General features: G+C 39.4%; 1 protein-coding gene across 1 annotated transcript; it reads left to right on the top strand.

Annotated features, from left to right (window-relative positions):
• The first annotated feature begins 29,474 nt into the window (after window positions 1-29,474).
• Window positions 29,475-59,190, top strand: LOC101281710 (hyaluronan synthase 2). Its single transcript, XM_004265351.4, has 4 exons — window positions 29,475-30,106; window positions 42,828-43,454; window positions 54,247-54,348; window positions 56,283-59,190. The coding sequence occupies exons 2-4, from the start codon at window positions 42,828-42,830 to the stop codon at window positions 57,210-57,212; spliced, it is 1,659 nt and encodes a 552-aa protein (XP_004265399.1). The 5' UTR covers window positions 29,475-30,106; the 3' UTR covers window positions 57,213-59,190.
• The last annotated feature ends 12,899 nt before the right edge of the window (window positions 59,191-72,089 follow it).

Below are 72,089 nucleotides of genomic sequence, written 5' to 3'. Positions count from 1 at the left end.
TTTATTTATACAGAAGGTTCTTATTAGTCATCTAGTTTATACATATTAGTGTATATATGTCAATCCCAATCTCCCAAACCCTACAGTGTTGTATGTAGATGTTCTTCTAATGGCATCTGAGAAATAACTTAGAGTAGCAAGAATATGTTCTTGAACATGAAAAGAAAAGAAATGAAATGAAATGAAAAGCAAAACAAACAAACGAAAGCAGCAACCTAATCATTTGAATTAGAATTTATGCTCTGAAGAGTTGATAAGTTTTGGAAAATCATAAGGAATGTGTTTCAGAACAAGGATATCAAAATAGATTTTGCTGAATTTTTTCTATATCATAGAAGTTAGGTTCACATGCTAACTCCACAGCTTTACAGCTAGATGACCTAGAACGTGTCCTAGGCATCAGTTCAACATATGGTCTAGCATGCATCTGTGGACTTAGGGCATTGCACTTAGAAGGTTGTAAATTAGTACGTTTAGTAAATGTGTATATATTTTCAGGAGTGAAAGTATAAATGGATTCTTAGGATGATTACTGTCTCCTGAAAAATCATTTCCCTTCTCATTTTTTTCCACGTGTCATAAGGTCTACTGTTTCCCAAGTAGATTTTCCTAATCACAACTATTTAAGCTGCCAGGACAATCCCTGACCCACTTTTCTGGTTTAATCTATTCTTATGACATAGACATCTATCCAGAGGTATTCTGACAAAAAGCATAACTTAATCATAAAGTTGATGATATATATCTTCTACCTTTTAGCTCTATTTTAGTTTAAAAAAACATTATGTGTACACGTATCATAATTGACAAAGCATGGCATATAACATGACTCTGATTTCATTGTAGTTAATCTCGATCAACTTCTTTCCTTTCTGGATTTATCAAGAAATATGTGGCACTCTGACATCACATGTAAAGGCGAAATTCCTGGCCCCTTTCATCACTAGCGAGGAGAAATGTGCATAAAAAGATATTTGCAAAATTTTGACAAAGAAGAGCTTTAACAGGACATGATACCAGATAGGATAGATGTACCATTTTCTATGTGACCCAAATAACCTACTTCTTTTTCACTTAGAAAATGATCAGTTTTAAAATTCATGTCTTTTCTTATGCTTGTATATACTTTTCTTCTGTCATCCAGCCCCAATTTTCTAAAATGCTAGAATATACCTTCCATTTTTACGCAAAGTATGCTTACTGTAAAAGTGACAGGAAAGAGTCAAGATGCTTTGAGTACCTGTTTAATTCAATGGTTATATTTTTAAAGTATTGGAAAGGATTCTTTTTTAAAAGTCTGTTAAAGATGCTCATAATGGTTTGGGTCCCGATATTGCCACCTAATCCATTGTATAAAATCTAAATCTATTGTATAATCGAATGTGTAACACTAAACAAGTCAATTTGTTTCTTTGGCCCTCTGTTTCCCGACGTAGTAAATGAAGTACTTCTGAAATTTTCCTCTAGCGCTCTCTCTCTCTCTGAGCCAGAAATTTAGAAAAAAAAATTGTACTCTATTTTTTTTTTTTTTTTTTTTGCACTACGCGGGCCTCTCACTGCTGCGGCCTCTCCCGTTGCAGAGCACAGGCTCTGGACGCGCAGGCTCAGCGGCCATGGCTCACGGGCCCAGCCGCTCCGCCGCATGTGGGATCTTCCTGGACCGGGGCACGAACCCGCGTCCCCTGCATCAGCAGGCGGACTCTCAACCACTGCGCCACCAGGGAAGCCCTGTACTCTATTTTTAATTGGTCGTTTAAAAAAATACAGGCCATTTTCTTTGACCCTAATTAATCTTACTAATTAAAAAAAAATCAATCTAACCTAAAGTAATAATCCAAATGAAACCATATTTCTTTAAAAAACACCCTCAAAATAAGCAAGGAGTATATGTCTGGGGAAAGGGGGATAGTTAATTAAATTAGTTGCATCCTCAATGGGATATTGTTGCCTGTGCTGAGTCTAGTCCAAAAAATCATTTCCAAAATCAATGTCAGGGATCTTTTCCCTATTTCATCTAGGAGTTTTAAGGAAGGAAATTTTTTTTTGGCCACGTCCCACAGCTTGCAGATTCTTAGTTCCCTGACCAGGGATTGAACCTGTGCCCTCGGCAGTGAAAGCGTGGAGTCCTAACCACTGGACCACCAGGGAATTCCAGTCCAAGATGGCTCTTTTCTTTTTAATATTTATTTATTTGGTTGTGTTGGGTCTTCGTTGCCACAGGCGGGCTCCTTAGTTGCAGCATGCATGTGGGATCTATTTCCCTGACCAGGGATCGAACCCAGGCCCCGTGCTTTGGGGCCGTGGAGTCTTAACCACTGCACCACCAGGGAAGTCCCCAAGATAGTTCCTGAGCACATAGCCAGCACACCTGCATTCTAGGCTGTCTCATGGAGGAATGTGAAAGGGTACAAAGAAAACTTCTCCCAGCTGAGTCAGCTTCCTTTAAGCAGCTTTCTGGAGGTGCCAAAGAGTGCTTACACTCACATTTCATTGGCCTGGAATTAGTCATATGTCCACACCTAGCTGCAAAGGATGATGGGAAGTATATTATTCCAGTGTGTACAGTTATTGCAAATAAAATCAGGGTTCTGTTACTAAGAAGAAGGGGAGCATGGATATTGTTTAGTGATGGACATTCTTTGCCACAAATACAGTGTGTTGTAGGTTTTCAGATGAGGGGTCATAGACCCACATTTAGGAGGCTAGAGAAAGATGATAAGAGAAAATGATTTCTGCCCCCTTTCCAGTGTGCCCTGATTTAGAATTACATGTGTATTTCCATGTGTATTACATGTGTATTTTCCTGTATTTCCACTGGACTGTGAGCCCTGAGACAGCTGGCACTCTGTCTTCTTTGCATTTATAACTTCTGATAGGAGAGCTTTTTACAAAGCAGATCTTCAATATATTTTTGGTGAATTGAGATAAAGGTGATGAAGTTTTTGAGGAGGAAGTGGGGGGAAATTGTGTCAGCTTTGCTAGAACTTTCACTATCTTTCATCTTAACAAAAATTACCTCAGGCTTTATATCACAAAGGCAGATTACATTAATAATTTGTTAGCACAGTTGTAATTTTGTAACCCTTCAAAGGTCCTCTTACTAATGGCTGATCCACTTTTTAGTCATCTCAATGAGCAGAACTTCCTTCTTTCCCTCATGTCCACCCTCATTCCCTCCCCAGAGGTCCAAACTTGGCCAGGAGCCTAAAAGATAGGCCAACTTCAGAATCAGCAGAGATCATAGGTTTTTTGTAGTTAAGGAGCAGTGATTCAAGGTTGCAGAGAGCATGACTTGTATCCTTTCACAGGACATAGCTCTTGGAATAGGTATGACTATAAAACCAACATTTGGACACAGATCGTTGCCATAACTGATTCCCAGATGAATCATATTAGCTATTTCCGGATTTATGGGGTTATCTAAAGTTGAACATGGCAACTATTAACTTACAAAGTCTAAAACCCAAACTAAGACAAATCCTGACAACCAGGGGAAATTTAAGAGCAGCGGCTAACACACCTTCTCTTATTTCATTCCATTTGTTTTAACTGGTTTGAGATTACACAAAGAAAGAATGACTCTGTGAGATGACTACTGATTTACCCAGAAATGAAACCTAAGCTCTAACAGCTAGTTACCTTCCTGTTTGGTTTCATGTTCTCTTACTAAGAAATGCCTGTCTGTGCACATGTTCATTACAGTAAAGTTGATGGAAACTTGGCTGCCACGTCTAGACAATGGCTGAGCCTGAATCTGGTTGAAGACCTGGTACCGATTGAACCTAGATTATATCTTGACCCTCTGAATGGCCTCTTCCCACTTCCTAATTCTGAGACAGCCTGATATAGGCATGCCGCCAGTTGCTTCAACTTGGGCATTTCTGCATTATCGGTTGGGTGTGGAGGAGAGGAAGCAGACTGCACCCCCTTCAGATTCAGCCTGGTAGATCTGAAGAGCCACGTTGGAATGCGGATTTCCGAGCAGCCTTAAGATGTGCTCTTAAGGGCTTTTCGACAGATGAGCTTCTTAGAACTTTCTCTTATCTCTTAGGAAAAAGAGATAATTTTCTCTGTTCTGTTTCCAGTTTTCACATGTGATGATTTGTGAGGTGGCTATAAAGCCACAAGCTCCTACTTACTGTTTAGGACAGTAGAGCTATCAAACAGGGCAAAGTGATAAGCTCACGAAGTTAGGTAACTTAGAGATAACCAGGAGCTTTTCCTTCACCTCTTCAGCCTGAGAGAAACACTTTAAGCACAGTGCCTCAAGGGAAGAAGGAGAAAAACTACCTTTGCAAACAGGAAAATGCTCCTTTATTTACTTAAGTCTTCTTAAAAAATCACAGGTCCAGAACCTGAAATCCAAAACTCCCAGTCAGTTGAGAGGTTCCATCCCGTGGGAACTGGAACATGACACCTAAGAGTCAGAGCATCACAGAGTTGTGACAAACCTTAGATTTCAAATCCAACATGCTTGTGTTATGATGAAACTGAGACATAGGTAAAGTTCGAGGTTTAAAACCTAATCCAAGTACAATGATGTATTCACAAACAGAGTACAAGGATAGAGATCGGACACCTGTCTCAGTATCTCAGTAAACTCAGTTTATTGCCACCTGTAGCACCTATATATGCATGGTAACCAAAACATAATTTATTTGCTTTTGACTAGAATTACCTCAGCTCAGTGTGGGCCACTGAGCCACTGGGCCACTCAGTGTGAGCTGAGGTAATTTTTTTTTCTTTTTATTCAATTAGTTGCCACTTGTTGGGGCTTTAGGAACCTGAGATAAACACTTTTTAAAATTTATTTATTTATTTATTTTTGGCTGCATTGGGTCCTTGTTGCTGCGCAGGCTCCCTTTTTAGTTGCAGCGAGCAGGGGCCACTCTTTGCCGTGACGCACAGGCCTCTCATCAAAGTGGCCTCTCCTGTTACAGAGCACGGACCCCAGGCACGTGGGCCTCCGCAGTTGTGGTACGCGGGCTCTAGCGCACAGGCCCAGCAGTTGTGGCGCACGGGCCCAGCTGCCCCTTGGCGTGTGGGATCCTCCTGGACCAGGGTCCAAACCTGTGTCCCCTGCATTGGCAGGCAGATTCCCAACCACTGTGTCACCAGGGAGCATGGTTAAATGAAATAATAGTGTCTAATGCATGCAAGATGGCCTAGTGGAAAGAGTATGAGTTTAATTCTTTTTTATTTTTTTAAAAATTTTATCTATTTTTGGCTGTGTTGGGTCCTCACTGCTGCATGCGGGCTTTCTCCAGTTGCGGCGAGCGGGGGCAACTCTTCGCTGCGGTGTGCGGGCTTCTCATTGTGGTGGCTTCTCTCGTTGTGGAGCATGGGCTCTAGGCATGGGGGCTTCAGTAGTTGTGGCACGTGGGTTCAGTAGTTGTGGCTCACAGGCTCTAGAGTGCAGGCTCAGTAGTTGTGGGGCACAGGCTTAGTTGCTCCGTGGCATGTGGGATCTTCCCGGACCAGGGATCAAACCTGTGTCCCCTGCATTGGCTGGCAGATTCTTACCACTGAGCCACCAGGAAGTCCCTATGAATTTAATTCTGGCTCTGTTCATCTTCCGGTAAACTGGACAAGTTACTTAAATTCTCTGGGCCACAGCTTTTTCATCTATAAAACAGATAATTCTCACCTTGTAGGCTTGACAAAAGGATTCCAGATAATGTATGGAAAAGATCCAACATGGGGTTTGGCACTGTCTGTGTTAAATAAATAGTCATTATTATTATCAGTGTCAGTAGTAAATATCTGGAAGACAAACTGCTAACTTGAAGTTGAGCGTGCAGCTCATTGAATCATATCTCTACAGATAGTCAAGCTACTCATTGCCAGCTTTTGCAGGGAAGCTTCTTTTCTGTGTATAAGAAATCCTAACTTCTCCATCTGGGAACTCATGTTGAAGCTTCCACTCAAGTTCTTGGTTCCTCCAAGGAAGTGCCCCTCAAACCTTCTTGTCCTGAATTGTGCTGTGTTCTTGGACACACGTCTATCCCACATATATCTGTTATGTTCTGAATGTTTCTGGAGTTGCCATGGTTTCTAATACTCATTTCTAATATGCAGCAGAAGGTTTAAACTGAGAGGTTACCAGTTAAGGGGAGGGAAGGGGTATGGTCATGTCAGACTTCAAGGCTTCATATAACGTGGTCTCAAATTACCAGTCAAACCTTGTAATTTCCATATTTATAAAATGGGATCATTATACCTACTTCACAAGTTTGTTGTGAGATTTACATGGGCTAATGCCTGTTAAAAAATGTACCTTGCAATATATTAGGTGTTTAATACATATGCTTATTCTCTATCCTTCAGGAGGTCCCATCATAAATACTACAATCCTACCAGTCTGGTTAGCTCACCCTACCCTTGAGAGACAGACATCTCTACCTCTTTGCTCTCTTTTTCTTCCTTCCTCCTCCTTTTAATCACTTAATTACATGTAGTTGTACCAAAGAGTAGGGAGCATTTATAACTGGCTTTTTATTAGTGGCTTTATTACTCCATCTAAACTAAGCTGCTGAAACTTTTAAGGAACAAGAAGAGGTCCCAGATAAGATGGACTGTGTCACTTTTGGTCATGTGTTTAACTCCAGCTCTGAGCAAACATCTTGGCATGTCGTGGGCACTCAGTGTGTATCAAGAGTCAAGGTTGTGGCTCTAGAAACTGAATGTGAAATCCAAACTTTTCTTGCTACCTTTGGACTTCAGACAAGTTATTTGATCTTTTTCAGCTCTATATCCTCCTCTGGGAAATGGAGATAACGATAGCGCTTTCCTCAGTGTTCTGTTGGGGATAAAATGAACAATGCATATATTAAGGGTTCAATACATTCTACATATTTATTGATAGTTATAAGTAAGTAATTATTAAATATCACATGGAGATAAAATAACTGGCAGAAAAATGTATGAGTAATTTGATATTATTTAACCTTTAGACTAAGAGCTGGATGAGCAAGGGTCCTGGGACTCTCTGACTTTCATTTAAGGGCACCCTAGTCAAACCACTTTCACCTATGCCACCCCATGTGTCCTTCACACTGTAATTACAATACCTTTTTCAAGTACTTCATTCCATTTTGAATGCTTCTTCCTTTTCAGCCTTTAGAAATTGTACCTTCCTTTCAAGATATAAACTAAATTCAGAGACCCCTGAGACATCTTCTTTGATCTCCCCCATCTGCCTTCCACAGTCCGCCTTTGAAACAGGAGGGAAGGGTGCAGGGCACAACCTTTGAAAGAATGACATAGCCTGAGGACATGACATAAACTGATTAGAACCAAATGTGTCCAAGATGACAGAGAAATCGTCTTCCACTAGACCTTGAGCTTCAGTATACACTCGTTGTAACACATCAGCACTCTAAATGACACACCCCCAGGCGCCATGACAGTTCCAAGACCGAATATAAGGATCAAAAACTGGGCGGTGGCCCAATTCCTGGAAATCCCCGCCCTTCCTGAAATAGCTGGAATACTCTTCCCACTCATTAGCCTATGAAATTACCCGCTCCTGTAAAAACTGACAAACCCATACCCTGGTGCCGCTATCATCTTCTGAGATGGCCCACACTCTGTCTGTGGAATGTGTTTCTCTCTAAATAGATCCACTTCTAACCTATCATTTTGTCTCTCAAAGAATTCTTTCTGCGATGAGGCATCAAGAACCTGAGCTTCATTAAGTCCTAAAACCAGGTGTGTGATCTCGGTTGGAAGACCGTGGCTTTTTGCCGGGTTCGAGTCCCGGCACGTGGGTTCAAGTCCCAGTCTGAGGTTCACCTTCTCTACTCCTTCAGCTGTGATAGAGTGCATGTCTCTGCATCCTCTGTTACGTCATGGAACCCCGTCTACACCCTCCTCACAGCACTGCATATAATGGCCTGACTGGTTGTTAACGGTTTATCTCTGTTAGATGATAAACCTCTTGCCAGCAGAGCCCTCTTTATCTTTTATTTCCCAGCATAGGGAACATGGCAAGTCTCTGTCCCCTTTGATGAGATCCCACTGATGATCTAATTGGAACTGATGGCAGTTTGTGGAGTCATTTGCCTCTGCTGCTTCTCAAATCCTGGTTAATTTGACAATTTACTCAGGGACTTCCCAGACGCCGTGCTTCAAATGCAGGGGGTGTGGGTTTGAACCCTGGTTTTGGAACTAAGATCCCACACGCCGTGAGACAAGTGACTCTAATTACCTCTTACTGGAATTGTATTGTCAGTTTCTTTTCTTGAGATTCCCAGAACAGCAAACAGGATTGAATGGGGTGGGGCTGCATTAAGAGTGATTATAAGAGATTTAGAGGCAGTACTGCAGAGACATGCAAATCAGTACGGAGAATCTACACCCACCTAATCCTCTGAGTTTGTAAAGTTTCTATCCTTTTCTTTTAGAAGGAGTCAACCTGATGAATTGAACACAAGGGCTGGCTTAATCAACAAGCTGACTGGAATATGGATGAACTCCCTAATCTCTAGATGTTTCTAATTCTGAAAGTGTCTTGTGGGAGAGCCTAGCCTTATCCATAGGTTCAGTTTTGAAAGCAAGCAGAATAAAAGAAGACTGCAATTGTTCACATGTGTTTGAATTTACGTGCACTTAACAGTGTTTTAAAGGCTTTTTAAAAAGAGCTTTTAATATGATAATCGTTTTCTGTAAAGGCAATACTTAAAAAGAAAATGCTTAATGATTTCTTTTTAAAAAAGTAGAAAAATGCTCTTCTGTTACATTTCTAAAAAGTATTTGTACATTAAAAATAACTCAGTGCACATGGGTGTCATATTTTAATTTTTTCTTGAAAAGCATAGCGACTGCTTCTAGATTTTTGTCTTTAAAACACTTTCATTCATTCCATGCAAAGTCATATTTTTAAAATTACATATCAATACTCATAAGATACATTTTGCATTGGGAAAATTATGAGCCACATTAATATCATGCAAGTAACTGTAAATGAATTCATCACACTTTGAAAATGCCGCAGGTTTTGAAGGCAGGGGGACTGTATCAAGTCTGTTTCCCTCCATCATCAGGGGGTCCCTGGACATACTCTCAGTCTAAGTTTCCAATTTTCTGGGCCAATCTTGATTACTCTCTCATAGGGCAGATGTGCAGATTAATAGAAAATGCACATATAATCCTGAGCATAGTGCCTGACATCTGTAAATGCACAATAAACATTTCTTTTTATTGTTAAATAAATTTTACTCTGTTTCAGGCACTGTATCAGGCCATGATGACATAAAGATAAGAAAAAGGATCTTGTCCTTACTCCCACTTGGTTTAGAAGAAACCAAGGGAAGAATTAAAATTATCTTCTAAAGACTGACAGCCAGGAAACCTGGGCACTGGAATCTTTATGTTTCTGAACATAAATCTTTATGTTTCTGAAACTCCAGCTGACCCAAACGTTCTCTTGATTTTGATAGTTAAAAGACTAGAGTTTCTAATTGCCAAAGACGTGTGTGGTCTTACACTAACCACATAACTTCCAATGGGAGCTCAGGTGGCTTGAAGTTTACCAACAAGGAGAGTGGACCCCTTTCTTTGAGCGTGCTGTCCTGAACTGGTGGCCTGAACAAGCATTTTTCTCAGATTCAATGGGCTTTTTCTTCGTTGTCTTCAAAGCAACTCCTCCCTATCCTTCAAAAATCAGTTCAAAAGTTACCTCCGGGCTTCCCTGGTGGCGCAGTGGTTGAGAGTCCGCCTAGCGATGCAGGGGACACGGGTTCATGCCCCGGTCCGGGAAGATCCCACATACCGCGGAGTGGCTGGGCCCGTGAGCCATGGCCGCCGAGCCTGCGCGTCGGGAGCCTGTGCTCCGCAACGGGAGAGGCCACGGCAGTGAGAGGCCCGTATAACCCCCCTCCCCCCAAAAAAGTTACCTCCTTTCTGTTTTTTACTATTTGCCCGCACACTCCCAGCAGTGTTAAATATACTGTCCTCAGTTTTGTATGGCCCTCTATCATACACCTCCATTATAGTACCCAATATCAAACAGTGATCAATTAATGTTTATTATTTATTTTCAAAATATGAAATTTGGGCTATGCCCAACCATATTAATATGTGTAACCTCATTAGATGTGTTTGTTTGCCATTCAGTAAGGATTGTCTCAAAGGACCAGGTTTTAGGTCTGTCACTAATTGTGTGACTCTAAGTTGCTTAATTCCTAGAACTTAGTTTCTTTAGCTACAACATGTTAATCTGGACTATGTAACTGCTAAAGTCCTATTTGCCCAATTCTATGAGTGTAACATCAAGTAAATTACAATGTGCAGTTTTATTCTCCTTTTATTTCAAAAATGAGAAAACCAGAGCTCAGAGAGCTGACGTGATATTAATAGTGTTGAGGAGATAGAGCTTGGTGTTTCAGAGAATGGGCTCTAGGGGGTATTAATAGTGTTGAGGAGGTAGAGCTTGGTGTTTCAGAGAATGGGCTCCAGGGGCAGAAGACCTGGGTTTGAATCTTGCCGCCACTGCTTGCTTGCTTGCTCTGTGACTTTAGGGAAGTTGTTTAAACTTTCTGTGCTTTTTTAATTATCTGTAAAATGAGGATGATAATAATATCTATGTGTAAGGTTGATATAAAGATTCAATTACTTAACATATGTAAAATGCTAAGAACAGTGCCTGATCAATAGGCAGTATTAACTGTCAGCTCCCATCCTTATCTGTTATCTTATACTAGTTAACAACACAGAAGGTCCTGGAACCAAGTCTTCTGGCCACACAAATGGTGCATTACTTGAGCTAAACTCAATAGCCAGAATTAGATAAGGTAGTAAAGAACAAAAATATTTATCACCAATTGGGTTTTCTTTTTTTCTATCAAGCTCTTTAACAACTTATTTCCCAAAGCCCATCTTCTCCTGGTAGAATTGGGTCCCCTACCATGATGTGAGGCCACAGGATGAGCTGTCAGATTTGAAAAGCAATAAATACAGTGCAGTTCAGTTTCCTGGGAAAGATCAAATGTTTTGAATTTGACTTCCTTTCTATCCCTAAAAAACATTTTAGGAGGAAAAGACTGATGAATTCCTCATTGATCTTTTTCCTTTGTATGTTTTGTTAGAGTTTTTTAAAAACTAGGCTGTGAAAAGTTGTTGTTCATTAATGAAACTCAGAAAGTAGTCAAATCCCTTTGAAGTTCAAGACAGCATCTGTTCCACTGTCCAAAGAGAGTGGAGAAATTAACATCTCCATCACATGGGTTTCAATGTAATTCAGGTTATTGCCACCCAGAAGTTGCAGGTGCAAGGATATAGCTAGCTTTGTTTTATGAAGCACATTCATGTTTGTATGTGTGTGTGTCCACATGCACAATAAGGACCAGATCTTATAAAATGCATACTTAAAAAGGTAAGTTATAAAAACATTGAAATTAAATTAGAATTGCTCTTCAGGTAGATTTTTCTATTACCAGTCAAAGCTATTTATCCTTCAGTCAATAATAATCTAGGTCTTGTACAAAAAATCTAAACATTCTAAGGGAAAACTTAAATTTTCTAACTCAGCTAATTGAAAGGAATACATTTAAAAGTGGAAAATCAAATTCAATCAAATTCAAGAGGATGCTTACCTCTCATACTTCCCAATCAAGATTTCAAAAGTTAGAGTATTAAAAAATAACAAATAAATATTATAATTTTAACTTTGCATATAAATGCACATTAATTTGTCAGCCTTTTGATTTACAGTTAGGGCATTTTGGGGGAGATGGGAGGCATATATCAAGTAATCTGTGCCATCTATCTTTTATAAGCCATATTAGTAATGCAATTTCTATAACTTCCAGTCTTGGTTTCCTTAGAATGGAGTGAGAACTCTGGAAACACTTGGAACATAATCTCAATGCAGAAACCTCAAATATTTTTTCTCATCCATACCTAATTTGATAACAATAATTTCAAACAATATTTTATAGATCAATTAATCCCCCCACACACATTGTTTTGTTAATTTATGTATAATTTACTAAAGTAAGTAATCATAATAACTGTCAAAAATGGATAAGCTTCCACTTCTAAAAAGATAGAGTAGATATGTTTTTCCCTACTCCTCCTACTAAGTATACCTAAAATCCTTGGAAATTATATGTAAGGCAAACAAAAAGAGACCTTGAAGGTCTGTTTCTGAAAAACAGAAAGAATATAATACACAGGAAAAAAAAGATGAACAGAGCCCAAGAACCTGTGGGATTGCCACAAATCTAACATTTGTGGAGAGGAAATATTTAAAACTATCATAAAAAGTAAAAGTTAAAAGAACACAAAGGGAAGTAAGGTTTTAAAATTTCATTCAAGCTAATAAAATCTCAACACCAATTTTCTGTGATAAACTATACATATACATATATAATGTAGTTCCTGGAGCAACCATTTTAAAAATTATATGAAGAGATAAAGTGAAAAACTATAGATGAAACAAAATGGAATTAGAAAAAAAAGTTTAAGCAACCCATAGAGAAGAGAAGAAAAAAGAAATGAAAAACAGAGAGAACAAGCAGAAAGCAAAGACTTAAATGGCAGACCTAAGCCTTAACTTACCAATAATAACATTAAATGTAAAGTCTAAATACACCAATCATAAGACAGAGATAAGCAAAGAAGATAAAAAACATGATGCGGGCTTCCCTGGTGGCGCAGTGGTTGAGAATCTGCCTGCCAATGCAGGGGACACAGGTTCGGGCCCTGGTCCGGGAAGATCCCACATGCTGCAGAGCAACGAGTAGCCCCCGGCTCGCTGCAACTGTAGAAAGCCAGCGCGCAGCAATGAAGACCCAAAGCAGCCAAAAATAAATGAATAAATAAATTAATTAAAAAAAAAAAAAACATGATGCAAGTATATGCAGTCTATGAGAAACTCACTTCAAATACAATAATATCAGCAGGTTAGAAGTAAATGAATTAAAAAATATATATCATCGTCTTCCCTGGTGGTGCAGTGGTTAAGAATCTGCCTGCCGATGCAAAGGACACGGGTTCGAACCCTGGTCCGGGAAGGTCCCACATGCCATGGAGCAACTAAGCCCGTGTGCCACAACTACTGAGCCTGTGCTCTAGAGTCCATGAGCCACAACTGCTGAAGCCCGCGTGCTCTAGAGCCCGTGCTCTGCAACAAAAAAAGCCACCTCAATGAGAAGCCTGTGCACTGCAACAAAGAGTAGTTCCCGCTTGCTGCAACTAGAGAAAGCCCACGCACAGCAACGAAGACCCAACACAGCCAAAACTAAATAAAATAAAATAAATTAATTTTTAAAAAACCTTTAAAAATATATATATATATATATCATGGAAACATGGAAACAAAGCAAGAATGGCTATATTAATATCAGCTAAGGTAGATTTCAAAGCAACAAAAAATATCACATACAAAAAGATATATAATACAATAAAACATAGTACTCCTAAATGTATATGCATTAAACAATAGAACTTCAAATCTATGAAAGAAAAATTGACAAAATTGAAAGGAGAAATAGAACTATTCACAATTATAGTTGGAAACATCAACATCTTTCAACAATTGAGAGAACCAGATAGAAAATCAGCAAATTAATAGCACTGGATGGCATCAACCAACAGAACCTAATCAACATTTGTGGAACATTCCACACACCAAAAGCAGAATATATTCTTTTCAAGTACCCACAGAACACATTCCTAGATGGACCACATTATGGGCCATAAAACAAATCTCAAAAAGTGTAAAAGAAATGAGATCATACAGAGTGTGTTTTCTGACCACAATGAACTCGAACCTAGAAATTGTTAACAGAAAGGGAGGAAAATCACCAAATGCATGAAAATTAAACAACACACTTTTAAATAATCCATGGGTCAAAGAAGAACTTTCAAGGTAAATCAAAAAGTACAATTAACTGAATGAAAATAGAAATACAGTATATCAAAACATGTGGGATGTCATTAAAACATTGCTAAGAGGGAAATGTATAGTTTTACATTCTTACATTAGAAAAGAAGTATCTAAATAATTATGAGAGAAATTAAAAAATGTATCTATTAATTTACATTAATCCATATATTCTTATAATCCTACCAGTTGTTACTTTATTCTACTACTACTAATTTACAAATTTAGATGACTAAGACAAAAAAGGATATTGCTAATTGCTGAAACGAAAACAAATAAAAAATGTGAGAAATGTAGAAGTACCTGCAATTTAGGAGCAGTAGAATAAAGGAGCAACTTAGATTAAATTGGCTTTCATTTGCTGTGTATCATTCATCTTTTCCAAATTTCTATTAGTTTCTTCTTAATTTCTTTTTTTGGCTTGGCTTTCTTTTTTGATGAAAATTTCTCTGTTTAGGGAAAAAAATAGTAGAATCTTGTGTGTGTGTGTGTGTGTGTGTGTGTGTGTGATAGAATGGAAATGTCTTTTTTTATCCAAGTAAGCTTAATACATGTATTTATATTTGTTATATTGTCATTATAAATGGACTGATTTTTACCTCTGATTTCATATATTCTATCTATCATACAATTACATTGGTGGAAAGAAAAATGACATTTTATATTTGTGCACTTTGCATACCTCACATTGGTGGCCCTACATGGAATTAATTTATGACTGGAAGACCTATTTATGAATACCAAGGACCTGAGAAAAAGGAATGGTAGGTGAGATAGAGAGGGGAGATTACACTTGAGAAATATTTAGAGGGTAAAATTAAAATAATTTGAATGTTAATTGAATGAGGGAAGTGGCAGACAAAAGGATAACTTTTTGATCTCTAACTGGGAAGAATTGGTATAGGGTATCACCAAACAATAGATGTATGTAGTATGGTTGTACCAAATGTTCCATTTCTTTTCCTGTATGTCCTGAACCTTCAGGGCCCCTCCCTGTGGGAGAATTACACTTTCCACCCCACTGATGTCAGCTTTGTCCCTCTTACTTGTTTAGGCCAACGTACTATGAGCAGAAAGGTGATGTGCCATTTCTGAGCAGAAGCTTCCTGAATTCAGCCCAGTTTGCCATCTTCTCTTTCTTCTTTAATCTGAGATAAGCCATGTCCCAAACTGTCCTCTCAGCCTGGATCCTGAAGTAGAGTCATGACCCAGAGCCTCAGTCAATCACATGAAACACAGTGAGAAATAAACCTTTGCTTTCATAAGTCACTAGGATTTGGGGTTGTTTTTCGTGTTGTAGTATAATTTAGCCTCAGCTGACTGATACACACCAATAACTTTCACTATTGTCCTACAGGAACACATTATTTACATTAGCTGTAGGCATTGACACCACTTTTTTCTCCTAAACTCAAGACTTACATGAATGGTATGATATATATTAAGTGAATAAGTGTTTATAATATTTGAAATTGGAACTGCCTAGTAAATCCTCACTATGTGATCAATTGACTTAAAAATATATGTGTGGATGGGAGGATGAACGTATAATTATTTCAACTTATTAATAAAATTTTTTAGCAATAGAAAACATTTTTAAGTTTATCTCTACAAAGGAAAGGAATATTTGTAAAAGTTAGACTAAGCCCAATTTATGTCAATTTGTTTAAACAATTATTTTTAAACCACAATTATTTTCTCTCACTGACCTTAATGTTGCCTTTCAAAACAAACAAATAAACAAACAAACAAAAAACCTCTTAGCCTTTTAGATTGGGTCTCATATTTGAAAATATGAATAGGGCCCTTTGGAGAGAGACAAAAGAACAAAGAACGCTTGAAGGCTGATTTAATCTTAAGTGTGTCAGTCATGCAGAGGTTTTGGGATGATTAAAATTTCATCTATCGAAACAAAAATAAGCCAAATGACAGTCATCGTTGAAGAATAATATTTGTACAAGATATTAGACTCCCTCTCTCCCTTCCTCCTCCTTTCCTTGTATATAAATATACGTATTTTTTGAATCGGTGCTAAGGATTAATCCAAAAATGGGGTAGACTCTGTCCCTACCTACAGTGAACTACATGTGTTTAAATAGGCAGGACACACGTTCCTTCCTCATCTAAACAAGGTACAAGTGTTTCAGCAATCTTGCCATCTTCAACAACTGGAAAAAGGCAAAGCAGCTTTCTTAGTAAAAATGCCTAGTCATGCTCAGGTGTAGCTGGTCAGTTAGAGGTCACTGAAGAAAGACAGGTTGTTAGTCTTCTCCAGTTTATGTTTTCTGGTAAAGGGAGGATCCTCCTGTACAAACAGCTATTCTAAGAAACCAGTTCCTCACGCAGAGTTCTTTATTAAGATGAAATGGTGGAAAACTGTTATTTAGCTTCAAGGCAGAGTGGCATGTTTAAGAAAACACTGGACTTGTGGTAAGACAAAGTGGGGTTCCTCCTATAAGTCACCTGGCCAAAGGCAAGTAATTTGTCCTGATGGTAAGATTCTTATCTGCAGAATGGCTGCAGTGGTAGCAGTTTTATCCTCTCAGCATTGCTAGGAAGGAAGAACAAATAAACACACATCACGTTCACTGCAAATGTCTCTTACTCCGTTTATTTCATGCCTTACTATTTCCTTTTTTTCTGAAATTTTTGTCTGTGTAAAAAAAGTAGTATAGATCTGGATTGGCTCCTCCCAGAACATCCAACCACAGTACTGCATTAGGTCAGTTATGTAAAGAGATACAAAGTAACCAGCCGCGACTTTACTCTTGAATTTATCCATTCAGCCACTATTTATGAAATACCTGTTATTTTCAAGGTTTTGTATCAGGTGCTCCAAGAGATACAGAAGAGAATGACGCAATTCCTTTCATATTACAGAAACCCTAGTTTTAAGACTTTATCCCAAGGGGACAATTGTACATACCTGAAAATATTTTAAATGAAGGTCATGTCTTCAGCACTTTTATAACAGATAAGAAAGAACAGAATAAACTATCAAGCAAGAGAGATTGGTTAGATATACTCTTGAAGTATTACTAGTATAGAATCATATACAGTCATTCAAAGGATTATGTAGATCTCTAGATCATTAACTGAAAATATACAAAATATTCAGTTAAACGAAGAAAAATTTACAAAAAGTAAATGTTCCTCTTTTTGTAACTTCTGTACATCGACCCATGTGTCTCTATGAAAAAACTGGCACCATTTCTGAGTTTTTATTCTTTCTGTGCTCTTTTGTGGTGTTGCTCATTTACAACGAATAAAGATTTCTACAAAAACAATAAAGCTATTTTCAAAGAGCTGAAAATAAATAAATGGCACAGGAGAGTCTTCAAAGATTCTACAACCAAAGCTAGGAGAGATTACGTATATAAACATGACGATAAAATTAGAAAGGGGTAAGTATGATGTGAAAGATAGGCATGGAGCATCAAAAGAGATGAGAAGAGGGAGAGATAAGAAGAATACTGTTACAGGCAGAGATGGGAAAAGAGTATTTTAGGCAGAAAGGACAAATGGACTAAGGGTTTGAGATGGAAACGTGCTCTAAGTTGTTTAACCTAGTGTGCTCCACATGGAAAGGTTTGCTATCAGATTGGAATGTTTAAGGCAAGATCAAACTAAAGAGTTGGGCCTTTGCTGAGTTACCAGTGGAAAGTGGTGATATTCTAGAATAGAATAACGGTATGTTCAGATTACACAGTGTAACGATTTCACCTTATACGGATGCCCTGACACACCGACTGGCAGTACAACCCTTAGACCCAGGCATGAAGGCCCCCAGTTCTGAGCCTATTTTCAGGGCCAGCATAAGCTGCTACCCTGGATTTGGAAGTCGGGGGTCCAAAGAATTGTGCAGTGGGTGCCTGATATGGGGAACGATGGATGTGTTTGGATGTGTCAGCTGGTATATTCAATGCATGTCTTCAAGGCCCATCACATTATGGCATATAGTCAGGAGTGGGAAAAAAACATGGATGGTCTCAGGACCAGAGGCGGGAGACTGGTGCCAGGGGGCTGGTGGCTGGTAGTGTGTTTTTTCACTGCTGTTCTGGCACAGAATGCTAAGGTTTTTGAGAACTCTAACTTTGAAGACTTGCAAGTTTATACAAAGGTATATTTTTCAAGGTAGGAAGAGGAACTAATTTCATTGAATACTTTGCCAGCTTGATCTATAAAGATCAAGCATTTAGACACATGGCATGTGAGCCTCTATTAATACTCCTGTGCTGAGTTCTGCACATGTTAGCAGTAAGGCTGTAGATGGCGCATTGTAGATGCTCAATCAACTTTTGGTGGATGAATGCTTGGCAACAATGAACACAAGGACTCCAAATGAGGAGAGATGACAGAGAGTAGACCAAATTGGCCAGAATTTCTAAGAGGGAAACTTTTCTGCTATACTTCCAATTCCATATCGTCAAGCAGCCTAAATTCAGTTATTTGGAAGAGAGTTGGGAAGTCATGCTCAGGTTGTTATATTTAGAAATATCTTTTATTTTATTTGGGAATTTAAATAAAGACATGAAAAATAGCAAATATATCCTTTCTTTTTGCTCTAAAAGCAGAGGTGTAAAGAGGAAACTTTTCTGCTATACTTCCAATTCCATATCGTCAAACAGCCTAAATTCAGTTATTTGGAAGAGAGTTGTGAAGTCATGCTCAGGTTGTTATATTTAGAAATATCTTTTATTTTATTTGGGAATTTAAATTAAAAAGACATGAAAAATAGCAAATATATCCTTTCTTTTTGCTCTAAAAGCAGAGGTGTAAAGATTTATTTTCAGTGAAACATTTATTTTTGGACACTCCTACCAAAGAAACTTGCCAGAAGCCCTGGCAAAAAAATCCTTGATTCAATCTGGCCTGAATCACTGACTCATTGCGTGTGATGTGGGGCAATTCATTTGACCTCTTTTCACCTCAGAGCTTTTCAGCTGGAAGCATAGGTGTAAAGCAAGAATATGCTGAAAGCCAGATGCTCCATCTAAGTTAGCTTCCTTGGGTAAATACATTATGCAAAAAAAAAAAAAAGAACATTCAACTCTTTCAAAGAAGTATTTTAACTTTGGCTTTTAATTCTTAAACATGCGGCTTTTTATAATTTAGGTAAACTCAGTGAACACTCATATATCAAATAGCTTCTGAACTATATATTTACTGCTGGTGCTCAATAAGTATTTTAACAGGATTTTCTTTAGGAATTGAAAGCCCAATCTGTAGCTTTTACATCTTCAAAAAGATTTGACCAGCTTCTTAAGTTTTTGAATTCTGATCATAGTCTAGAAGTTACAGTAGCAGGAAGCCTAACTGGAACAGGAGAAATTGAACATCTCCATGACACAAGGGAGGAACAAGTTCTTAGGCGCTATCTTTTCAACAACACCAGTAATTATGGTTCACATTTATTGCACACTTATCAGAGCTTTACATAGATAATTTTATTTACTTCCAACATGAACTTCTAAGGGAAAGTTTTACTACTTTCCACATTTTACATAGACAGAAACTGAGACCTAGAGAGATCAGGCAATTTGCCCAAGACCACACAGGTAGTAACTGTATGGGGACCCAAAACAAGTAGTTTGAGTCCAGAGCCCTCAGGTGTACACGTGAAACTGCCTCACTCCTGGTCGAAATCAGTAGATTAATATGCCAGTTGATAACCTATTGATTATACAAACCTCATCATGTTCCAGATAATCATACTGTCATTGAACAGAGAAATTCTTTGGAATTCACAATTCAACTGTATTTTGCAAAAGAAGAGTTTTTGCTCTTTTGTTTTCCAAGTAAAGACCCCAAATCTAGTTTTAAAGAGTTATGTGTAGAAAGCCCAAGAAACCAATGTCTTCATCTACAATATTCTTAAAGCAGAAGTTCCCAAGCTTCAGGGTGCATAAGAATTACCTGAGGAAGCTTTCCAAGTAGGTATATTCTCAGGACTCACCACTATAAATTCTGGTGAACTAGGTCTGTGGTTTGGACACAGAATGTGTATTTTTAAAAGCAACCAGGTGATTGTGAGGCAGGAGATAGATGGGCCCCAGGCTGAACGTTTCTCCCCTGTGGACAGAAGCTCCACAAAAGCAGGATAATGGAGGAGGCTGGGCCCTGCCCAGATAGAAGATAAGAGACCACATATTCCTCATTCTCAAAGTCAGGGAGACCTCCCTGACCACACATGCTCAGAAAGGCTCCCTGGAGGTCAAAAAGGGGGTGGGTGCCACCCCATAGTAAGTGATGCCAACTACCCATAGACCTCTTCACTAGAATCCATCTTGGCTAAGAGATGCGCACGCACACAGGGGAGGACCCTGAGATATACCAGACGTGGACTCAGAACAACACAAAGCAAGATGATTGGTCAAAGGAAACCCAGAAGAAACGGCCCATAAAAGTGATTCAAACTGCCATGGGGTGCGACTCCCTCTCTGAGCGCCCCCCCCCCCATGTGTCTATCCACACATACTGTACCCTTTTTCCTCCTAATGGACACTTTACTTGCTTCACTACTTTCCATCTCTCTGTGGAAATTCATTCCTTCATAGCTGATGGGCCAGGGCCTTGTCACTGGTGGTCTGGTGGCTAGGATTCAATGCTCTCACTGCCACTTCCCGACTTTAATCTCTGGTTGGGAACCGAAATCCTGCTTCAAGCCACTGCAGGCCGAGGCCACCCGAGATCAATTGCGCTAAAGGCTGCCCTCAGTCCACACTCTGAGACGTCTTTAAGTTTCTTTTCACCTCTGATTCTTGGAGTCACCTGGCTTTTCAAAATAAACAACATGGCAACTTCCCCATTTGCTTAATTAGAAGTCTTGAGAAATTCAGTGTGAACAAACAACAGGTGCCGTCTGCAAGAAGAGAATCGGGAACAAAATCAAAATATGTTCCAGTCCTTCGCTTAAGCATAGTAAATAGTTGGCACCACTGCATACTAAGTTCTCAGACCCACACAGATCTGGGTTGAACTTTGAAACTTTAAAATACTGGAAAGCAATGCTATGGCAGAGAACATGAGAATGTCATTCCTTTGACTAGCATGACAATACTTCGCTTTCATCTTCACATTATCCTGAAGTCTAAGGTAGGCAGGATGTGACTAAGGCAATGCATACAGTCACACTTCTTAATGGCATTTTTAGGGCTGACAGCAGCAGTACCAGCCCTCGGGGGCCTTTGGAATGGTAATTCTGCTAATTGGGTTTTGGAGCTAACACCTCGCTTGGACAAAGGTAGGAAGTCCCACTTTACTGAGTTGGTTCAGGATTTTCCTCTCAAGGATTTCAGCCACCTGTATTTGAAGGCAGGCTTCTTACCCCAAAAGCTTGAAGAAGAATTTAGATTTTCTTGTTCTCCTAAAAGTATAAAATCAGGTTTCAATGCCCGAGGAAAGGGAAATGAATGGATTCTTTAAAAATCTTATATTCCCGATTTCCTATTACCCTTGGATGGCTTTCTCCTAAATGCCTGATTCCCTTAATTTGAGATTTTACCTCCCCCAAATTGAGGCATGAAAAAAAATTAGTGTGAATCATTAGAGAAAATAAAAGGTTTACTTAGTTCCCCCTCCACCTTGTGTTTTAAAAAAGTATAATGTGGTCTCTAAAGAACTAAAAGATTTAGAGTTTCAGAGTATTTCCGAAGACTGAACAATACTTCTCTTGGACAAGGAAAATTTTAATTTGTCCATGAACAGATTTGAGGGAAAGCAATCTGTGAAGTCCCTGAAATTATGGACATTTTTGAGCGTATATTCACAGTCATTTTTTTTTCTTAATTATCAATAAAAAAGGTTCCTCTACCTAGAAAACTTTTAACTATCCCCTCCAATAAGAAATACATTAGTTTCCGGAAATTAAGCATATCTTCAAAATTTTTAAAAGCTGGAAATCTTGTCAAGCTTTTCAGGAAAAAGGAGAAATGCCACTTGATCTCCAAAGAAGATGATTTAAATTATGTATTTCTATTTCCACAATTACAGCTATTAGCAATTGCTTGTGGGTACTACCATTTCAAAATCTTCTCCTTAGTCATTATAAGGAAGACTATTAAAATATCAAAGGACAGTTAGTTTCAGACTTCCCCTCAAGTAGTGCTCTCTACTTTTATTGATTTGTCATGTAAAATATAAACTCTTGCTGACAGAAATTCTTGGTATTTAAATCGAGAATAAACAGTTTTGTCCTTTTCTGTAATCTGGATCAGAAAAGGCAAGTGATAAAAATGTCATTTAGGCTGTTTGAAATAACTTTATCCCTCTCTAATCTGAAACACATAGACCCAAGGGATAATTCTTAAAATTTAAATAGTCCAATAACATGAAAGGAAAACTCCCACATATTCAATGCTTTAAGGTAAAGTTTTAAAATATAAGGTTTTCTCTTCTTTCCTTTTTTTAAATAATTCATTCAGATGGTTGTATTTGGGAATTTTGATGTCAATCAAATCACAATCGTAAGTCTCAGGTACTTTTGAGTATTCATCTTTTAGGGTTTAGACTAAGTCATATAATATTTTAAAGCTAGTTTCCTCACCCATGGAAAGAGATGTTGAAAGATGATTATAACACACCATTGTAAAGCAATTATACTCCAATAAAGATGTAAAATAAATAAATAAATAAATAAAAAATAAAAAGAAGCCAAACAAGAAAGAGTAAAAAAAAAAAAAAAAAAAAAGAAAGGTTGAAAGAACATTATCAAAATGTTTAAAAGAGTTTATCTCCAGGTGATTGTATTAAGAAGGATTTTCTCTGCACATTTCTGATCTTTGTAAAATTTCTACATTGAATGTGTATGGCTCTTGAATAAGAAAATAAAAATTTTTTAAAGATATATATAAAAAGAAGAGTGTATATGATGAGGAAAGGGAGTTTTTGTCCCTTTTCTTTCATTTGGGTAATCTTTAAAGCACAGCTCTAATAATACTCAGAATCTATTTTAAAATAATCAACAATTGACAAATTATTCTATCTGATATAGTGAGATCTTCAAAAACTACGATGAGAAGTAAAATCATCCTCTTCTACCTATATAAGTGTATCAATAAGTATTTTGATCTCTTCCAACCTGTTCATTCTAATTTCCCGGGTATCTGATAGATGCTTCAATATCTCCCTCTACCCACAGTGAAAAACACAGCCATAGCTTCTTCAAAATTTGGTCTGAATTAATCCTAGAGCCTCAAGAGTTCAGCTTTGGAATTAACATTAAAAGTAAGCAGTCCAATTTCTATGAACTACTGGAAACTTCTTCACATCATCCAATTTGGAAAACTAAATTCCAGAGCAATCTCTTTCCATCTTTGCACAACTCGGATTCTTACAAAATTCTACCTTTTATGAAGCTGAGATATATTGTGTTTTAATCCCTATTGGCGTATTGTCTTAAGCTCATAGAGAATATCTTAAATCTCACATGTATATGCCAGCACTGTAAAAGTTTTCCAGTGTCTGTTAGGTTCTCTGAATCTTTTCTGTCAATCTAGGCATTTCTATTTCCTATAGTCATGTTTCATATGACAGGATTACTATTAAGATTCATCTTCCCACTGCTAGATCTCTACTCAATGTGAAACAGTTTGCCTATGTTCTTAAAGTAAAACACTCAGATTTATACATTACTGCCTCTGGTATGCTTAATATAAACGAGCATTTTCCAAAGCAGAGTCTGTAGATGCTTGGGAACCCCAAGACCCTTTCAGGGGACCACCAAGCTTAACACTATTTTTATAATAATAAGACTAAGAAATTATTTTCATCTTTCAATATGTTGACACTTACACTGATGGTGCAAAAATAATGGTGAATAAAGCTCCTTATACTGTAGCATGAAACAAGGCAGTGCATCAAACTGTACTACCAGTCTTTGTATATTTTACCCCCATACATTTACAGGAAATAAAAAGCAAATTTCATTTAAGAAAGTTCTTGATAAAGCAGTAAAAAATTATTAATTTCATTAAATGTGAATTCTTGAGTGTATGCTTTTTAACATTCTGTGTGAAGAAACACCAAGCTATCATGTTTTCTGGAGGAAAATCTTTCATGTGATTAAGTTGTGAGCTGAGCTAGCCACTTTTATCCTGGAATACAAGAGCAACTCATAGACAAATGACTATTATTCAGACTTAGGTATTTTGGAAAACATTTTATTTTTTTGAAAACTAAGTGAACTTGCCATTACAATGAAAACTACAGTTACTGACATTATTTGATGCTAGTGAAGATATCTGAGCTTTCAAGAGAAAATTAGAATTTCAGTAAACTTTATTTCCACCATGACTATGACAGTTTCCCAATATTGGAAGACTTTTTTGGATAAGACTGGTGGTGATTCAGTGATTGTGATTTTTTAAAATATGGAATAATGAAATATACCAACAATTGGAAAATCTACATAACTTAGTGAACTGATATCTTATAAATGATTGATACATGATGTCACAAATTCATTAATGGTTGTCAAAGATGCATTAAAGTGTAAGATAAACCAGCAGATTTTAATGTGACAGAGTACATAAAGTTCATTCCTATTGTTTTAGATTCAACATTGCAATTTACCTTTAAAAAATTACTGTTTGTCAAGTTTTGACACAGCATCAAAGAACAATAACTAAAAAGGCTATTAAAATACTTCTCCATTTCCTAATTACATATCTGTTTGAAGCCAGATTTTTTTTTTAATATACGTCAATCAAAACGATTGAATGATGAGGCAGATATGAGACTCCTCCTATCATTAAGCCAGATAGTAGAGATTTGAAAACATGGAAAACAATGCCACATTTCAAAAAAATATTTTATTAAGTTGACAAGTCATTGTGTGTATTATTTTTAATGAATTAATAAATATTTTTAAATTGAGACACAGATGTAGAGAACAAATGTATGGACACCAAGCGGGGAAAGCGGCGGGGTGTGGGGGTGGTGGGATGAATTGGGCGATTGGGATTGACATGCATACACTGATGTGTATAAAATGGATGACTAATAAGAACCTGCTGTATAAAAAAATAAATGAAAAAAAAAGAAGGAAAAAAATATTTTTAAACTTTTCTAGTCAGCTTTTTAAAAAATTTATTTGATTCAAGTATAGTTGATTTACAATGTTGTGTCAGCTTTTATTTCTAACATGCTAAATATTGATGCGTATGACCCATATACACAAGTTTTTTGAAGCCCTCAATAAGTTTTAAGGGTGTACAGAGGTACTTTACACCAAAATGTTTGAGAACCACTTATGCAGAGAATTATGAAGGTACTAAATCCTTGTTCTGGGGAAATTCCCTGGTGGTCCAGTGACTAGGACTCTGAGCTTTCAGTGCCAGGGGTGGGAGGTCAATCCCTGGTTGGAGAACTAAAATCCTGCAAGCCACGCCACGCGGTCAAAATAAAAAGAAGAAGAAAATAAATCCTTAAATCCTTGTTCTGGAAACCTTGTCTCTCAGACACATAAACACTTGCTCTGTGTTGTGGGAGGGACGAGATCAGTAGCAGGTCACATCAACTCCAGCAAATCTCCTACTTCTGCAGTTCCTTGCTACATTGTCTTGTACAGTTGAAAATGTAATAGATACAGGTTGGATATGGTAGGTCTTAGAACGTCAGAACCTGGAACACCTATCGTCTTCTGATCCAAGCAGCTCATGTTCAAAATAGTTAAATTGTAAATTAATTATCGAATGTTATTCAATTGGTTGATGCCATCGCTTGTTTGTGAACTGGATCTCACGTCTCCTAATATGTTGCTTACGAGTCAGTACTAGATGGCTGATAGCCGTAAGTCAGGCCGGGACTCAGAAAGGAATCTCAGTTAAATGTGAAGGTTTGGGGTATATCTGTGGGCAAACAGAAGAATTTAACCTATGAGAGTAGTGAGGGGGCAGAAGAAAGCTGAAGTAGGTCCAATAAGTGAGCATAGGGTAAAACTTTAGTTAATGTTTATCAAGAATAATATAAAGAATAGAAAGCCAGGAGAAAGGTACTATTATTGTTTTGAATACCCACAGTGGTTATATTAGGAACCATTGGGTTACATTAGGAAGCTCTACCTAAAGGAGAGGCACCACATTAATCTCTTCATATAATTTAACACATTCTATCATCGTAACAACTCTGTAAAGCAGGTATTCTCCATTTATCAGCTAGGAAATAGAGGTCTAGACAGGTGAAATATGATTTCAGGATTACACAAACGGATCATGCAATCTTGCATCAAAGTGGGATTTGAAGTTAAGGTCTTTCTTATTCTGGATCCCCTCCCTAAGAAAATCTGGTAGATACAATATTCTGCCTTCAGGGAACTTTCACCTCTGGCTTTAAATTGTGCTATCCTCTTCCCTCTTCTTTTGGGGGTGGGGGAGGCATTGGTGGTGGGAGGGGGAAGAGACTGATAGAAATACATGAATGTGTAATTAGCTTTTATATTCATCTATAGTTAGGGGACATTTTACTTTTGCTTTATGAATCATGAATTACAAGTAGAAGGGGATAAACAACAAGTGTGTTTTTAAGAAAAGAAACCCAATTTTACTGAACGTTCTCATTGCTTGAACTCTTAGCACAGTAACAGTTAAATGCTACCAAGAAATAATGAACAATCTTGCATTACATATAATATTCATGGAAATTTAGAGGTGAGGTTGTGTTCCTCTGTGGGGATCCACAGCTAGACACTTGACATCCCACAATTTCCACCCTACTTCTAAGTCAGTTTAATTCACATTACATGTAAGAGTACATATGTTAGATAATATATTTTAAATTATAACTTAGCATGTAAAAATCACCATACAACTAAAAATCACAAAGCCGGAGTCTGATTCAGTGAGACGAACTTGGGCTCTGAAATTTAAACCAGTTTCTCAAGAGTTGACCACCTAAGGCAGGGTTCAAACAAAGCCTGAAGTCTTCAAGGTTTGCAGGAGAAAATTAGTAAGTGAGTTTCCCCGCAGAGGTGTGAAGTCATCAGCCCAAGGTAATACTTCTCAGAGGTGTAACTGCTGTGTGTGGGGGTAAGGTGGAGGTGATGGGGTAGAGGTAGGGTGGAGGTAGGGTGGAGGTGATGGGGTGGAGGTAGGGTGGAGGTGAGAGGGTAGAGGTAGGGTGGAGGTGAGGGGGTGGAGGTGATGGAGTGGAGGTAGGGTGGAGGTGATGGGGTGGAGGTAGGGTGGAGGTGAGAGGGTAGAGGTAGGGTGGAGGTGATGGGGTGGAGGTAGGGTGGAGGTGATGGGGTGGAGGTAGGGTGGAGGTGATGGGGTGGAGGTAGGGTGGAGGTGAGAGGGTAGAGGTAGGGTGGAGGTGATGGGGTTGGAGGTAGGGTGGAGGTGATGGGGTTGGAGGTAGAGTGGAGGTGATGGGGTGGAGGTAGAGTGGAGGTGATGGGGTGGAGGTGATGGGGTGGAGGTAGGGTGGAGGTGATGGGGTAGAGGTGAGGTGGAGGTGAGAGGGTAGAGGTAGGGTGGAGGTGAGGGGGTTGGAGGTAGGGTGGAGGTGATGGGGTGGAAGTAGGGTGGAGGTGATGGGGTTGGAGGTAGGGTGGAGGTGATGGGGTAGAGGTAGGGTGGAGGTGAGAGGGTAGAGGTAGGGTGGAGGTGAGGGGGTGGAGGTGATGGGGTGGAGGTAGGGTGGAGGTGAGGGGGTGGGGGTAGGGTGGAGGTGATGGGGTGGAGGTAGGGTGGAGGTGATGGGGTTGGAGGTAGGGTGGAGGTGAGGGTGTGGAGGTAGGGTGGAGGTGAGGGGGTGGAGGTGATGGGGTGGAGGTAGGGTGGAGGTGAGGGGGTGGGGGTAGGGTGGAGGTGAGGGGGTGGAGGTAGGGTGGAGGTGATGGGGTTGGAGGTAGGGTGGAGGTGAGGGGGCGGAGGTAGGGTGGAGGTGAGGGGGCAGAGGTAGGGTGGAGGTGAGGGGGTGGAAGTAGGGTGGAGGTGAGGGTGTGGAGGTAGGGTGGAGGTGAGGGGGTGGAGGTAGGGTGGAGTTGAGGGGGTGGGGGTAGGGTGGAGGTGAGGGGGTGGGGGTAAGGTGGAGGTGATGGGGTGGAGGTAGGGTGGAGGTGATGGGGTTGGAGGTAGGGTGGAGGTGAGGGGGTGGGGATAGGGTGGAGGTGAGGGGGTGGAGGTAGGGTGGAGGTGATGGGGTTGGAGGTAGGGTGGAGGTGAGGAGGGGGAGGTAGGGTGGAGGTGAGGGGGCAGAGGTAGAGTGGAGATGAGGGGGTGGAGGTAGGGTGGAGGTGAGGGGGTGGAGGTGGGGTGAAGGTGGGGGCGTCGGAAACCGTAGTACTTTGCAGGTTGGTCCCTGGGGACGGGCTGACACCTGGTGTTGTAGTAAAATTCTTGACCTCTAATCACAGCCCCCTACACCACATCCTGTGAGACGTGTTGAAAAGCATCGCTCCCAGTTTACTGACTTTCTGTTTTGACTTGTTCATTATTGTAGAAGATACATGATAAGGAGCAAGAACTCAGTTTTTAAGGCCTAGTCGAGTTCGAAGGAAGTCCACTCCTCAGAGGAACCTTGGAGGAAAAGAAAAAAAAATAAAGAAAGAAAGAAAAGAAAAGAAATCTCTTTTATCCTATAGTAACTTCCAGGAAATCTCCAAAAACCGAAATAGTTAATTTGTAAGCTCCCTTTCATTTTTTCCTAAACAGTGCCACCTACTGTCCATTTGAAGTCATCAGGAGGCTTGCTGGCGAGGACCAAAGAGAAATAAAGAAAGGGGAAAAAAGGAACAGAGAAAATTAACTCCCAGTCTTGGGTCATTGGAAGAAAGATGAGAAAAGACCATTACGAAGCAAAAATAAGTATTTTGACTCGTTATCTGTTTAAAAGGCTCGCGAGAAGCAAAAGTCACTTAAGACAGTCCCTTAAAATAGCTTTTTTTTAAGGGCGCTATTTTGGAGTCCTCTAGAGGACGGTTTTTATTTTGTTTTATTTTCTTTATAATGCTCGCTGTTGGCGTATTTTAATGTTAGGGGACCAGGTTAAGAAAAAATACAATTATTTTTGTACTTTTTCGCTCTCCCAAAGCGAAACTTCCATGTAAAAGGGACTTTTGACACTAGACATCAGCTCAGAAACTTTTGAGTTGGTGGGAAGAAAGGGTTAACAAGTGGTAGAGCAGTCACGGATCTTTTAGAGTTTCAGCCGGCTTTCGGAGGCTCCAGGTGTATACACACACACACACACATACACACACACGCACACACGCACACACACCTCCCAGCTCTCTCTCCCCAGGGCAGTTACGTAGCCTAAGGGCACCATTTGGTCTTAAAGCAAATTACTTAAACAGAACTGGCAGGGCATCGCGAAGTGGGAATCCTTGTAGCTCAGAGGAGTCAGTCTACACAGCGTGGCCTCCCGGCTCCACTGCTGGAGGAAAGGAGGGAATCAGGTGGTGGCCAGCATGTGTGCACAACATTTCTCTGCACACGTTTGCAATCAAGTTAATTGAATTCATTGGCGTTTAGAACCGGTCGCTAGCTCAGAGAGAGCTTTGAATGGCCAATTTCTCTCTCCCTCTCCTCCTCCCCGTCTCCCGCCCGCCCACGCTCCCAGTTCCCTCCCCTCCGGGTTCCCCAGTCCGCACCTCCCTTCTCCACTCCCCTCACCCCCACTCCCTCCTCCGCCCTATTAAAACACCCACCAGCTCACTTGTTAAGACCCCCTTAAGTTGGAGGAGGCAGAAAGGCAACAACCGCGAGGAAGGAGAAGTCAAGACGTCTGGAAAGAATTACCCAGTCCTGGCTTCCAGCAGCCCATTGAACCAGGGACTTGAACCAGCCCCAGCCAAAGACTTTCTCCCGATTCTACGCTTCCTGGGTTCTGCTGAGTTTTCACCAGGCTTTTTTTTTTTTTTTTAATACGAAGAAGAGACTTTCCGATATTAGGGGAGGGGGAACTAGAGCATAAAATAAAATAAAGTTAATTTATTTTCAAAGCACAGATAACATTTTCTTTAAGAGTTAGAAGATTGAAGTGCAACGGAAATATTAAAAAATACTAGTGATTTTTTTTAAGTGAGGGAGACCTAAGCATTTAAGACTCCCCCATCCTTTTTAAATGTTGTTTTTAATTTTTTTATTTTTTTTGGCCGGTCGTCTCAAATTCATCTGATCTCCTATTACCTCAGTTTTGGAAACTGCCCGCCACCGACCCTCCGGGACCACACAGACAGGCTGAGGACAACTTTATGACCAAGAGCTGAACAAGGTACGTTACACTGGCGCGATTTGGTGAACGGCGAGGGTCCTCGAATAGGCCAGGGAGAGGGAAGACATTATTCACGTTAAGAGTTAAAAACAAATTTAAGTCCGTTTTCGACAGAAAAGTTTGAGGTCTGAAAATTTCCAACAGACTGCAAATCAGGGGATATTTCAGATCACTGTCCGGCTTAGCAACATTTCCTCTGTTTTCTCCCATCCCTGCGGCGCTCGCCAGAAATCCGCTGCCTTTCTGGAACACAGGTAACTTCTTTGCCTGGGAAAGGCTGCAAGTCCTTGGATGTACTTTTCCATTCCGCATCTTCCCGAGCTGCAGAGGGGCTCACGAGTTAGGAAACAAGAATTTCCACTGTGTATGGAAAATGCATTCCGCGCAGCCTCCCCCTTCCCCCTTATTCCCATCACTTCTCTTCTTTTTTTCCCACACATTATCTGTGGGAAGGAAAGCCCTGGACAGCCTAGCGCGTTTTGCAAGTGGGAAGCCTGTTTCTTACTTGGAATGCAAAGGGTTAAAGCGATCCTGGGTCCCAGCTCTGGCCCCAGAGAAGGAGGGTCCTTCGCCACCTCCTCGCAAGCTACCGGCCTCGTTCGGCCACTCCCCGTCTTCCCCTGGCCTCCCTCCTTTGCACTCCCTGCACCCCATTAAAGTGTCACTGTGGGTCTGTCCGGGCTCAGCCCGGCTCCAGAAGCCATATACGGTCTGGGGTCCCTGACCCAAGCAGTGGCACTCGGAGACCCGAGCGAGAGGAGGGCGCGCATCCCTCCTCTCGGCTGCAGGGCTGCCCGCCGGCCCGCGAGGGCAGGGCGTGCGCGGGGACCGCGTGCTGCGCGCAAGCAGCTGCAGCGTCCCGGGAGCCAATTCCGACGTGGCAAAGAGCACGCTGGCGCCTCTTTCCGCAGCTGCAGCGCGGGACACAGTCGGGTGGGGATTTGGGGGTGCCTTCCCGAGCGCCCAGCCCCGGGTGGGGGATGGGCTGTGGGAGCCGGGGTGAAGGTGGGAGGCGAGCCAGAGGCTAGGTTGGGATGGATAATCAACACCTTGGGCGGAATTCGTCACGGTGGTTCCCGCCCAGCGCGAGCGAGGGCTACAAAATGGGTCCCTGTGAACCGGAGGGCGGGTCTGAAAGGAGGGTCTGTGTGAGAGCGAGGACTGAGAGGCTAGAGGCTTTTCCTCAGGCTGAGGATACGCAGCCGAGGGGAAGTGGCTCTGAAGGGATAATGAAGGCTGGAAAGAGAGGCTGGGAGCTGAGAGGCGGTGCCTGGGGAGGAGGGTTTTCAAGACTTGGGTCCTATTACACAGCCTTAGGTGCCAGCTTCCCGCGGCCGCTCCCTCCATCCCCCAGACGCCCGCGCTAAGTACTTGGGAGTCACCAACCCCACGCGCCTCTGGCTGCAGTGAGCTGCTACAGCCCTGCTCCCAGGAGGTGGGTGTAGGAGCTCTGCTGGCTCCTCCCTGCCCGGTTCCACACCCTTGGGGGCCATTGCTGCCGGGTGTCTCCCTAACAGCTGCCCAGAAAGGCTACACTACTCCAACCCACGTGACTGGCCTGGGATTGCCTTTGACGTCACACCTAGGGGGGAGGTGTGACGCAATAGGTCGGGAAGTCCTGATTGGCGACCGAGGGCTTCCCCAACTTGAGGCCTGAGTATATATACACTTTCAGCTCAGCCTTAGAGTCGGTAGTTGAACATTGCTGGAAAAGGGAAGCGACAGATAAGAACAACTTCACGGCCCACTGTAGATTTCAAGGCTTTTTTCCGGCAGATTTCTTATTGTAGTGAAGGCATAGGATAATGTGCCTTTGAAGGTTTAAAACAGGATTGAGATTTTTTGAAAAGGTCATTTTAACAAAATATTGTAAAGGTCAGCACACATTCAAACATGCCAATGATGAAAGGCTAAAAATTAAAATGTGTATTTACATAGAATTGGGTAGAACAAATAGTTACGCCCATCAAACTATTTGTAGATACAATTGAAAATGTGACAATCGGTTTGAAAAGAGCTCTTCACTTCTAAACTTTTTTTTCCTTTCATTCCAATTTGTGCAGATTGAATCATTCATTATATTAGTTTTCACTGCATTATTCTAGAAGCTAAATAAGATTACTCAGGCAGCTGAAATACTGTCTTTTCTTTTTTAATACTTATCATATCCCACCAAAGGTTTTCCTAATATTTTGGCTATTCTTTTAAATTTTCAATAAAGTTTAACTCTTTGAAGTACAAATTTGCATTAAGCAATATTGGGGCTAATAGTTCAAAATTCTGAGACATTTCTGGATTAGAGCATTATAATGAGGATATCATTTCTCCTGTTTTCTTTCTCTTATTTATATAACATCTGAGTTGGGTGAACAGAAAAGCTTATTGTAGAAGTGTTGACATGTAAATTACCAGAATTACTTCTATTGTACCTATAACTGAATCCTTTCTTATCAGAGAAAGCTATGGTGTTTATAAGAATTCAAGGTCTTAAATCAGTGACTAGCATCAAATTTGAATGTCACTCTCCACAAAATGTTTAGTCAGCTACCTTCCTGGAAAACAAGAATTGTGCAACAAATGAGTAACAGACTTACTAGAAAGTAAGTCATATTGAAACTAATCATTAATGTTAAGTCTGTAGAATAGTCCCACGATGTTGAATTTCATAAATATTTTTTTGCCCATGGTTTCCTTATCAGCTAAGTTTATTTTGAAGAAATATTTCTTGACTTGTTAAATTCATGCCTGTCACTGATTCATTTATTTTCTATCATTGGCACTGTGAAGAAAGGCCTTATCTATGGATTAATGGGGAGATCCCCTTTAGCAAAGCTATATTACACAGTTTTATATATATATATATATATTTTTTTTCCGGTACGCGGGCCTCTCACTGTTGTGGCCTCTCCCGTTGCGGAGCGCAGGCTCAGCGGCCATGGCTCACGGGACCAGCCGCTCCACGGCATGTGGCATCCTCCCGGACGGGGGCACGAACCCGTGTCCCCTGCATCGGCAGGCGGACTCTCAACCACTGCGCCACCAGGGAAGCCCCACAGTTATATTTTTAATCTAAGAACAAGTAGAATATTACATTATTAACTTCTTGAGTTTTATACAATGTGGGAGCTATGAGTTAATGTAATTGCAGAATAAAGCATGAACCCCATTGTCCCTTTCTGGGTTCTCTTTTTATCCATGCACACCCAAGCTGTGTTCCACGAAGAGGCTGTAAGGACAGAACCAGTGGCAGTGCTAGGACAGCTGAATGGGGGGACAGCTCCCTGCAGGAAAATCATTTCCATCACCCCAATTTGGTTTTAATCCTTTCCTCTGTAGCAGCAATCTGCATAGACTTAGTATCATCCCACTGCATATACCATAAATTCAAAAATATTTTGAATGTTACCTATAACTTAATGTTAGCTATAACATGTGGAGTTTATATACTGCCTTACAATCTAAGAAAATGTCACTGATATATGAGTCAAAATAAATACAAGGTCAAACTCAAATATTTTTCAATTTAAATAATAAAATATTTAGAAATGAATGTCTCTTAAAAGCGTAATCTGTACTGCAGTTTATTTAAAAATGAACAAGATGTAGTGCATATCTAAATCGAATTCATCATAGAAAAAGCATACTCAGAGAAGTTTAGTTTTTTTTTTTAAATTTATTTTTGGCTGTGTTGGGTCTTTGTTGCTGCACGTGGGCTTTCTCTAGTTGCGGTGAGCGGGGGCTACTCTTTGTTGCGGTGCGCGGGCTTCTCATTATGGTGGCTTCTCTTGTTGCGGAGCATGGGCTCTAGGCGCGCCGGGCTTCAGTAGTTGTGGCTCGCGGACTCTAGAGCTCAGGCTTAGTAGTTGTGGCACGCAGGCTCTAGAGCGCGGGCTCAGGAGTTGTGGTGCACGGGCTTAGTTGCTCTGTGGCATGTGGGATCTTCCCGGACCAGGGCTTGAACCCATGTCCCCTGCATTGGCAGGAGGATTCTTAATCACTACGCCACCAGGGAAGTCCCTGAAAGAAGTTTTTAAATAACCACAGTATAAGGCAAAATGCAATCTGGCCCATAAAGAAGTAAAGTAATAGCTACTATTTATCACATGTCTAATACGTATCAGGCATTGAAGTAGATACTTGACATACATTATATCTAGTATCCCTCCTGCCCACCAAAGAAAACTTTATGAAAAAAAGGAACCTTGCCTCAGAAAGCTTAAGTAACCCACTCAAAGTCACAGTGTTAATAAGGAGAGTTGATGAAATTTAATACAGGAATTCTTGAATATAACACCCTTGAGCTGGACTATACTGCAGCTGGGTTAGTCAAGTTTTATGGGGGTTCACACTGAGGAGAAAACACATCTGATTGAGAGAGATCAGGAAAGATTTCATGAAGAAATTTGGCATTGTGGTATATATGGCTACATAGGGAATGACCTATAGAGACAGGGCCCATGATGGAGGAACATGTAGAGCTAGGATTCCATGCTAAGTCTTCCTGTAATTTCCCCCTTTGCCACAGCGAACTTTAGGATGAAGTTTAGGATGGCAAAATTCAGGAACCAATAGGGCAGTTGGGAGAATGGACATCTTAGAAAGTCTTTGATCAATACAGCTGGTGCAAATGAAGAGAAATCTGAAATGTAAAGCTCTGGATCCAGAGACAGCTCAGGTGACAAGGTCTTCGAAAGGTGTATTGCCTAACCCTGCAAGCTCTGGTCCAGGTCTCTGCTAGAGTAAGTGCACTGGGACTAGAAAGACAAAGGCCAGCTTCAAAGCCAGAGAGGGAGAGGAGGTCAGAAAGGGAGAAGGGGAGGGTCATGTGCTCTAACGTGTAGAGTGCTGGGAGATTTCATCTGGGTACTTCTCTTAGGATTTCTAGTTGAGGACGGTAGCAGAGGCAATACACCTGAGGAATGTATAACAATGCAAATGAGATCATGAAAGTTTTCATAGACTTTAAGCCAGTGATTGCCAAACTTTGTCACAATTAGAATTACTTAAAGAGATTTAAAAACTCCTGATGCCCTTGTAGCACCCCATGCCAATTAACTGGGAATGTTTCAGGAGTCACACGTCAGTAATATTTACAGATTCCCTGGTGATTTGGATGTACATCAACATTTGGAAACCACTGCTTTTTGATCTTTTGCTCACCATGCTTTCTAATCCACTGTTAGCAGACAAATGGCCACAAGCAGAATATGTCTTGTTACAAAGAAGTACATTTCCATATGCCTTGCTAGTGTCACCTGCCTAAGTAAATATTCCTAATTCTAATCATTCTACATGACTTGAGGCCTATTTCCCCCTCCTCCCACACGACACCAGTTTACGAGTAAAGAAAACCTGTGTTCTAAAACCATTTCTGCTATTTATTTATATTAGATGTGATCTTGAGCCATGCATTCACTAAACAAACATTTTAAAAAATATCTCCTGTTGTCCTTTGTGCTTTTGTCTGTTTAAATATTGGCTACAAGTAAAAGGACATTGATCTTGTCTTTATTAGATTTTGCGTGTCAGTCCCTGAGATCAATCTATTCCCTCAGTAAAGCTTCCTCTAAATGTGCCTTTTACCCCTTTGTACTGTGATACTAGGCAACAACGAGATACCTCGCAGAAGTAGAAAGTGCAAGTGTTACTTGTGCAAGAGTAACTGTTCCTTTATGTTAAGATATTGAAGCCATTAATATCCCATTAAAGCTGCAATAAATATATGTATTCCTTACCTGGTTACAGTAAGCCTGCAAAAGGTATCATTCCCATTTTGCAGATGAGGAAATGAGGCTCAGAGAGTAGATCCCAATATCAGTTTGCTCTTTGCATTCACCCTTGTTCAGGTGACTATGATGAGACTGCCCACAGTGCAGCCTGCATCCATCCTTCTTCTAGACACTCAGCCCTGGTTAAAATCATTAAAATGAACAAATTGAATTATACCCCAAATATTTGATGTCAGGGATATTAATTGTCCAAGGACACATGGCTCTCATTCATAGACCCCTCAAGTGCTTTGTTTAAAGTTGGATGGTTAATATGAGGCAGAACTTGGGCTTGAATCCATTTCTTCCCTGCCCTGTTATTCTTTCCATTATGCCAGAGTTACCCCTTGTTAACTAACAAACAACAGCTTAAAGGGGAGGAGAGTCAGGCTGATTAGGTAGGTACTGGCAGGGTATTAACCCGCAGAGAGCTGACATCACTGAGCTCTGCTGATGATTTCTTTTTAGGTATTTAAATGAGCTCCATCTTTTAATCTCATAATTAGGTGAAGTCCATATGACTAGTTCCATTTTATAGATGAAGAAACTGAAGATGACAAGTATTATGTAGCTTGTTCGAGGTTACCCAATCTTTAAAAGAAACCATTAAAAGATAGCCAGGAGTCTATTCCAACTCAGTCTGGTTCCAGAGGCCAATATATGTGGGTGTGTACACCCAAACACACACATACACACACACACTCACACTCACAAGTCATTAGCACTAAACACAAAGCGGAGTGTAGATTAATGGACAATAAATATTGTAAGACAACTAGAGTTTAAATGGAAGAAAAGATGATCTCATTATCCCTCATGCTCCAAACTTGACCCCTGAACTCATAAGATTACTCAGACTACAACTTATAATTTCAGGAAATGCTGTTAGGGACCATTTGACTTTTTTTTTTTTTTTTTTTTGGCGGTACGCGGGTCTCTCACTGTTGTAGCCTCTCTGGTTGCGGAGCACAGGCTCCGGACGCGCAGGCTCAGCAGCCATGGCTCACGGGCCCAGCCGCTCCGCGGCATGTGGGATCTTTCCGGACCGGGGCACGAACCCGTGTCCCCTGCATCGGCAGGCGGACTCTCAACCACTGCGCCACCAGGGAAATCCCCATTTGCCTTTTTAAAGTCTGTTACCCAAAGGTCTTGTAGAGCCTGTCTGGTACCCTCTACAATCATGACCTTTAAATAGCTGGGCAAGAAATCATAGAACTGGTTTTAAAAGAAGGAAAAAACCTGCTGGATGAAGGATACCCTTAACGGCTCAGCATATTCATTGCCCCTGCAGCAAAGATAGAGGAGGGCCCTGTGCTCTGTCAGTCTGCATTGACAACGTGGGTCCACATGATTTATTCACTTATTTAAAATGTGTTTATTGAGTACCTACTATGTGCCACACCTTGTTTTATGATACAGGAACACACAGTTAATTAAGATACGCAAGTCCCTATGGCCAAAGAGTGTTCTTAGTGTAACTTAGAAAATCAAACAGGGTCAGAAGAGAGAGTGACAGGGAGTGAAGAGAGGGCAGGGTGGAGGAGTCTTTTTTTTTTTAATGTTTCCTTTTATTAAAAAACTTTTTTTTGGAGTATAGTTGATTTACTGGAGGAAACACTTTGGAAGGAGTGGTAAGCTAGGGCCTCTCAGAAGAGGTATCACTTGGCCTAATGCCTGCAGCCTTTCCTAGATGCTGACTTGACTCATTTGAATTCACTTTATCTTCTCCCTGATCCAAAACAGAAGGCCCCCTTCATGAAAGCTGAGGGAACTCGGTTCTCACCACTGCACTAGGGCAGTGAGAGCAGCTGGTATTCTCTCTCATCCGCCATTTGCTGTCTGGTTAATACAAGGAAGGTCAAGGGGAGGAAAAGGCTCTGATGCCCAATGACCTATAGAGTCCCACTTGGGGTACGAGCAAACAGCAAGGCTTATATCTGCTCTACAGGTGGAACCAATGGAAACCGAAGCACCTCTCTTATGGTTAAACAGGATTTTGACTGTTGGCATTAAGAGCAACACTGATGCCACGTAGGTGGAACCAGCAGCCAGCTCCCTTTCGGACAACAGCACTCCAGGTCCCTTTTGACTGTACGCACATAGGAAGGTATAGGACCCCAGCAATCTTCTCTGAGTACAGGCTGGTGTTGTATCTGTACCTGAGTACATGATATCCATTTTTCCATTACAGCAGGAAAACAGTTTTCAACGTTCTTTTCTAATCTTTCCTTACACACATGTTTATTAATCAGAAGCAAAAGGATGTTGCCTATTTTGTCATGAAGGTTCAAGTCTGTTCAGCCAACATTTATTTACTGAGGACAGTCTAGTCACCTGGCATTATACCACCATGTGAACCCTACTCCTGGTTGTGTGATTTGGGGTAAGTTACCTAAATACTCAGTCTTGGTTGCCTTGTCATATGTATATGTGATTTGTAACATGAGATTAACAGTATATTTATCCCCTAAAGTTATTAAAATTAAATAGGATTTTGCTGTTCAAGTAAACAAAACTTGCTTCAATGCCTGGAGCCTAGTAAATGATGAGTAAAAGTTAGCTGACATAATAACGATGCCAATGATGATATTTAGGAATAAAGTCACATCTATCATTCAGCAAATATTTCCTGAATACCAACCATAACCCAGGCAATGTTCTATGTCCTTGGGGCACGTTAGTGGAAAAAAAATATATAAAATCTGTTGATTTTGTGGAGTTTACATTAAGGTGCACCAAGCTATTCTTTAGCACTTGGTTTGGCCTAGAATTCTGTGAAGACTAGTCCTTGGTAAATAATTGGTATCAAGTCCAAGAGCAACTTAAAAATCAATTAATAGACTAAAGTCTAATCCTGGGCAAAAAAAATCCAAGTTTTATATTTTCACTCTTTATGGGAGGTAGATTTCTAAGTCTTCTATCAGCAAATGATCTGGGGTGAAACTAACCATATTTTCCAATTTAGCAATAAACCATATGTCTGAGAAGGAGGGTTTGCTTATGAAACAGAGTATTTGAATTGGGGATTGTCTCAGAAAGTCTCACACATATGGTGCCCATATCTCTGAAATTATAAAGAAACATCCTGTGCGTCAGTCCCTGAGATCAATCTATTCCCTCAATGCAGCTGGCTCTTTAACCCTTTGGCCTGTACTGAGATGCTACATGTGTCGTGCTAGGCAACAACGCGATACCTTGCAGAAATGGAAAGGTTCTATTGCTGCAGTTTACTAGCAATTTTTCCCAGGCTGAAAAAGGACATTCTGTAGACTCCTATGATGTAAGAGGGTGTTCCCACTTCAGCAGTGGCCAGCAGATGCTATGCGAACACTCTCTGCGTCCACACGTGCTGATAAAAGCAAGGAAAATGTGAATAATGGAAAAGAATAGCAGGCGGTTCTTTTGCTGGCTATGCTGATTTGAAACACAAGCAGAACACACTTTTAAGCTTCTCCCAGGCAGAGAGTTTTAGTCGCCTTGAAATTTTTCACTCTTGGGAGAATGACTCATGTCTTGGAAAAGACAAGTTCCTAGTCTGGTGCTCCCAGAACCTTTAGGCATTAGTTAATGTACACCTTGGGAGTTTTCAGCATCCGATCAGAAGTTTTAATTAACAAGGGATGCTGTGCTCTCTTGCCTTTCATTGAAAACTCAGCATTTCACCATTGCCCAGCAGCTTGAACTTTCCATTTGTGTCGTGATTACCTTTATCAGGGTACTTGTTGCAGTCTATGAAATCCTATATACGTGCTAAAAGTGGAACGCACATTTGGTTTTTGTGTTGCTTTGTTTTTTTAGCTTCCATGTTAGCTGATACTTTGTATTGTGTTTCTGATTTTTTAAAAACAGTTTCACAAACACTTTGATTTTGCTCCTCACTGTAGCCCTGTGAAGGGTTGTTGACAAGTACCATCATCTGCATTTCACAAAGAAAAATAACGTCCACAAGCTCAAACCCTGGTCTCCAGCCTGCTCTGCATTACTTAGATTGTAATGAGTTTGGGAAGCTAAACCCAAAATGAGTAATGGGCACACAAACAAACACAAACTCAAAAATTATTTCTTGTTAACATAAGAGTCCAAGGCAGGTATTCCTGATTGGTGGCATTGGTGGCTGGCTTCCTTCCATGTGGCAGTTCAAGGAAGCTCCCTCTATCTTTGGGCTCTGCAATCCCTTAGGACCTGTTGATATGTACATCAAGACTGTGGAGGGAAAAGAGATATTGCAGGAGGCCCATTCTCCCCCTTAAAAGCCCTATTGGAAGTGGCACGTCTCAGATTAACAAAGGCTGGAATGCCATGGCCACATCAAGCAGTCTGCTCAGAAGGAGTGGAAACACAGTTGGTGAGCAGTCACAGTAAGCTACCCTAAAGTGTAATGCATACCCACTCAGGACCACCTCAGTGATGACCACAGGGGCTAGAATGTGAATGGTGGCACTTGGAGCTTAGGGATGTGATGGCCACACAGCTAGTAAACCAAGATGTTAATAGGGTTTATGTCCACATTCAATTTTTTTTTTTTTGCGGTACACGGGCCTCTCACTGTTGTGGCCTCTCCCGTTGCGGAGCACAGGCTCCGGACGCGCAGGCTCAGCGGCCATGGCTCACGGGCCCAGCCGCTCCGCGGCATGTGGGATCTTCCCGGACCGGGGCACGAACCCGCGTCCCCCGCATCGGCCGGCGGACTCAACCACTGCGCCACCAGGGAAGCCCTCAACATTCAATTTTAAGTCTTAATGTGGAATAGGAAAATATAAATAGCATATCCAATAAGAGATTTTGCAGAGGTAATTGCTTAGCCCAAAGTAACTTTGAAAATAAATTTACTTAGCTTTCAAAAATTAGTTGAATTAAGGGAAAAGATTAAATTGGAGTTACTTGCAAATTTAGAGATGTCTTTCGTTATGCTCATGAGGTGACTTTTGGAATGCACCTGGTTGAGGCTGGTTGCCAGTAGAGCCAAACATGTGATTAGAGGGTTGGAACTTCCATTTCCCTGCCCAGACCATTGAGGAGGGAAGACAGGCTGGAGATTGAGTTCAGTTGCCAATGGTCAATGATATAATCAATCATGCCTATGTAATGGAGTCTCTAAAAACCCCAAAGGAGAGGGTTCAGAGAGCTTATGGATCGATGAACATGTGGAGATTTGGGGAGAGTGGGGCCTGGAAGTCCATGCCCTTTCCCCATACCTTGCCCTGTGCATCTGGCTGTTCCTGAGTTACATCCTTTTATAATAAACCAGTAATCTAATGAGTAAACAGGTTTCCTGGTTCTGTGAGTTCCTTCTAGCAAATTAATTGAACACAGGAGGGGGTCTTGTGAACCTCTGATTTTTACCCAGTTTATCGTAATTACAGGTAACAACCTGGGCTTGCAACTGGCATCTGAAGTGTGGGTGTTTGTGGGGGGCAGTCTTGTAGGACTGAACTCTTAACCTGTGGAATCTGATTCTGTCAGGCATATGATATCAACATTGATTTAATTGTCAGGCACCCAGCAGGTGTCTAGAGAATTGTTTGTGACATGTGTAGGAAACCCCCTCTCCTCCACATGTTGGAACTGGGTCTAGGAAACCAAAAAGAAACAAATTTTAAAGGTCTACCAAGCACCTCTTCTATGCTCATAATAGGAGATGCTTTGAGAAATATGAAATATATGATCCTCCTGTACTCTAGTTCAAAATATTTCAGGAGATTCACAAAGGCTAGGGAGGTGTACAAAATTGTATATTATTAAGAACTGGGATGTGTTTTTAGGTCTAATGTGTTAAAGCTCTTAAGACAAAAGAAAATTTACCTGTTGAAATTAAGCGTGATGCTATTTCTTCTCTAATTGTATGATTTATTTCTGCAAACATTTATTGTGTTCTTACTGTATTCCAGTAAAGTTCCTGATCACCAGGTTCGAACCAGCTGGTATGAATGATGGATGAGGGAGACAGCCATTTGAACAAAGGAATGTAATACAGAATTTCAGGGGCTTTGATAAATGTCTGTGTAGGATATCTATGCATAAAGAAATTTTAATGGCAACAGAGACTTGGGAAATAATTGAATCTAAATGCCCTCATTTAACACATTTTTAAAGACCAAGGCCCAGAGAGGAAAAGCAACTGGCTCGAAGTCACAGAGCTAGTTGATGGAAGACCTAGAAGGATAGAATCCACGTATCCTTACGTTCAACCTTGGCTAGCTGCATGGGAAAGGTGTGAGCTGAGGGATTTCCACTGGAGATGAGATAAAAGTACACATGAGAGGGACTTCCCTGGTGGCGCAGTGGTTAAGAATCCGCCTGCCAATGCAGGGGACACGGGTTCGAGCCCTGGTCCGGGAAGATCCCACATGTCGCGGAGCAGCTAAGCCCGTACGCCACAACTACTGAGCCGGCGCTCTAGAGCCCACGAGCCACAATTAGAGAAAGCCCGTGCGCAGCAACGAAGACCCAACACAGCCAAAAATAAATAAATAAAATAAATAAATGTATTAAAAAAAACTACACATAAGAAATTTAGCAAAACCTGTAGATTTTTCACTGGTCAGTATTGTGGTGAGGGAACACGATGGCACAAGAAGAAAGAGTGCCTGGCTCACTAAAATATTTAGATCTTATGCTTAGCTATGACCACATACATAGAGTGCATCCTTAGACAAATGATCTAACATACTAAAACTAATGCATATGTGCATTACGGTTTTCAATGGTACACTGCATCATCCTCTCATTTGATGTTTGAAACAGTTCTCTGAGGTATGCAGAAAGGGCATCCTTATCCCTGTTTTGCAGATGAGCAAACTGAGATGCAGAAAGTCATACAACTAGTTAAGTGAGAAACTCAAGGGTAGAACACCTGGAATGCTTCTAGTCCAGTGCTCTCCCTGTGATACCAGGTATACAACAAGTATGGGACAAGAGTGGCTAACCAAGTATATCATGTGATTATTTTGCAGATGCATTGTGAGAGGTTTCTATGTATCCTGAGAATAATTGGAACCACACTTTTTGGAGTTTCTCTACTCCTTGGAATCACAGCTGCTTATATTGTTGGCTACCAATTTATCCAAACAGATAATTACTATTTCTCTTTTGGACTATATGGTGCCTTTTTAGCATCACACCTCATCATCCAAAGCCTGTTTGCCTTTTTGGAGCACCGAAAAATGAAAAAATCTCTAGAAACCCCCATTAAGTTGAACAAAACTGTTGCTCTTTGCATTGCTGCGTATCAAGAAGATCCAGACTACTTACGGAAATGTTTGCAATCTGTGAAAAGGCTAACCTACCCTGGAATTAAAGTTGTCATGGTCATAGATGGAAACTCGGAAGATGACCTTTACATGATGGACATCTTCAGCGAAGTCATGGGCAGGGATAAATCAGCCACTTATATCTGGAAAAACAACTTTCACGTGAAAGGTCCTGGTGAGACGGATGAGTCACATAAAGAAAGCTCACAACATGTCACCCAGTTGGTCTTGTCCAACAAGAGTATTTGCATCATGCAAAAATGGGGTGGAAAAAGAGAAGTCATGTACACGGCTTTCAGAGCACTGGGACGAAGTGTGGATTATGTTCAGGTAGGTTTCCACATCTGCCAGGACAAACACATTTAAATAAAGCATCTTTTGTATCTCTCCAGTCATATGCTATAGTCCATCCTTGTCCCTTCTGGACACAGTGCTTCTTTCAGTTCATCTGAAAACAGCATGACTGTTGAAAGCACATTCTGAAAGAGAGAAAAAAAATCTTGTAAAACGGTTAAAACTATCTATGAAAATGCTTAGCTTGTGCAGTGTTATTTGTTGGAAATCAAGATTATTTTGAACGTGAGACCCTTCCTTCCTTCTTTTCCCCTCCCTTACCTTCTCTGCCCCCTTGGTTCTGCCAAATCAATTCCAACCTCATTTTCCACACTCTTAAAATCTCCAGCGTTGTAAGAAAATAGTGTCTCCTCCGGCAGAATGAGCTTGAGAAAATCTGCAGGGCCAAGGGAAATCTATAAAATATTTTTCACAGAGACTAGGCAAAATGGGGGCGATGAAAACAATTTTGATTTAAAAGTGTAGGAATTCAAAACTGAAACACATAGAAAAAGAAAAAGGGAAAAGGAAAACAAACACAAAAAAACAACCTTCCCAGAACAAAATCTAAGTCATGTTTATTTCACTCCCCAAACAGCATTACCTCACTCCATGCAACTTGACCTTTGAAAGCATTTGTGATGGTGTTTGCTTGCATGAAAATTAGACAGGCTGTGTCTCTCATTAGTTCCCTGACTGCTAATTCTGCGGTTTCTCCTCTTCTAGTTCTCACTGAAAGTTTCTTCTTTAGAACATTAATAGGGTACATGTGAGTTTTCTAGTTGTACTTTTGTGCAGATATTTTAGTTAGATTTTATTCATGATGATATTGAGAAAGGAGAACTATCTCTGGCTTCAAATATCCATCCGGACACTTTTCCTCTTTTCTTAAATGTGAAATCCTTGTTTTTGGAAGACCCATCATATGTTTTAGGGGATTTATCAATGCAAAGTGATGCCCAGTGTGTCTCTCTGTGTAATGGGATGGCAGTGGCCACTGGCTTCAATGTCAATTGACTGAGGTTCTAATTAACAATTTGTAGCTGGTTGACCTTGAGCAAGACCACCTCCCAAACCTCAGTTACCTGATTAGAAGGAACAAATCTCACAAGGGATTTGAGAAAATTATTTCAAATTATGTATCCAAAGGGGCTTAGCAAAAGTTGTTGATAATGGCATTGTTAATATTATTAAAGCGTTTGCTGTTAAAGTATTATTTCTTATATGATTATCTAGTCCTTACTTAAAAACTATACTACATGTCAATTGCTAATTAACATGTTGTTAATTTAGCTAATATCTGAAGAATTTTGAGGTATTTCTTCAGTTCATACCATCTGCATAAAAGGGAGTTGATTAGAGTTTCAACCCCAAGTGTCTCCTAATTTCTAGAACTTTCACAAATAAGGCTGTTTTAGTTAAACCAAGACATTTTTACATATTTACCTATCGCAACTTCAGGCCCAGATGAGAGGATAAAATGAAACTTTTAAATAAGGAATGGCTAGGGAACTTACAGAGGATTTGAAGTATGAAGCTCTGGGCCTAAAATGAGAAAACATCTGTTTTGATGTTTTGCCTTTAATTCTAGTTAAAACAATTTACATTTGTCCTTTCTAATCATGACATTATTGTGAGATTTTTCTTCTTTGTTTTTTAACCTGCTTCTCCCAAAGCCCCTTCTCCCAACATTTTGTTTGGAATTTTGTTTTTATCCTTGACAACTTGACTTGTGCCCGTCCAGGAAAAACTAATACAAAATATAAAATTTTAGAGTAGGCTTTTTGCTAGTGCCCTCATCAGGCTTGAGAACTTTCCTTCCTTCAGGCTGAAGCCTCCAGATAGACTGACCCTAGCAGCAGCTGTTAACTGGCCACCAAAGCCGCTTGAGACTTCCAGTCCATTCAGAGCACTCAAACAGGGGTAAAAAACCTTTCGGCATTCTGAAACTAGTAAATACTATCCTGCCATGCCTCATCGATGCCCTGTAAAAACAGAAATTGCATAAAGTTCAATCTAATATAGTACTCTCATCCTTCCTTCTGACTGACCCAGGGTCCAAGTGTTACAGAGCAGAAGCCACAGAAAGACAAAGAGGGAGGGGTTTGAGGATGTTGGCTCCTGAATATTACAAGTGATTGAATGTGGAGTTCAAGTTGGTTAGGGATGGAAGGAAGCAAAATTCAGGTGCTAATACACAAGAGAGAATGGGGGCTAGGGGAAGAAATGGACCATCTGCTCATACTTGCTAACCTGGCTAGAGAACACTGTTTAACTGTGCAGAGAGATGGCCAAAATGATTGGTTTCCAGTTGCAGCTGGATCCTCAGCACTAGTCAGCACTCTTTTCACTTGATCTTGAATAGATGTCTTGCTTATTCCTCTCGCGTCTGTTATTGCACATCTTCATCACTCTCCTAGGGCCTTACCCAAACTCCTCCCTGCTTAACTACAAACAGATGATCTTGCCTTCTACAAAAGAGAACAGCAAAAGTACAGGCTGTGAAGGCCGTCAAGATCTGACTCTCTTCTGCTTACAGTCTCAAGGGTACCACACCTCACCTCCTATCTCAAGGTTAACCTTTCTACCTGCACTCCTGAGCCTTCTGGGTTGGCTCCCTCTGGTCTCTTTCAGAGCAAGCCTTTCTCCATCACCACCTCTTATATCTCTCCTCTCTCATCTCTAGTCTTCTATAGTAATTACTCTTTCAGCCTTGTAGCCTCTCAAATAATAAATGCTGACATAGAACATGGAGGGAAGCTTTAGTTTAAGACGAAGCCAACATGGTAGGAAATTCATCTATGATGCTAGTGGCTGCTTCCAGAGATAAGATAGAAAAGCAGCAGAAGAAAAATAAAGTGAGAAAATCAAATACAGGGAATGAGAAATAAGGAGGTGAATGAGGAAGATTTTCTTAATTTTGAATCAAAGTATTTTCTGGAGAAACTTTTTCAATGATGTAGAAAAGTGCAATGAGCAAAATTAAAATAATCTGCAGCAGAGAGGGGAAAGATAAATTAGGAATTTGGGATTAACGGATACACACTACTATCTATAAAGTAGATAATAAAGAGCTACTGTATAGCATAGGGAACTATATTCAATATCTTGTAATAATCTATAATGGAAAAGAACCTGAAAAAGAATAGATATGTATGTATGTATAACTGAATCACTTTGCTGTATACGTGAAACATAGTAAATCAACTATACTTCAATTTAAAAAAATCATCTGAAGTGAATACATGACCCATACATAGATTATCAAATTTAATACTTTCCAGCATATACTCTTCTATTTTTCCTTATTTTAAAAACAATTTTGAGATTATATCATGTTTACTTTTCTGTATTTTTTACTTAACAATATCAGAAGACTTTTAAAGTGTCTTTTGATATCTAGATTAGATAATTGCTTTATTTATATCTCTTTTCACTGAACACTGATATTTCCACATAAGTGGCCACCAGTCTATATAACAAAGGAAAAAAACAGTATCGTCTGATGTGTGTATTAAGAATTTCCCAGGTAAAAGTTATACAATAAGTATGAACATTTTCTAAAAGGGAAGATTATAGGAAGCAATTTTATTATTAATTTAATCTGGCAGTACCATAGCTATCCAAGATTCCTTGAGCAGAAGGAAAGTAAGACTAAATCATTCATAATAGTAGAGTTGACCCTTATGATTCATGGATTCTGTATTTCCAAGTTAACCTACTGATTAAAATGTATTTATTACCCGAAAATCAGTAGTCGCAGTGCTTTTGTGATCATTTGCAGCCATGTGCAGAATGGCAAAAAAAAAGTGAGTCATCTGATGTGCATGTTCCCAGCTGAGGTCACACAAGATTATGCTTTGCCTTTTTGTTTTACCTTTTATACTGTAAACAAGTAGCTTCTTTAGTCTATTTAATATCATGTTTTTCACATTTTTGTGCTTTTGGTTGCTGATGTAGCTGTTTAAAATGGTCCCCAAGTGTAGTGTTGAAATGTTGTCTAGTGATAGTAACACAAGAAGGCTATAATTGCCTTATGGAGAAAATTGGTTTGTTAGATGAACTTTGTTCAGGCATGAGTTACAGTGCTGCTGGACATGAGTTCAATGTCAATGAATCAACAATACATATTAAATAAGGTGACACAAATAAACAAGTAAGCACAAATACAACAAGGTTAGGTATTGATCACTAGACAAAGATGCCGTGACCAGAGACTTCGAGGAACCTAACTCTATATGTCCGCTAGAAGCAATTTTTTAGTATTTGCTAACTCACTGTTCATGGAAGCTTTGTAGAACATAACTACCGTGCATAATGAGGATTGACTGCATATAACATTTGATTGGTTCCTATTTTCTGAAAATTTCTGAAGGGTCATGTTGAGAATGTTAATGTGACTTTGTATACTTCATCTCAGAGGATGAAATTGAGCACATTGAAATAAGAATGGGGAAATCTGAATTCTTGATTTAACTGTTTACTTGCTACGGGCCTCAACTGGTAGAAGAGATGATTTCTGAGATCACTTTTAGCTAAAGACTCTAACTTAGGACTGTCTTAATTTCTTTCTAGCAACATATCTATGCTTTTCAAGATTGGGATCAAACAAACAAACACAACAAACAGCAGCAACAACACAAAAGGGAGTATAGCATTAGAATTTTCTTTTTATTTTTAATCTACACTTTCCCTCAAAGTTGGGTTCTTGAATGTAAACCCTGATTTAAGGCAACCATTATGTGCTTTCCAACCATTTGGAATAAGGGTGTTTCCTGGCTTAAGCCTAGAGGTGACGACATTTGGTTTCTCATTTTTCCAGCTGACTTGTCACCTTTGCTTTACACCTACAACTATTGCTTGTGTATAAGCCCTCCTGAAAAAGAAAAGAGAAAAACCAAATGACTCCTTAATGTCTTAAAAAGATTCTAGGTTGCATGAAGGCAAATGTCACTTTATAACAATTTGGGTAACACATTCTAACAAGAAAGGTATATATCTTCCCAATTCCTTTTAAAAAGAGCAACAAATAAGGGCCAAATTGTTGAGGTTTTTATGATTTAGAGGCTTTTTATTGGCTAGATTTGAGGTCTTATACCATAAACAAAATTACTATGAGAGAATCATCTTCCCTATCCCCCATCCCTCGCCCCCAAAAAAGTTTCTGTATTTTTCTTTGAGAGCATTTATTTTTTCCTGGAATGGTCTCACTGATTAATTTCAAAAGGTCTTTTTAGTCCTAAAATTCTTACATCCTATGATTTTGTTTTTGCCACTCACAGTCTGCCATAAACTGCTCTCTAATCTTTTTCCCTAGTAGTCAGCCCAATCTAAGGATTTTTATATTGCCTGCTCAATAATCCAGCTTGTTTAATTTAAATTTGTTGGGCATTGGACAAGGCATTAGTTTTTGCTCTCTGAGCGAGTCATGGTTTATTTACAGTACAGATAAGAAGGACCCCTTCCCTCATTGGACTAGTGTTCTTAGTTTGTGCCTCTGGTTTTGATGATCACTTCTTAGTAGATATGTCTTCCTTTTAATGAGCATTTACTATGAGCTAGCCCTTATAACTGCTATACATACATTATCTAGTTAATTCTCCATTACAGCAAACTTATGAGGTGGATGTGCTTATCCATATTTTTCACCTGAGAGATGGAGACTTAGAAAGGTGAGGTAAGGAGTTTAAGGTTACAAAGCTAGTCCAAGGGAATATAACTGGTCAATTGTGGATTGGGACTCAGATCTGCCTGATTCCAAGGTTTTGCATAGTGCTTTCTTTTCCTTTCAGTAGTGTGTTTACTCTGGCATTGTACTGTTAGGAGTTCTGGGGGCTAGCACCATCTTGTGTTTGCCAGTACATAACTATCGGTGAATTTTAAAATTCTGGCTGACTTCTTTTCACTAGGGGGAATGTCCTGGGGGAAAGAGGGGGTAGGGGGTACTTTCCCTTTACTATGTGGTTAAGTTTTGGAAGGGAAACTGGGCAGTGGGATCATGACCAATAGTAAACTTCAAACATGGTTGAAATAAATCATCTCCCTGGGTTCAGGTTAAGATGAAGGGTCAAGATTAAGAAAGGATTGAGGTTTACAAGCAGGCAGAGGGTGAAAGCAGTAGCAACAGAATGAGTCTTGATTAATCTTCAGCCTGTTTCCTCATCGAAGGCAGCCAGAATAGTTAAGGCTTCCTGTTGCTGTGTAGCTCTCAGAGCCCTTTGAAGTGGTGCGGGGCAGGCAGAGGTGGAGAATCCACCAGTCAATCTGAAAGGAAATATGTTTAAAAAAAGGTGAAACATGGATACTCAGCATTTTAGACTTGGGTCTTAGAAGTTGAAAAACATATGGTAGAATAACTAACAATATTTCTACAGGATATTTTTATTTAAATTGTTGTGAGGTAGATTAACTTTAAGATCAGTGAGATAAATTGGAATGGACTTCAGTCTAACAGCTTATTTAACACATTTATAGCAATTTATATATCTAACTGCTATAGGTGTTTTGGATACATTTGAACTTGTTCATTGTGACAAAATATTCTTTTTTTTTTTTTTTTTGCTGTACGCGGGCCTCTCACTGTTGTGGCCTCTCCCGTTGCGGAGCACAGGCTCCGGACGCGCAGTCTCAGCGGCCATGGCTCACGGGCCCGGCCGCTCCGCGGCATGTGGGATCTTCCTGGACCAGGGCACGAACCTGTGTCCCCTGCATCGGCAGGCGGACTCTCAACCACTGCGCCACCAGGGAAGCCCAAGATATTCTTGATATGTAATCCATTCTCATGTTCCTTTTGGTGATTCTCTTTACTGAGTCACCTGTTCATGGTAATAAGTGGGTTTACTTAGCAAGTATAAACAATTAAAGATTATTACCCTATACTAGTGGCATATATGACTTTTCTGTGAGCCTTTGTAATTTACCGAGTACTTTTACATACAGTGTGTCACTCTGGTATCATGATGATGGTAACAGTTTGTTCAAGGTCATAAAAGTAGTAAGCCTCTTGATTTGTTATAATAGTCAAATCTTGACCTATTATAAGAATAGGAGATAGAGGCAACCGTAAAAACCTCTAGTAGAGTTAAATGGGGACTTAGAACATACTTTATCTCAACTTGTTCTTTTAGTTTGTTCCTTGTTTTTTTATGAAAGAGACCCACCCCCGGCCCCCCAACCAATTCTTTTAGGCTCAGGGTTGGCATACTTGCTTGTAAAAGGCCTGATAGAAACCATTAAGCTTTGCGGGCTATATGGTCTGTGTTGCAGCTATTCAACTTTGCTGTTTTAGTGTGAAAGCAGCCATAGATAATATGAAACTGAATGTGCATGACTGGGTTCCAATAAAACTTTATTTATGGCCACTGGAATTTGAATTTCATATAATTTCCATGTGTCACAAAAAATTCTTTTCCAATTTTTTTTCAGCTATTTAATAAGGTAAAAGCTATTTTTAACCCCCAGGCCATATAGAAATTGGTGGGAAGGCAGACTTGTTCGTAGACCTTAGTTCGCCAACTCCTGTTTTAGATACGGAGAAAGCGGCGGCACTGTCTCTTGGCTAGAACAGTGAAGGACGGGGAGCCATGGTCTTGAGCAATTTAGCTGATGATTCTGTGGTTAAGATTGAGGTGGCTGGTCCCTCCCAATAACGTCTTCTTGTCTTGACATTTTCCACTCATTTTAGTCAAAATTTGGTGACTTTGCCTCATTTCCATATCTCCTAGTGAGAAATCTTATGCCTGGCGATCATGTAGTTTAAACAAATTACAGTGATACATTCAGCGTGGACAGAAAGACATTTTGATTTGTTCTCCAGTTGTTTCCTGTGTGCAAATCAGTCCTGTGGTTTTTCCCAGTGTGAGGTTAAGCTCCTTGTGAACTGGTGTATTTCTCCCACAGTTTCTAGCCCAGAGCTAAACAGCCAACATTCGTGAAATCGCACACTTCTCATTAATTGGTGAGGAGACAGCTAGAAATCCTGTTTTTACTAGACTGATTTTAAGAAGGGCTAGAGTTACACCCTTTACACACAAACAAATTAATACTGTTATATCCATGAACATACATGCTTTCACAGACTGTCATCGACGGTGGTTTTCTAGTTGGCATTCTATCACCAAAGAACATCCAGAAATTGAACTTCTTTAGAAAACTCTTTGATCCCACTATAACAAACCCCTCCCAGGAGATTTCTGAGAGCTTTCCCTTCTGACAGTTAAACTCACCATGTGAACAATCTCTCTCTGAGAACTTCTGGCACTTTGCTGTTGGAAACTGGGAGGGGCAGGGCCAATTTAGATATGCAGAACCTCAGAAGTTTGGTTCAAGTTTAGTCATTTCACAGAGGCAGTTCCCTTGGCTTGCTTATCTTACAAGCAGGCGGAGTTACTTGAACATTAATTCTAGGTTGCCCCCTTCCTGTTGTTTTTAGTCTTATTTTAGCTTTCTGGTTTTACCTTTCCCAGCTTGAGTCAATAGAGGTGGGTGTGGCCATAAACTCTGGATGCTGAGAGGTGGAAAGGTGGCTTTGAAATTATGCCTTCACTTTCTACTACCCTAGTTACTGGCCTGCCAGGCTTATAGCCGTATACAAAACAGTGACAGACAAGGCATGAGAGAGGCAAAATATCGCTATTGGAGGAATTTGCTTCGGTTTCTGAGGCTTGGGACCCTTGAGTATAAACTGAAGTATTAGAAAAATCCTATTTTTTTAATGGAATACTAATGCCTAGCTGCTGTCTATTTTTTTCCTCTAAAATAAGTAAGACCATGCAGACCAAAATAGAATGCCCCCTCCAAAAAAATGGGGCAGTAGGTTATTTAGAAAATGCCTGTTTCTAAATAGGTAAAGTAATATACAAAATTCAGAAATTAACTTTAAAATTGTTAGCATTAGTTGAGTCCAGAGAGGTGATGATTTCACTTTTTATAATTGGATACCCTATATACTCCTTAAGTCATGTTACAATAATGCATTTGAATTGGTCTTTTCACCAACATTCTTTATTAATATATATTAATGTTTTTCAGAAAAAAAACTATTAATAAAATTAAGATAGGCACTCTTTTTTAAATGTTGAGACTTCCTAGCTATGTATGTGAGGGACTCTTCCGACATATAAAATCCCCTTTAACTCAGAGTTCATGCTTCTAAATATTATTTTCATTCAAAACTGGTATATCAAATCCGTACTATTTTTATGAAGCAGCTCTGAGAACTGCACAAATACTTGCTTTTTATATAAATAAAGAGACTAAATCTTGATTAAATTCATAAATGTAGCCAGACTACATAGAAAAACAGTGGAATTGCAGATAACACTCCTGTCTCTGCCAATCATATCATTTATTGCTTAGATGGGGATGTGAAACTGGTTCATTACATGTCAATTTTCATCACTTTATGTCTACTTGGGCCTGGCTGCATTTTCCAGAAAAGGATACTATGTTATTAATATCAGCCAGGAATAGAGAGGTGACAGCTCTTTTCCTACTTTTGATTTTCTTTGATCATGTGGAAGAAGCTCCATCCACAGGTGTAATGTACCTAATATCTCCCTAAGAGAAGTGACTTAATCTGATTGGTGAGTACGGGAGGAGTAAGGGGTAGCCTAGCTCCTTCTTCCCCCTTTCTTCTAGAAGTGAGCCACCATGAAGGAGCAGGCATCTGCCATCCCTTTCGAAGGGGCATTAACTGTCTTGAGGAGGAGACTAGTCCCACTTAGATGCTATTTGGAATTGGTACATCAGTCTAATTCTGGGGAACATAGTTACAAAGTCTGCTACTCCATTGATATAAGCCCTATTCTCCATATCAGCTTTATGAGTATACATGTAATATTTTGGTTTCTCCTCTCCTTTATTTTTCTGTTTCATTCAATAAGTTCATAAACCAGCTTGGGAAGAAAAGTACTATTTATAACCCTGTACCTTTGGCCTCCAGTAGAAATTTCTGGGAGCAGCTAATGGGTATAGACAAATCCTAATAATTTTCTTGAAGTTGTAGTTGGTTTGGTTTCAAAATTGTTTTTTCGTCCTGTATAAAGTTTGTTTTTAAGAATAATAATTAGCACTTCTAGAAAAGCTTAAGATAATTTAACATCTACTTCTGTATACAAAGAGCTAGACGAATACTTGATACTCTAAAATAAAAAGGTGGACTGACCATCAGGCTAGTTTCCTTTCTAATGGAATGTCATCTGCTAAGCCCAGGTCAAATGGACATCTTGCTTCAGAATTAATTATACAACCAGCCTTAGTAGAACTGCTTTCCTGTCTTAATCACCATATTAAAATAGAGAAAAATAATCACTGTTAAACATGCCTTTTTTTCAATACTGTCATAGGAGTTTCCTATCATCATTCAGACCTGAGGGATAAGATATCTAAAAGCCTTATGGAAGGCAATTTTTTTTAAAAAAGAGATATCTATGGTGACCAACCCAAGATGTTTTCCAAGTCCTGGAAATCTAGGATGTTACCTGGGACATGAGACTTTCATTGCCAAAATTGTGTACATCCATGGCAAACCAGGCAAAACTGGTCACCCTACATGACATGCCTAGGTCATCACTTTAGCTGTTCTATCCAGCCATGTCATTAGCTTAAATATTGAGTTTGCAGGTTCTTTGTATTGGCCATCATGTAGCAAACTCTCATCCCTGTGTTACTGGCTTATTGAGGCCTTGTGACAATAGGCTGAAGGCATAATATATATGCCCACTTTTGACTACACGGAGTACACTCATCATCTTCTTTTCTAACTTATTTCTTACTTTCTTCTTTGCAGGTTTGTGACTCAGACACCATGCTTGACCCTGCCTCATCTGTGGAGATGGTAAAAGTTTTAGAAGAAGATCCCATGGTTGGAGGTGTCGGGGGAGATGTCCAGGTACATGAGTTCACTTTTTGCATGAGTCACTTTTAGTAGTACCCTCACTCACTGATTCTTTGAACATACATTTATTATACACCCAAATCTGTGCCAGATATTGGTTCTGGTGCCAGAGACATACTAGAATGTTCCTTGGACCCACTTTATACCTCTTCTGCTGTCTAAATTGAAGTAACTTATGATTTCTTTGCTTAATCCTGGGTTATAACACAAGTATGTAGTGGCTGATAAGTTATATAAACTATAATGTAAATGTGTAATAATTTCTGCCATATCTTCTTGAGCCACAACTTAATGTTCTGGTAAAATGATGTTGGAATTCATTTAGTACAAGGGTTAAGAAATGGAGGTATGGCAGGAGATGGAGTCTATGTCATATAACTATGTATTTAAAAGCTGAACAATATATGGTTGGTCAAAATCCAAATTGGAATACAAAGGAAAAAAAAGAGGAACAGCAACTCAAATGTACACTAGAGAGAAAGTCAAAGGAACAATTAAGTGAGTTTTCCAATTATTATTTATTTCCCATTATTTGCTATCAATGGAGAAACAATAAGTGAAACGAATATTAATGAAGGTGATTTGAAATTTATGGAATGGGAAAACAAATATGTGAAAATATATGAAGATTAAAGTGAGCTCTTTGCAAAAGTGCACTAGATTTTAGCCAAAGATGTGAGAAGCATGTGGAATTTTGACTTTAAATGTAGGTATTGTGTTGCTGTATAACCCATATTTATATGCATGGTAATAGTGAAGGCAAAGAAAGTGCACTAGATGGACAAAGAAATACCCTGGTGATAAAAAGGAAGCATGTAAAACCCAGATGAAAGCTGAATAAAATTGAGACAGAGGAGAGAATTAAGAAATATTGCCCCCCAAAACTAATAATTTTAATAGCCTTTGTGTAGAGCATTATTTCAGGATTCCAGATCTGGGGTGAAGCCAGAGCAAACCCTTTTATCACTGGCATTGCTAAAACTGGGGAGGAAGGAGAATAATAGAGTTGGATGAGTTGAAAAGAGAAGAGCATAGGACTTAAAAACTTTCAAATATTAGATAGTAAGAAAGTGGGAGAATAATTTTTTTTTAAAGATTTTTTGATGTGGACCATTTTTTTAAAGTCTCTTTTGAATTTGCTGCAATATTGCTTCTGTTTTATGTCTTTGGTTTTTTGGCCGTGAGGCGTGTGGGTGGGATCCCAGCTCCCCGACCAGGGATGGACCCCCCCCCCCCACCTGCATTGGAAGGCGAAATCTTTAACCACTGGACTGCCAGTGGGAGAATAATTTAAGGGCTGAGAACCAAAGCCGAAAAAAATCTCAATTTTATAACATAACAAGAAAAAGAAACAAAACACATAACAAAAGAGAACAGAGAGTGATGGAGTAGAAAAAAATTATTGTCAAGAAGTCCCAACACATACACCCAACTTATCAAATTAATATAGTATATAGAATCAAAGAAAATAATGTAAAATTGTGTTAAAAAAAGGAAAGAGGCTAAATAGAAGGATAAAAAAAACAAACATGGGCTTCCCTGGTGGCGCAGTGGTTAAGAATCCACCTGCCAATGCAGGAGACATGGGTTCGATCCCTGGTCTGGGAAGATCCCACATTCCATGGAGCAACTAAGCCCGTGCGCCACAACTACTGAGCCTGTGCCCTAGACCCTTCGAACCACAGCTACTGAAGCCTGCGTGCCTAGAGCCCGTGCTCCGCAACAACAGAAGCCACCGCAATGAGAACCCACGCACAGCAATGAAGACCCAACGCAGCCATAAATAAATAAATAAATTTATTAAAAAACAAAAACAAAAAAAACAAACATTACTCTAGGTAGTAACCTCACAATGGTGCAGATTTTGCTGGAATTTTTAGCTGGGGCTTACCTTTATTTAATTATTTTTACTTTTATTTTTCTTGCAGATTTTAAACAAGTATGATTCCTGGATATCTTTCCTAAGCAGTGTGAGATACTGGATGGCTTTTAACATAGAAAGGGCCTGTCAGTCTTATTTTGGATGTGTCCAGTGCATTAGTGGACCTCTGGGAATGTACAGAAACTCCTTATTGCATGAATTTGTGGAAGACTGGTACAATCAAGAATTTATGGGCAGCCAATGTAGTTTTGGAGATGACAGGCATCTAACGAACCGAGTGCTGAGTCTGGGCTATGCAACAAAATACACAGCTCGATCCAAGTGCCTTACTGAAACACCTATAGAATATCTCAGATGGTTAAACCAGCAGACCCGTTGGAGCAAGTCCTACTTCCGAGAGTGGCTGTACAATGCCATGTGGTTTCATAAACATCACTTGTGGATGACCTATGAAGCAGTCATCACTGGGTTCTTCCCTTTCTTTCTCATTGCCACAGTAATCCAGCTTTTCTACAGGGGTAAAATTTGGAACATCCTCCTCTTCTTGTTAACTGTCCAGTTAGTGGGTCTCATAAAATCATCTTTTGCCAGCTGCCTTAGAGGAAATATCGTCATGGTCTTCATGTCCCTCTACTCAGTGTTATACATGTCAAGTTTACTTCCCGCCAAGATGTTTGCAATTGCAACGATAAACAAAGCTGGGTGGGGCACATCTGGAAGGAAAACCATTGTTGTTAATTTCATAGGACTCATTCCAGTATCAGTTTGGTTTACAATCCTCCTGGGTGGTGTGATTTTCACCATTTATAAGGAATCTAAAAAGCCATTCTCAGAATCCAAACAGACAGTTTTAATTGTTGGAACGTTGCTGTATGCATGCTATTGGGTCATGCTTTTGACACTGTATGTGGTTCTCATCAATAAATGTGGCAGGCGGAAGAAGGGACAACAGTATGACATGGTGCTTGACGTATGATCTTACGTTTGATGTTTGCAGTTACAGATGCAGACACACACAAAACCTTAGTTCCTCTAGAGACTGTGCGGTATTGTGGCATCAGATAATGCCACCAAAGGAGACATATCACTGCTGCTGGGACTTGAACAAAGACATTTGTATGGGTTTATTTTAATTCTGCCAAAGTAAAATGATACATCAAGAAGAACTCAGATTTAACCTGATATTTCTATGAAAATGGGAAGAATTCTTTGATTATGCACTTTTTCCTTATTGTACATCTGCCTAAGTGTTTTGCCCTATATACCTCACTAGTCATGCTTTATGTGTGTTATCATGTAAGAAAAGGATTTTGGAAACTCAAGGAAAAGTTCTTTCAACATATACAACCTAACTTATGTACTGTGTTGATAGCTAATTTTTTTTTAGAAAGGTTTTTCTGTTTAACTCTACCAAATGAAATGCCAAAGGAAATTTACAGGCCGTTGGCTGTGCTGTATTTTTATATAATTGTACTGTGTTTTAAAATTTTGTATGCCAATTTTAAAACAAATTTTGCATATTTTATATTTTACTTCTCTGCCAAAATACACCTGTTCTTCCTTTTTTTTTTTTTTAATAAAATAGGTTCTGAAACAATTCATACTTAAAAAATTTTTACCCAAAATGTGAAGCTTGGTTGACTGATGATGTTCATGATAAAAAGAATAAAATGTTTCTCTCTCTCTCTCTACCTTTAAAATTGAATAGTTTATTTCTGTGAAAAAGTATTTAAACTCTCAATATTTTAACTTTTTTTCATTTCTTTTAGAAAAGGCCAATATACCTGTCACACTTCGGGAGTAGAAATTCATACTTGTGTGTACAAAAAAGAAGTCATTGAAAATAAAGGCCAAAGGGGTAGAAAAGTGCAATTTTTTCATAAGATTGAAAAAAAAGGGAATGCCAGTTCTCAAAAGAAAATACTAGGCATCCAGCAGTGGACAAAATCTGGGTATCAAAGATTGTTTTTGGAGATTCTCACGGTGTTTTCCCAGGCTAAGTAAAAAGGAAAGTGGGAAAAATTGATGGTATAATTTGGACAAATACACTGCAGTTCATCATTTTGTTCTGTGACCTGTATTCACTGGATCCTGTCTATATGTTGAACATACTTTACCTACCTTTTTTTTCCCAGATTGTCCGTTCACTTTACATGTTAGTATGAGGTTTATACGGGTGAGTGGGATAAATTATAATAAGGATAAAGCATATAGGTTCAAAATTGGCCAAATCAAGCTCCATGTGTACTCTTTAACTTTCTAGGGAAGATTTTTTCTGAATTATACAGATAATTGCTTCATCTCTTCTGTTCTTGACCTAAATAAATGTGTTTACATAGTAGACATGATATCAAGGTTTAATAGTTGTATCAAGAATTGGCACATAAAAAAAATTGATGGACCCTCGGCCTGGTTAATTTAGCTACTCCGGGGCCTCAGTTATCCAGTTTGACTTTTGACATGACCCATCTTGCCTTGTAGCTGGTGCTGTGTAGACCTGTGTTAAAAACAATTGAACACATGAAGAGTTGCAGAAAAAAAGTATTGTGATGAAGCAGAAATGTGAAGTGTTCAACCATGTGCTTCCTGCCTTTCTGCTTCCTTTTTATGTAGACTTCTATATTTCATCCATCCTGTCTAAGAAAAAACCTGCACATTCTACCTTCAGAGCACAAAAAAGTATATAACGTTCTACAACTTAGACTCTCACTGATTGGGGAGCTTGTGGAAAACAAACAGACCATGCCATTAAATGAAACTAAAACTTGAGTTTGCCTTTTTAACTATTTATGTTCTAAGTTAAGCTTTGATAACATTCAAATGTCAAATTCTCTCATTCTTATAAAAGATTGAATTAATTGCCTGTATTTATTTTAGCAATTATTCAATGTATTTCCAGTATAGGATGTATAGTATAATTGAATTTTTTTGTAAATAAAATATTTTTGATAAGATTATTGCCTTTTTTTCTAAGGGAAGCGGGAATTCAAACAAAATGAAACAAAATGTTCTATTTTGATTGTAAGGGTATGGATTTAAGAATGGGGTATACAGAAAAATAAACATTGTTGGTCAAAGATAATGGAAGTCGTTTAATGTTACTAATCGGGAGGTAGAAATCTCCAAAGTTGGTATAGTTGGAAATCTGGAAAAATGAGAGAGAGAGAGAGAGAGAGAGAGAGAGAGTCCCAATTAACACAACCCTTGTCTTTCTTTAATCTTCTCTTTCTTCTCCTTCCCTGAAAACAGCCCAAATTTAGGCTAAAATTGCTTTACTATAGTAATCTGTCATAGTGGGAAAAAAATCACCAATTTTTCAGAGACGTCGTAGGCAAGTTTGTTATAGCATTATTTACAAATAATAACAAAAACTTAAAATAAGATTTAATGATGAGGGAAATAAATGAATTATGGCATTTCCAAACAATGGAATATTATTACCCATTAAACATAATGTTCTCAGAATATGAAGTTGTTGGAGAAATGTTACATTAAAAATATATAACCATTTTGTACAGTTAACATCCCAATTTTGTAAAAACAAAAATGTTTAAACGTGGTTATCTCTACTCTTGGGAATATGACCGATTTATATTCTGTATACATTTTTGTATTTTCCAAGTACCGTAATCATGTATTGCTTTTATAATCAGAAAAGGACAATAAATATTGCTTTCTTTAAAAAGTGGGTTGGGGCATCTAATAGCATTTCCTGGTTTGAGGAACTTTAGTGGTAATTAATTCATTTTACTACTTATCCCTCAAATTCATCTTATTTCCCAATCCTTTTTATTGTTCGATTCCTAAGAATCCTTTATTACCTCGGTACAGTTACGTTAAGAACAGAACACTATAGCCATTGACCATTATTGCCACTCTAGACACCAAAATAGTGATGGTTCTAGTCCCAGTAATTTACTGATAACAGTCACTTGGTGCTATATTAGAGGTTGTCAACCTTTTAAGGTAAAGAGCCAGATAGTATACAATGCAGGCTTTCCTGGCCATATGGTCTGTCATGTGACTACTTAACTCTGCATCCATAGGCAATATGTATACAAATTTGTGTGGCTGTATTCCAATAACATTATTTAATGGACACTAAAATTGAATCTTGTATAATTTCCACGTGTTAGAAAATATTTTTCTTTTGGTACTTTTCAATCATTTAAAAAATTTAAAACTATTCTTAGTTTACTAGCATTACCAAAATAGGTGGTGAGCCGGATCTGGACTGCAGGCCACAGTTTAACCACTCTGGTCTTTAGGAATCTGTTGACTTCTTTGTACCATTGAATTCTCACACCGACACCTAATTTTTGAGCACGTGCCATGTGTCAGGTACTGCCAGAAACACATTTTATGGGTCAACTATTTTATGAATAGTTCTCACTGATAAAATTAAATGAGAGGCGTAAAATCATAAAGCTAGTGAATTGTGATGGTGGAATTTAAGTCCAGGCATTCTGATGTCAGACTGACCCTTTAAACTAGCGCTGTTCAAACGTCTTCCTCTTTTGAAATCATCAGCATAACCTGGGAATTTGTTAGAAGTGTAACTTCGTGACCCCACCCCAGACCCATTGAATCAAAATTTCAAGCTAGGCCCTGGAATCTGTCTTTAGGAAGATCCCTAAAACTTACTCATATTCAAGTTTGAGAAGTGCTGCTTTAATCTAGTATTTTATATTGTTTCCCTTAGACTAAGTATAATTTCTATGATAACTCAATTCAAAAATTTGTATTTTCCTATTGAACTTTTCTACTTTTATTATCATATATGTATGTTGGTAGATATCTGGTTTTAATTAAGTTTACTGAACACCTGTCATAATCAAGAGGTGTACATTTTCTCTATACCCCAAAAGCTTATAATTGTGCAAGAGTGATATAATTGTATGAGCTTTTGACACAAAATGAAATAATAGGAGTGTAAATAGTGGGTATAAAAAAAGAAGGAATGAAATGTACAATTAGTTCTGTAAAGGTAGGCTTCGAGATAGCATGGTATTGAGGTGATTCTTAAAGATGTGCAAAGTTGGGTGGGAACTAGGGACTTTTAGATGAAAAGAATCATATGGGAATTAATATGGACAATAGAGGTGTGATTCTGATATGTGATTTTAAAACAGAATTGACAAGTTTAATTAAGGTATAGGCTGTGTATTAAGTAAGAGTTGAGATTTAACTACAGAAAGTAAATTTCAGGATGGGTCATGGAAGACAATAATCCTACTGGGAGGAACACTAGAATGTGATGTTTAAATTTGAAAGATCGTAGTGCATGCAGGTATTTTTGAATAGGGTGCTACCATTGTTGTAAACTGAACTACTTTATGGTGTTTTGGATTTGAATATCCCACACAAACATTATGGTTATAACATGATTTGGTTCAAGTGTGCTTATAATAAACTGGTATTGTTCTTCCAGTCACTTCCTTGGCTACTCTCATCATATTTCCTCAAAATCTGCCTCTCGTTTCACATCCTCAGTTAATGAATAGCATCACAACCTTCCAGTTGCCCAAATACTATCTTTGCCTTCTTTTACACCCCCTGTAACCAGCAGGTCACTACGACCATTTGATTCCACCTCTGCCTTGTCCCTCAAATTCATCTCTCACATTGGTTAAGATGTTCTGTATTTCCTACCTGAACTGTTAAAAACACTTCCTAAATCCTTCATTTTCCCCCACTTCAGTTTCATCCAATGGATTCTCTACATTTCTGTCAAAATTATCCTTCTAAGGTCTAACTCTGAATACAAGGTTTAACTTAATCTCAGTGTCAACAAGATAAAAGCATTAAATGTTTAAGAAAGACTCGGGAACTTTCCTGGTGGCGCAGTGGTGAGGAGTCCGCCTAGCAATGCAGGAGACACAGGTTCGAGCCCTGGTCTGGGAAGATCCCACATGCCACAGAGCAACTAAGCCCCTGCACCACAACTACTGGGCCTGTGCTCTAGAGCCCGCTAACCACAAGTACTGAGCCCGTATGCCACAACTACTGAGCCTGTGCTCTAGAGCCCATGAGCCACAACTACTGAGCCCACATGCCACAACTACTGGAGCATGCGTGTCTAGAGCCCGTGCTCCACAACAAGAGAAGCCACCGCAGTGAGAAGCCTGATCATCTCAATGATGAGTAGCCCCCGCTCTCCACAACTAGAGAAAGCCCACGTGCAGCAATGAAGACCCAACGCAGCCAAAAAAAAAAAAAAAAAAATATCCAGGGTTGATGATTATCTACTTATATCCTCTCTTGCAAGCCTTCATCTTCCTATTTTTGCTGTCTAACTAAACTAGATTTTTTGCTCCCTCTTGCACACACTTTGTCCTTTATCTTTGTTTGCATTTTACTCTCAACCTGAAATGGCTTTTTCCCTCCCCATATCTATTTGTCAAAATTCTTCTATATTCTTCATTCAAGGCATAATTTTACTACCATCTTCTTCCCCAAATGCCTCAACTTAAAGGGATTTCTTGCTCCCCCTCACTCTCATATTTCATTTCATCTCTGTCATGCAGTCCAGGCTTTTTCTTCTGCCTTGTGTTATGAATATCGGTGCACATCCTAATATCCCGGTAGACCAAAAGGTTTCTGAAGGTGACACTTACATTTTCATCATTTTTGAATCCTCCTTAGTGACTAGCAATTTGGTGAATAAGCAAATGAATACATAAAAGAACAAGGAATAAAGGATGGACTCAAGTAATGAATTTTCTTTAAAGAAAATCTGTGGCATTCTTTGCAGTTTGCTTACAGGAATAGCTTTGTGATGTGAGGATTCCACTTTCTTTTTGATTTGGGCAGTGGGCTGATGCCTCTATCACCAGAAAGAGAGTTACCTTGGCATCGTCTACTAAGTTAAGGCATTCATTCAACAAACAGATTTTGAGTGTGATTATGTGCCGGACTTTGCTGGGATTTCAAAAATAATAAATTTTGCTTGCCTTAAAGGAATTCTTTGAGTTTCTCCAGCAAACCACGCTCTTACTCTCCTGTGGGCATTTCCAAAGGCTTTTCCCAACCTAATTTCCTTCCCACCACCATCTTTGTTTAATTATCTTCTATACTACACTTCAGCCCCAGTTCAATCATTACTTCCTCAGGGATGCCTTCCACAACTACCATAATGAGGTTCATTCCCCTATTCTATCTAATAGAACATTTTTAGTACTTTTTTTTTTCATCTCTATGATTGCTTAATATCTGTCTCTCTTACTAGTGGATAAACTCAGTGCAAGAAGGAACTGTGTGAGAGTGTATCTGCATCCCATCTTCCGATCTTAGTATATAGTTTGTCACATGGTAGGAACTCCGTAAAAGCTTGTGAACTAAAAAAGTGGGTGAGGGAGTGAAACTCCCAGTACAGCTTGAGAAACAGCCAGAGTGTTGAAGTTCTATAGAAAAAAATCAAGCTCCCAGCTTTCCATTTATAAAGAACTGTCCAGGAGTTATAAAGAACTCCTTTATCCCTGGACAGACTTATAACTTAAGGCAGAAAGAGAAGATAGAGATTGTGACGCTTTCATAATTAAGAGAAAGGAACATCTATGGGTAGGAGGCTCTTTTTCAGTTATGAGAAAGGTGAAGCAGTGATTCACTAGAATTCCTGTAATAAGGATGCACAATTCTGAAAAAAATCACAATTTTAACTTAATAACTTAATGTTAAACGCTGCATTTCCTGTTTTGGTTTGTGGTTCATGTTTTCCTTGATATATTTTGGGTATTTTTGACATGTGTTCCTCTGTTATCTGGTTTCCTGGAATATAAAGTCAGTCCTCTTACCCAACAAAAGCATTTCTGATCGTGAGTTTTGTCTTCAAAACATAAAATATATGGGTAATAATAAATGATTAACAATTGCTTAAATACAGCACATGTGAGGACTTTCCTATACATGCACATTGGATATATTCGTGGAGTCACCTCTTTGCATGGCTAACTCTCATTTGTCATTTAAGACTCAACTCAGATATCACCTTCTCCAGAAATCTACCCTGTACCACTGCCACATATATTCCATAGCACCATATACTTACCATCTCTCTTCCATATATGATACTGTGTTACCATCACCTTGTTCTAGATTCTGCAGTCCTCAACTCCTAGCATAGAGCCTCTTAACTAGCAGGAACTCAATAAACATGGGTTGGGTGATGTTAAATGTACTTGTGTCAGAAAAAAATTATTCACAGTACAAGTCTGTGTAGATAAATATATATCCTTACTTCATAGAATTTCACTCATTCATGTACTTATTTGACTTTCTACAAATATTTATTAGGAGTTTACTATATGCCAGGCTCTGTGCTTGGAAAGAAAACTTTTAATGTAGTAAGTGCTTGCTATTCCAGTGCCCTGAGATGATGAAAGATCTTCCATGAGATAAAAGGGTGTTATCCTTAGGCGTGATTAGGAAACACTGAGGATATCAAGTTTCTTCACTGAAGAAATTCTCACAAACCTTCAGCGTGCTGATGAGCTTTATGAATCAGCAAGACAGGCTCTTTTTACACAGAAATCTCTACACTTTGATAACTATGGTATCCTTTCCACAAGGATGTTGGTTAATATCTGGATTAACACTATCATCCTGCAGTACATAGTTTAGACAATGCTGGTATACAATGCCTGACACCACAAGTTGGATTTGTTTTCACTCAAGATTGAGAAACAATACTCAGAGCTTAACCTGCTTATGCCTTGAGTAATCAGCTCCAGATGTGAAGACCACGGGGAAAGAGGGAGGAGCTTGCAGGATCTTTTGTCTCTGCCCCTGAGCTATAGAAACAGGGTCTTCTCAAAAGAGTTTGGTTTACCCATTTGCTGTCAGAAAGCTCTCCACACTGTAGCTAAGACAAGCCTAAATGGCTTATTTTAGCTCTGCTATTCAGGGCAACAAAGAACTTAATCCTGATATGTTGGGAAAATGTACAGTGAGTGGGTGAGCCTGATCTTTGAAACAACTTTGGCAATGTATGACAGCAATGACTCAAAAGAGGCACAACTGCTGTATAAACGAAGGGAAAGGTTGCATTTTATTCTCTGCCTCGGATTGAGTTGAGTCACAAGATCAAATGCAATCATTTTTTGACCAGATCAGGATAAAATTACACTACATGTGTTCAGTCTTAGAAAGAACAGAGGCATGAGTATGTCATGTAAGTACACATCCCACCCCATCTCTCCAGACATGTGAAGTGTCTCTTTAACTAAAAAAAAAAAAAAAAAAAAAAACAGCAAAAAAAAAAACCAGATGAAAGCTTTCAGGAAATAAAAGTCCTGGATGAAGGACCTTTTGGAATCAAAGTTGATTGGCCAGTTTTATGAAGCTATTAGCAGAATCAGTGTAGAAAGAAAACTTCAAGTTATTCAGTGCAACTCAGCTGCCTCAGATCTTTGTTGGAATGGGGAAAGGTACAAAGAAAGAAAGGGAGAGGGTAGAAAGTCCAAGATCTTTATCTCAAAAGATAAACTGCAATTCAGTTAACTTTACCACCTTGTTCTCAAGGCTTCACAGCTGGCTATAAACCCTGAGGCTAGCATCTGGGTCTCTTTTACCCAGATATTTTGGACCTGATTTGTAATGCAGAAAACCTCAAATCTGCAATTTCTGGGCAGTTACTCTACTCTTAAATTTGACATTGAGACTATGCTTGAATCCATTTCCGCCAAAAGGAATTGTAAATTATAAGCTCTAAGGCTTATGAGTCTTTGATATTTAGATTTTAAATAAAAAGCCACCCTGGGTAGTCTACCACAGTACCTGAAATTTTCAGCACCATTAAGAAATATCATAACATGTCAAAAATGGAGATTCTGAAGTTCTCACCCCAAAATGAAGTTTTACCTTATTACTCACTTTGGAAGTCCACAAGGCCAGAACAAGTTTAGAGCTTTGATTCAAGGTGTCTTCTGGCTTTTGTTACAGATTTACTTGTATTCAAATGATTACACTGCTACCCATCAGCTGTAGAAACTTGAGAAAATTACTTCACTTTATTGGAGCATCATTTCCTCATCTAAATGATAATGGGGATGACACTCACCTCTTAGAGTTATTGTGTGATTAAGACAGCATATGAAAAGTACCTAGAAGGAATACTTTCCACATAATAGAGGTTTAATACAGTTTTCTTTTCTCTCCCCTCTTTCCTAAACAACTAACTGCATTAATGTTCCTTTCCTCGTTTTTTGTTTCATTCATTCCTTACTGTTTTCTAAACTTTCTTTATTCAGCAAACCACTAGACCAAGGACTGGGACATTTAACTCAAATATAAAGGACTTCTACTTCTCAAAAATGCTTTTTTTTTTTTTTTTTTTTGCGGTACGCGGGCCTCTCACTGTTGTGGCCTCTCCCATTGCGGAGCACAGGCTCCGGACGTGCAGGCTCAGCGGCCATGGCTCACGGGCCCAGCCGCTCTGCGGCATGTGGGATCTTCCTGGACCGGGGCACGGACCCGTGTCCCCTGCATCGGCAGGCAGACTCTCAACCACTGCGCCACCAGGGAAGCCCTCAAAAATGCATTTTAATTCACCCAATTTGGGGCTTTGCTACAGCCTTAAGATTTTCTCTAGAAATAGGTGGCCTTCTTCTCCTTTAGACACAGACGGGACAACTGCTATAACTGTCTGTTCTGACCTCCAGAAGAACTCAGTACAGACAATTCTGCATCTGAAAAAACAAAGGCTTCGGAACATCTAAAGTGTGGTCGATGGGCCAGTAGGAAGAGCCTGGCATTATCATCCAATGGATTTGAGTCCTGGAGCCACTGTCCGTGTTCTGGTTGACTGTGGGTGGACACCCCAATTTCTCTACCTGTAAAACTACAAGGACTCCCCTTTACAAACCTCATAGGATGTCAGAAATTCAGAAAACTCTTCCAATTTGAGTTCTTGTTATTAGTTCTGAGCATTGGAAGGAGACATTCAGATTTTCCCATGGCACAGGTCAGATTAGGGCCTGAGTCATTGTGGACACTTGTCTTCATCCTCATTGCTTCCACCCTAGCCACGCTGCCATCATCCTGTGTCTATTGTCAGAGACACCTATCTATCTTTCTTCTGCACTTGCTCGTCTGTATTTCTCCAGGGAACAGCCAGTGTGAGATCATGTCACTCGTGTGCTTAGAAGCTTTCAGATGTCTTCTGTCTCAGGACGCCCTGTTCCATAAGGTCCTACAAGATCTGCCTTCTGTCTGTTTCCATGATTTCCTGTTGAGCTTCTATCTTTCTTCCTTACTACACTACATATTGGCAGTTTTTGTTTCTCAGCCAAGACAAGCTTTTTCCCACTTTGGAATCATTACCTGTAGCTCCTACAGCACTCTTCTCTATGAACTTGGCACGGTTGGCTTCTTCCTGTCATTTAGGTCATCTCCTCCAAGGGGGCTTGAGGAAGAAATTGTGATTCGCTAAACTCAGCTCAGTATCCCCCCTCACCCGTGTAGGTGTGTTGTGAAGCAGAGTCACCCTCCTGCATGGTGACCATGGAGAGCAGAATTCAGAAGATGAGGAAGGATGAGCAGACTATTTTGTATGTATCAACTACACTTGTTGTCCCAGACTCTAACAGTAAACCCACAAATCGATAATGAGTCTCTTGCTGAACCCTCATGAACATGACTGCTGGAATGCCAACTGCCCCTGTCTTCCACTGACTTTACTTCTTACAGGACACCTAGTCTCCGAAGTGACTGTCCAAGTCCTTTCCTTCCACGAGGGGTTGTGATGCTGCTCTATATCCTTGACACCCCACTGAGCTACCTCTGAAGCTGTCTTCTTGCTCTGTTGCAGCTTCCATTTAACATTGTTTCCATTGCTTTTCTCTTGCTGATGTTTCTTGTGGTCACCATTTCTACTGTTACTTGCACAATGAACATGCTCGTTACAGCCGCCCTTTCCAGTTGGTCCTCTGCAGCAACTTTTGAATGACTTAAGAGTGTAGGTGGCAACCCATGAAGTTTAAAACAGATTCCTGGACTTTTACACCATAGTCCAGGACTGAGGTCTTTTGTTGTTGATTTTTCTGAAGTCTAGAGATAAGCACCTAGAAAAATACTTATTTACAGTGTGTCTTCCATCCAATTCCTCAGTAATAATACTTTGAAATTAAAGTTTTTATTTTCCAGGTAGTTTATTAGGTCTGCTTTTTGAAAAAAAAAAAAAACTGAAAAATAGTGTGGGAAATAGGAATGGACAGAGGAAAAGTTGTTTAAGGTGCATTTGAAACTAAGACCCTAGTCTATCCCTCAGAGCTTCTAGAAATGGAATGGCCCTCCAGAGTTTTCCTAAATTTAGGCAAGGGGCCCATGTTTTTGTTAATACCCCTCTCCCTCCATATCAATCAGTAATTGGGTGAAGGATATTCTGGGGCAGAGACAGGGGAAAAGAATTCAGAGTTGGGAAACTCCCAGGGAGTAACTCAACTATCATTTAACAACAGATAGTACTATTAGTAACTGGGGGCATAAGTACCTCTGTCCTAAAGCATGGAAATAGGAATTGCCTCTACTATAGTGTGCTCATTAAAAATGCAGATTTGAGATGATTAGAGCTTTTTTGGTTAATAGACCCTTGGTGGACCTTAGGAGTCTGTACATCTCAACAACTGCCCAGAAAATTCTCATATAATTTGTACTTCTGACTATGTATTAGTAAAAATTACTTCAATAAATGTTGAAGTCCATGTCTCAACTGAAAGAGCACTTCTCTTAATATTCTTAATATTCTCTTAATATTCTTCTCTTAATATTCTCTTAATATTCTTCCTCTCTCCCCATTCTCAGTCAGAATTTTCCTGTTTATCAGAAGACCTTCTCCTTGCCAGATTACCCAGCATAGATCTTTATAAGTACAAGGTCCATTTCATTTTTCCCTCAATTGCTTCTCACTTTTTTTTTCCTGAAGAGGTTGTAGATTGATGCCAATCTCTCCCAAAGGCAGCAAGCCCAGCTCTAACAAACTTGTGATGAAATATTACATTTTATTACCAAACCTTGGGACAAAATTTCAGGGCCTCCTGGAGGGATGTCATTAACACTCTTGGCTATTCTTTAATGAAAATCGAGTGAGAGGTTGTCCCCCAATCCGCTCTGTAAAAATGTGCTTTATTACACAAAAGTAAGAATGGTGCCTCCAGCTGTTTTCTTCAAAGTCCAGATGTGGAGGGTTATTTGTGCCTATAAAGCACATTTGTGCTAGGACTGGAAGTCCAGAGTCACAACCTTTTAGATGTAGCTGAAACTAGAGAGATTGGCTAGTCATTGTCATTCTTCATCTTGACATCCTCTTGTATTTCAGAAGAGTAGACTAAGAATGCTGAGAACCCTGAATCTGAAAAGAGAAGCAAAGCAAATTTTGGTGCCATGGGCTAGACCTAAATTCAGGTTTTCTGAAAATACAAATTCAAGAATCCTTTCTACCAAGCTAGGCAGGCATAGGCAAGGATAATTCACAAGTGCAACAAAGAAAATCTGTGCATGTTCTTTTATTATACAGCAGGAGAATCCTTTGTGGAGAAAGACAGCTTAATCAATTCCAATCCTTCTTACTTAAGAAATAAGTCAAGATAATCCTTGCTCATATAAGATAAATCTTTTTTCTTAGAGTTGTTGATACTACAGTCAGTAAGAGCTTGACTAGAATGACCTGTACCTGTTAACCACAAAACATTTCTTTTTGGAGCTCATATTTTTTTAAAAAATTAAAATGTTCATTTTAAGATAATTGTAATTTTAATACCATTGTTAGAAATAATACAGAGAGGAGTGGCCAAGATGGCAGAGTGGGAAGACCCTGAGCTCACCTCCTCCCAAAACACACCAAAGTTACAACTATTTACAGAGCAACTATCATTGAGAACAATGATAGTTCTAGTCTTCTAGTTTGAAGACTAGAAGAAAAGATATTCCACAACTAAAGATATACAGAAGGAACCATGAAGATACAGGTAAGAAGATAGTTAATATACCCACACCCCTGGGTAGGTAACCCACAAATGGCTGGTGAGCTCCAAATACTGTACCAGCAGGCCATGCATATAAATCCCATGGTAAACACAAAACAAAAGTCTAGAATAATACACACACACAAAAGAAAAAAGAATCCAAATATAACACTAAAGATAATCATCAAATCATAAGGGAGGAGTGCAAAGCAAGAAGAAAGGAACAAAAAAGAACAACAAAAACAACCCCCAAATGATTAACACAATGGCAATAAGTACATTCCTACCAATTACTTTACATGTAAATGGACTAAATGCTGCAATCAAAAGAGTGGCTGAATGAATACAAAAACAAGAGCCATATATATGCTGCCTACTAGAGATCTACTTCAGATGTAAAGACATGTACAGACTGAAAGTGAGGGGTGGGAAAAAGGCACTCCACGCAAATGAAAACTAAAAGAAAGCTGGAGTGGCTATATTTGTATCAGACAAAATAAACTATAAAACAAAGACTGTAACAAGAGATGAAGGACATTATATAAAGATAAAGAGATTGATCCAACAGGAAGATATAACAATTATAAATATATATGGACCCAACATAAGAGCGCCAAATACATAAAGCAAATATTAACAAACATAAAGGGAGATATTGACAGTATCACAACAATATAGTAGGAAAATGTAATGTCCCACTTACATCAATAGACAAATCATTCAGACAGAAAATCAACAAGGAAACACTGGCTTTAAATGACATATTAGATCAGATGAACTTGATATATGTGAAACCTGCCATTCCAAAACAAAAAAAATGCTCATTCTTCTCAATTGTACACAGAATATTATCCAGGATAGATAACATGCTAGGCCACAAAACAAGTCTCACTAGATTTAAGAAGATTGAAATCATATCAACCATCTTTTCTGAGCACAAGGCTATGACCTATAAATCAACTATAAGAAAAAACAGTAAAACACACAGAAGCTAAACATATGTGACTAAACAACCAATGGGTCACTGAAGAAAAACAAGAGGAAATCAAAAAAATTCCTGGAGACAAAAGAAAACAAAACACAATGATCCAAAGTCTTTAGGACATGGCAAAAGCAGTTCTAAGATGGAAGCCTATAAGTTTACCTCAGGAAACAAGAAAAATCTCAAATAAACAACCTAACTTTACACTTAACAAAACTAGAAAAAGAAGAACAAGCAAAACCCAAAGCTAGTAGAAGGAAAGAAATAATAAACATCAAGTGGAAATAAATGAAATAGAGGCTAAAAAAGTAGAAATGATCAATGAAACTAAGAGCTACTTCTTTGAAAAGCTAAACGAAATTGATAAAATTTTAGCCAGACACATCAAGACAAAAATAGAGAGGGCCCAAATTAAAAAATCAGAGATAAAATAGGAGAAGTTATAATCAACACCACAGAAATACAAAGGATCATAAAAGATTACTACAAACAATTATATGCCAATAAAAGGGAAAACTTAGGAGAAATGGATAAATTCTTGAAATGTACAATCTTCCAAGACTGAATCAGGAAGAAAAACAAAATATTAACAGACCAGGGCTTCCCTGGTGGCGCAGTGGTTGAGAGTCCGCCTGCCGATGCAGGGGACGTGGGTTCGTGCCCTGGTCCGGGAGGATCCCACATGCTGCAGAGTGGCTGGGCCTGTGAGCCATGGCCGCTGGGACTGTGCATCCGGAGCCTGTGCTCTGTAACGGGAGAGGCCACAACAGTGAGAGGCCCGTGTACTGTAAAAAAAAAAAAAAAAAAATATTAACAGACCAGTCACCAGTAATGAAATTGAATCAGCAATTAAAAAAAGAAACCCAACAAACAAAAGTCCATGGCCAGACAGCTTCACATATTAATCCTACAG

This window comes from Orcinus orca, chromosome 17, assembly GCF_937001465.1.
Source record: "Orcinus orca chromosome 17, mOrcOrc1.1, whole genome shotgun sequence".
Lineage (NCBI taxonomy): Eukaryota > Metazoa > Chordata > Mammalia > Artiodactyla > Delphinidae > Orcinus > Orcinus orca.
The sequence above is the reverse complement of the archived record's forward strand: the minus strand, read 5'-3'. Positions and strand labels throughout refer to the sequence as shown.

Excerpts from the sequence above, each read along its gene's own strand:
- LOC101281710 (XM_004265351.4), top strand. The coding sequence starts at position 42,828 with ATGCATTGTGAGAGGTTTCTATGTATCCTGAGAATAATTGGAACCACA. Across the intron at positions 43,455-54,246 it reads GAAGTGTGGATTATGTTCAG|GTTTGTGACTCAGACACCAT; the intron begins GTAGGTTTCCAC and ends TCTTCTTTGCAG. Across the intron at positions 54,349-56,282 it reads GTGTCGGGGGAGATGTCCAG|ATTTTAAACAAGTATGATTC; the intron begins GTACATGAGTTC and ends TTTTTCTTGCAG.